The sequence below is a fragment of the Oreochromis aureus genome, linkage group 19 (genome assembly GCF_013358895.1).
Source record: "Oreochromis aureus strain Israel breed Guangdong linkage group 19, ZZ_aureus, whole genome shotgun sequence".
NCBI lineage: Eukaryota > Metazoa > Chordata > Actinopteri > Cichliformes > Cichlidae > Oreochromis > Oreochromis aureus.
The window spans coordinates 22,075,161-22,144,015 of NC_052960.1; the positions used below are offsets into that span (position 1 = coordinate 22,075,161).

A 68,855-nucleotide genomic window follows, 5' to 3' on the forward strand; every position below is an offset into this window, starting at 1 on the left:
TAATTATAATACCAACCAACAGACCTATTGCAACTACGTCGCTGTACCATCCAAAGCTTATAGATGTTTATTTCATTTGTCTCTGTGGGAGAAGAAGAAAACTGACGCGTAATGGCACAGGGAACATTTTCACATACTCTGACCCTTTGTTGAACCGACTACTGTCTGAACTTCACCGGGCGATGTGATGTACTTTTTATCACAGCTGAGACATACTGTAGTCCAGCAGTTAACTGGCTGCAGGTGATGCTTTTATGTCAAGCGAGAAGATTTAATTGAAATGCAGGAGCTGGTCCCTCACGTTTCTTCTAATATTTTGCCTGCTGGCTACTCATAGGCAGGATCCTCCTGAAAAGTCTGAGCTTCAGTTAATGAGACTGACTGGTGTGCAGAGCTGTTCTGCTAGCCCTTCGGAGAATCTGAGAGAGTGCACGGCGAGGGCCCCAGCCCGTAACGCTCATGCACAAACATGCACAAAGACAGATAAGAGCGGATAGCTGTGTGGGAGAGCTGACCAGCTATCTAAACTTCACAAAGACCATGCTGTTTAATCTGCTCCACACATTAAAGCCACGGCACCTCAAAGCCAGACGTGTCCTTACAGCTGTGGACATGCCTCTGCCTCCCTCGGAAGAGAAGACGGCGCGGCGGTGTCCACTGCAATGTGGCCCAGAAGCTTACCATGAAGACAGGGAGTCTGTTCGCTATGAATGAGTCAATCTCACACCAGGGATATGACAATCCAAAGAGCACTCAAAACCAAACACAGCCCTTCAAGCGTGCACAAAGGGCTTTTCTCCATCATTAAAGACATCACACTGGTCCTTCAAATCTTTGAAATGCTGATATTGTTTTCCACAGGATTTTCGTCACGCTTTCAACACAAAGTCCCCAGAGGTGATAATAATAAAGGAGAGATCAAATAAAAGTCACAAATGGTGTACTATTTAATCGCTGTTGATCATTAAACAATTGAAATAAAGCTGATTAGAATCTTTGTTTTTACAGCAACATGGAATAACCGCGGCTGTTTTAGGATTTATTTATTTGCCACTTAATTAACTATGGATGGGCTCAAAGGCAGCCTACTGCTTGAGGAGGTCCAGCTTAGAGCCCCACAAACAGCGTGTGCAAAAACAACATTAATGGCATCTATCATCAGCTACTAATTATGCTGCCCGTGGGCCTGACTGGATCCGGTTTCAGCTTTGGGCTCCAGCCACCAAACACTTAGCATTCATATTTAATCACAACTCATTATCCACTAACAATGTAGGAAGGAGACAGAGACCGCACCTGATATGGCAGACAGACACGGCCAACACACGCACCAAACAATAATCTTACACATACACGTATTGACACCTGCAAAGACAAATAGAAGCAGCACATTAGCCGTCACCCCCCTCTTTCCCCAGTCAATGGAAAAGAAGTCTCTGTGCTTGAAGTGAGTCAACCTCTTTGATGAGAGGTAGCGCCCCAATTCGGTGCTTTCTCAGCAAGATGGTCCTTTCATGTGAGAGGCTTTTCAGCCTTTTTCTGGTTCAAAGAGCAGCAAAAGCAAACGGAGGCTAATCCTTTATCCTCACAACAACCGCTGGTTTGTTGCCGGGTTATCAGCTTAGAGTCATCATGATGTCACACTCCTCAGGTGTAAGTAGTCTGATGTGGGACATCAAATATGACTGCTGGAGCCACCTGCCCTCGTTATTGTCATCGGGGTGAAACAGAGTAGAGTGAGTCATGAGATTCACTCGTTTCATGATGGGGTCAAGTTTTCTTTGTGATTTTGCTCCGTGGGTTCGTTTGGTTTCTACATTCACTTGGCCGCATTCGACAAGGCTATCGGTGCAAGCCTCGCAGCCCAGCGAGTTACTGTATCTGATGTGCATCAGCAAGTCCTTTCAAGTGCAGGTCTGCGCAATTTGTATTTAACACTGGTTCGAATAATTATCCAGCACTTGTTTGTCACAGTCTAGGACTCTAGCCAGCTGAAACAGGAGATGCTCCTGAAAGATGCAGGAGCTTTTAAACAAAAAACACTGAAATATCATCTTCCTTTAAGCTGTGAATCAACACACACACTGATAGCCTCTGCTATGTATTTTCTCACTTTGCGAGTCTTTGAATCTGGGGCAGAAAATTGTAGCTATTATGCAATTTTTAAGAAATCAGCTGTTCACTAAGTGTAAATAAATCACTGCAAGTTCACAGTTACAGTTCACAGTCATTTGTAGAGATGTAATTACTAATACAAACAACCATTTGTTTTGGATTCATTTAAATTCTAATTATTTTTGCATTTTTCTCTAGCCACATTGGATAATACGCACCCGCGCCGAATCTGGAGAGTTCAGCGTCAGTTATGTAGAATTTTTAGAGTTCACTCTACTTGGTTCAGAGCCCAGGCATGGTTTTAGAAGTGTAAACAAAACATTTAAGAGTCATTTGACCCCTTGTGGAGACAAGTAATCAGCGTGTGACCTCAGACAGTGCCGTCTCTCATTTCTCATCACAGACAGGAGGCCAAGAGAAAGTCATCAGCAAGCACGTAGGCTCATGTGCCCAGAGTATTTTCAAATACATATATATGTATGTATGTACTGGTGCACAGACACATCTATGCATAACTGTAATACAATGACAACAAATTCAGTGACCTTACAGCGAATCAAATGAACCTTCATCAGATTTGAGCCGTTCATTTTTTAAACTTTTTTATTAGACAAAACAAAAAAATCAAACACAACCTTGTGATGAAAAGCAAGTAACACAATATGCTTAAGGTGTCACCAGCTATAATCCTGAATTATTCATTCGAGCAAAGCAGCCTGATAGAAAAATCAATCATTCAATCCTGATCCGATACAGGTCTGCTGAAATATTAGCTGTGGGGAAACATCATGTATCAGTCCATGAATGCTCCTTAATGTATATTCCATTAAAAATTTACGCTCTAGTCTGAGAGTATGCGCGTGGACGTGTTTGTGTGCGTGCACTTGGGTTTTTTTGTTGTGCAGAGGACAGCACTGGTCTGCATGTGTGCGCGTGCTCGAGGAAGGTGGGGTCACCACGTTCACAGTCTGAGTCTTGAGAGCTGTCGTCGGGGCAGCCGGCGGACTGGAGGAGGGGGTCACATGGGTGTAGTGACCTCCAGGCAGCGTTACGCGAACCCCCTCACGGACCTCGATGAAGTCAGATTGCCTAATCTGACAGCAAACAAAAGTGCTGTCAGTCAGAGCGGACAAGTCATCGACAACAGCAGCACCGCCGGCGTGGGAGAATTTCACCAGTCTGGGCCTTATGCAGCCCTTCAATTATGGGATATTGATGATGGAAAGACGCCGGGCTTTTACACTACTAATGCTAATGGTCTCTAAGTGTTCACTAGTGAAAATGGGCTATGTGTTTTCAGTTGAGTTAAATACGATAGGCTCGTGACGACTGCTGTCTGTGTTTTGCTGTGAGTGCTTTTGACAATTGGCCTCCCAGTGTCAAATAACAATCAATGCTTGGCTGTTAAAGCAGCTGCATCTGCACGCGGGACTCCGATGTATGAAACATCTTTAAATAGGAGAGCTTCTCATAGAATAAACAAAGGATTTCTGTGTTTGCCAATATGGATGGATTATACAAATCTCCTGAAATTGTAATCCGTCTCATGTGTAAAGCGATGGCGCTTATCTTTCTCACAATGCTACTGAGTATTTTGCCCCACTGCTCGCACGCGATTCCTGTACTTTGTCTTCTGGGTGTTGTTTGGGTGAATCCCAAGTGAGTGCTATTCAGGTTTTTCCCTTATACTGTGTTTGTCTGATGCACCACAGCCTACTGATGTCTACAGTATTTACATGCTGTTGTCTGTCACTCAGCTGACGATAAGCATCTCCAGCAAACTACAATGAGCATTATGAATGAGATCATCGTTCGTTGTAATCATCAGCCAGAGCACGAGACTTAACAGATAATGGGGGGTTGGGGAGCCAGTCCACCCAGCAATACCAGTTTCTTGTGGTGGAAAGCCTCCTTCCTTCTTTGGCAACTTGCCCTCCTAATGAACCCAATCCTCTTTAGATGATGTCATTTCAACAGTTTTGTTGTTCTTTGTGAATATTTAACCCAGATAAGCAGCAGACATGCATGCAGGATGAACCAAAGAAGAAGCAAGAGGATCCAAAGAGATGGGAAAGTGAGAGAGAGCCGGACACGTGCTTTACCAAATTCCAGGAGTATGAGGCGACCCAGCGTTGACTGCCCCACGAGGAATCCCTTTGATAGCACTCCTATCTGCCCGGCAATCAATACGTTACACAGTGCTGATAAAAGAATATGGCTTACATCAAAGCACACGCCTGCCACGATGAGGAGGATAAGTAATAAAATGTCAATTATTAATAGAGGGGAAGGGTCCCCTTTCAAGTGGAAGAGAATTTAGATAATGGAAATCAAACAGAATCCATTGTCTATAAATAACATCCTCAAGGCATTTAAATCCTTTAAAAATAACTTTTAAGTCACTTAACAGACACAAAGATTTCATCACATGCAGTCGGTGCGGTTTAAACGTGAAATCCTGATTGCTTTCAAACAATACTCGCACAACAACAAAAGAAGTAACCCGTCTGCAACCTCTGGACAACATTATTCCTCAGCTGCCAGGAGTTTGAACTTATAACCTTCACCTTCCTGTAACCCCGGCATCTGTCCAGCCTAACTGTGGGTGCATAGATCCTCTCCACACTTCACCGTGGCTCTCGATCAATATTTTTCCCTGTAGAGTGGCTTTGTTCTTTCATGTTTTGATTGTGATGGCCAACAAAGTTTTTTTAGGGGGGTTTGGCTTTATCCCACCTGACTTTGAAATTCACATCGTTTGATGCGGCTTGTCAGGTGATATGATTTATTGATCAGCATGTCTCTGATAAGAAAAAGAGATGTTGGCACTGCATTTAAGAGCTCTGCGCCTTTATTACACAATGCAAACCAGAGCAGTGTAACCCTCAAAGTAGCTGCAATTTTAAATATTCATAGGAAAAGAATCAACATATGGATCAACATACATATTTTATGTTGGCATTCCCATATGGAAAAGAAATCTACTATGTAGCATGCATTAAGTAAAAACTTTTTGTCTTTTCATTTTGCCCCTAGGCAGCCGCTTGCTGTCTCCTCCCTGCTGCAGGGAGGGGAAAAAGAATCAAGTATAATTCACTAATAAACCTGTCTGGATCGTTCTTCCCCGTGAAGTTCACATGAAAGCAGTTTTATTGATTTCTCAGTCCAGACCTAATGAACCGTGAAGTTTTCACTCTGCTCACACCTCAAACCTTACCTCCCACCTCTGTTATAGCACAGGTTGTGTGAGCAAGGTTGTGACTGTTTCTACCCAGTTGGTGAATGAAAGTAGCCTCTTCGTTACCCGAAGTCTGAGAATCTATTAATGTAAAGTTTTACAATCTTTGACAAATAACAGAGCAAAAAAAAGTTACAGTGTAACTAATGCACTACAACATATCTGAGGAAGTGTTAGACGTTAAAACTAACTTAAATGTTTACAGCAGTTATCAGGTGGCTTTGCGGGCATGCTAGGGCTTCTCACTCCAGCTGTCACTGAATCCCCAATCTTCTCCTTTTCAGAGGCTAATGTGCTGAGTCGGGGATTCTCCGGCTCTCAGCGGGGAGCTTCTGGCCACCTGCAGTTGAGGGAGTGTCCAGCGCTGAATATGTGGTTCTTAACAAAGGGACCTCTTTTCTCTTTTGTCCATCTGGGATCTCTCTTTTTCTTCCTTGCAAAAGGACAGTAGCCAGGGGAACCTGGTTTACAGCAATCTCGAGAGGATGAGTGGTGGGAGTATGTGCGTCCTTTGCATCATCATCTCTGTTACATTCAAACCAAAAAACTAGCTTTTTAACAGCCTTCACAGCAGCCACACATCCAGAAAACATGCCCGCAAACAAAGAAAAGCATAAAAATTTGATGTTTCATAAAAGACGTTGTATGTTTTGATGACCATAACTTGCACAAAGAGTCTTCAAACAGTGCACAGATGAAGTGTCTTACGTCTCAGCTGTGTGAGATTTACTGCTGTGTTAACATGTAGTCCTCTGTAAAGACAAAAGAATCTTCACAATTGTGCCGTGCAGTCTGAAATGCTTCAATTGTTTTTTAAGATTATTTATAAATGTATATAACCAGCCCTTGATTTTAGTCTTCATGCAAAGCAAACTATTTGGACTCTAAGAAATGCATTGACTTTCTGCTTTAACATTTAACAAGACACCATATTTTATTCCCCCAAAATGTGGAACTTTTTGTTTAAAAGCTATTTGTTTAACCATCCTTCTTGATCGCAACCAGCCCTCCTTTCTGTCCCACTGGCTCGGTGCCAGGCAGGGAATCCTGGCAAACACAGGGCAGACAGACAAATCAAGCTGCCGGCGGCGTTTCAGACAGAGCAGACAGTCACCAACCCAGTACCCGAGCACAAAGACAATGATGTCATGTTGTCTCTTTCCTGGCAGCGGTGGCACTTTGCAGTCAGAATTACTACGATTAACAGAACAACGTGGAAAAGCATCGCTTGTTTTAAAGATGGAAACAAACCACAAAGTACTCAGAATAGAGGGTTTGCAAAGAATCCGCGTACCACAAAGGACCTATTCTTTATTTCAATTGAACTGCCTAGAAATATCAGCCACACATTACTCTGCCCTTGGGTAATGAAACTATTAATTCATGATGAAAGTGGATCCATGGGCGTTTCTCAAAATGAGATCATTCCTTTCTTTATATATCCTTCAGACAATTCTGTCAATGAGACAGAATAAAGGTGGTTAAGTGCACTTTTGATATGCACTTTTTCTTTTAAATATATTAACATGCTGTGCAGGGTGATATTTAAAGGAACAAATAAACAGTAATGACCCTTTCAAAAATATAAATAAATAGTCATTTACCTCACCCAAGATCTTAGCCCTTCTCACCTCCCTGCCAATTGCACCAGACCACCCAATGATCCGTCATCACCAGGTCATCAACTGAACCACTGCATTCCTTTCCTTTCATTCCCTGCTTTTTTCACACTTTTGCGAGACTCATCTCCTCGTTTGCATCTCTATTGTGACACAAGAATTTGTCATTTTGGTGCCCCTGGCTCCCTCCCAGGCCCTTCACACCTCAGTGTGGCCTCCTCGCTCCGCACCTGAAAGCAGATTAGCTGGACATCACCTCCCCACCTCCACCCTAGTTTAGTCTGCGCTTCTTTTCACTCCTCACTGGTCCTTCTTACCCCCCTCTGATTAGACTGCTTCAGTTTCAAGCATGAGGTCCAGGATAAGGTTACTGTACTGGGGTCGCTGATACACCAGAAGAGGTAAGTTATTGGGTCATGGGAACGAGAGAGACACTGGCCGCAGACGTTGATGTCATGGCGAGTTGCATCAGTAATAGACTGCAGACCGGTGATGTCATAGTACGGTTAGAAATCTGGAGGGTGGGTGAAGGATGAATGAATCTGATGGCAGTGAAAGCACAGTATGATATCTGATGCATTTCATGAAAAGAAGGTCATTTACAATTGGTCTGCAGCCGTCACAGTGTTTATCTCTTCTATTTAAAAAAAACAAAGTTTTGGTTCCTGTTGTCCTAGTTGGCACGGCAACCAAAAGCAGTGAAGCACTTAAATCGGAAAAGTCCCGACACAGACCCAAGGTAATCATGAATTAGCAAACATGTCTGTAAACCACAAAGATGTTTCCCCCTCTGATATTTGCAGTATTCATCCGACCGGGTTTTTGTTTATTTTGTTGGATGTTGGAGGCCCAGGGAGGCTGAGCACCGCCACTGGTGACCTTGTAAAAGAGAAGTGATGAAAAATTAATGGGAGAAATTCAGCCGCCTGCTTTTTTTGTTCTATTTAGTATGTCTGCAATTCATTATATTTACTCGATATTTTGCTGTCACATTCTTTTACATGATACTTATTGTGCAAAAAGGGAATAAAAGTTGAGCTTCAGCTGCAGCAAGCCAAACTGCATTAAAACTGACTTATGTCTGCACTGTGAAATATTTTAATTGCAAGCTGATAAGGTTTTAGACTGAGGCTGTAAAGCGATCAGAGTGCTCAGCGCTCCGCCACATCGGTTAAAGCTGTGAGCGGTGGCAGACAGCCAGTAGGATGAATCAAGACTCACCGATGCTGCACTCTACATTTAAAGACACCACAAAAGGATTAGCTTTGATTTGTGGTCACTGCTGCTTATGTCTGTGAATGCGCCTTTTGCAATTTATCAAAAGAGAAAGTGCACTGTTTGAACCCTTTGTACCTTCCACCCACCCAAAGCTGCTCACTTACTGAGCAGAAATAACTGAGGGATAATGTGAAGGGTACCTATGGTTGTTCGTGTTTGTTTATACGTGCGTATGCATGGTTCAAACATGCAAAAACAACACAAACAGGTGCCTAAAGCATGCACACACAACATCTGAACTTCTGCATTCCAACACAAGGCCAAGTCAGCTTCTCCTTTCCGTCACACCCTCTATCTATAACTCTTAAGACTCTCAAACACTTTGATCCCTTCATGCCACCAAGCCAATAGTGAAACATTAGTGGGAGTAGCTCTTCTGTCAGATAGTTATGGATTGTGCTGTATAGAGGATGAGGTCACCAGGCAAATGCATAGCTGCTCTGGCTCACTGTCACTTTTCTAATTGGAATGACAAGCGGGGTCATATTTCTCCAAAGTTAAGATCTTAATCTCCTCAAACGGTATTGATGCCGACAATTTTTTATACCCAGAGGGCATAAATATTGACACGTATCTTGATGTATATGGGATGATGTGTAACATGAGGCTATCGCTGTGTCGCACATGACAGGTGATCTGCTGACTTTGGTACTGACGAGCTCATAGATGTGGTGCAGCGCAAAGGGTAACAGCTGCGTGTGAGGAGGTGCTGCGTGCACGGATGTGGATATTTTATACGCTGTATCCTACGGAACATCAGCATCGCTGCCAGTTGTCTGCTTTATGATTTTCATAGTTAGCAAACCAACCGGTATGATGAAATCTCTGCAGCTGTTGTGTGCAGCAAGTCAGGCAACCAAATCCACCAGGGAAGCTTTCCAAAATGGATGCCGGCCACACGGCTCCACTACAATGGAGCGGAGTGTAAGCAGGGAACAGTGCAGCTACGGCATGAAGGCAAAGGCTCCATTAAGGGCCATCAAATATTCATCTGCCATACGGCACTGAGCCCTTGGTTCTACCCTGCAGTGTGAAAAACCACCAGGAAAACTGGTCCTGAAAACAAAAACAATGCAGTGAAGAGAAAGGAAAAGAAAAGCCCCTAATTATCTTTGTTTTCTCACCAACTTATTTATTGATGAACAGTGGCAGAGCTAAAGGCAATACTGTAGCATATTAACCACCACCGTCATAAAGCGAATGGTTGCCTAATCTGCACAATAAGCTTCAATCATCAAATTGTTCCTGTTCAAAGGGAAGTTTGTTTTCTCACCTGGCCCACATTATGCAGCACTAACAGGTCAACTAATGGCCATAAAGCACTCAATGAGCATAACAATGACATCACCAGACTGACCACATGGTTCAATAACTTGAGTTGACTCCAAGCTGTCAATAAAAACTCCATCAATGAATCCAACCAGGCCTATTCAGAGCTGTGACCGGGTTTAAAATGTGTTTAGTGCTGCTGGTGGGGCGCTAATTTGCTTAGGATCCTCGCAGGCTGGCTGTAATTACATTAGCAGACCGTTAACAACCACAGAGGAGCTCGAGTTGTTTCTCTAAAGGCTCTGTCATCCATCAGTGTGTGGTGAGTTGCAGTGGAGTTTATCTAGAGTGCTGTTTGGCTAGGTCTTTCATGTTTTTGAATGGGATTTCCCTTATTATTGAGATGCTGGCTGTGATACACAAGATGCACAGCCTACCTGAATATTGTTCTTGACCATGTCGATGCCTGTAAGGGTCTTCGAAAAGCCTCTTCTGTCAGGATAACAAACCACATCCCAAAAGCATGCCTTTGAGGTGTGGTGAAGTAGGTGATTTGCATTATGGATGTACAGCTGCCAAATCTGCAACAGCTATGTGATAGGGACCGGGATCTCAGAGGAACGTTTCCAGCACCGTGTTGAATCTGTGCCATAAAGAATTAAGACAGTTTTGAAGGCATGAGAGGGTCCAACCCAGTACTTGTTAGGTGAACCCAATAAATATATTGTATTGTAATTATCAGGTTTACATTACCCAAAACTTAAATGTAACATACAAGTAAAAATAAACGAAGAAACAAAAATCAAAACTTAAAAATAAAGCTCTGTAGCATTAGAATAAAAGAAACCCCCAAAACAAAACACATTTAATATCCTTAGAAAATGAAAAAGTATCACAAAAACTAACCCTTCTGAAATAAAGGCCAAACATTATCAAAACAAAATAGGCCTATTTATGCCATGATATGCAATTCAGGTGCATTAGGCAGGAAGTCATCGGCAGCAAAGGATTTCATCTGAGTTAATAAAAATAATCATTATATTTAAAATAGTTTATTAGGTGATTCATTCAAATGCAACATAGAAACAAATTTCTAATGATTGTGTCTAAAAACTTATGTACCTAAGTGTGTGACATGCTTTCTCTCAAATGTTCACCAGAGGGCAGCATCGGTGCATGTTATAGTTCTTAAGTTCACATTCAGTCCTACCTGGTTGTTAATGTAAAGTGGCCTTGAGGAGGAAAATGCAGACAAAAATGTCCATAAAACAAAAAATGCAACACAGTTTTGTTAAAAATTCCCAGTGATACCATGCAATATGATACAACCACTCTTAATATGTCTTGATGCATGCTCAACAATCCAGGTAAGGAAATCCCAAAAAGTTGATTCTGTTCATCTGGAAGTTTTCAGCGTTTTCAGTGGGAGAAACATTTCGTCACTAATCCAAGTGATTGTTCAGTTTCAGCTCACTGCAGGTTTCCCCGACTTTATAAACAGTACATTTGCATAATGACTGAAGCTAATATCACTGACGAAGCGGCTGTGAGGTCATTTTCCTCATCATTAATATGCACATTGTCATGACCTTTGATCAAATGCATTGATCAAAATTAATAATTAATCAATGGCCATGAGTAACATTCAAATTGTTGGGGAATGGCAGCAGTCACAGATGGTGAAAGATGTACCCTTAGGCCCCCTCCTTGATTCAGAGATGGTCTTTCCCTTTTCACATAAATGGCCTCTTTGACTCCACGCTCAAACCAGCGTTCCTCCCTGTCCAGGATGTGTACATCCTCATCACAGAAAGAGCATCCACTGGCCTGTAGGTGTAAATAGACTGCGGAGTCCTGGCCTGACGAATGAGCTTTCTGTGTTACGCCATGCTCTTAGCCAGAGGTTGTTTGTTTTCCGTGATGTATTGGTGGCAATCCTCCTGGTACAGTGCTACACTGCATTACTCTGTTTGTGTCAGGGGACCCGGTCCTTGGGGTGGACCAGTTTTTAGGCGCAATGTGTTCTGGGGTTTGAAAGCTACAGAGGTGCTGTGTTTAGAGAAAATGCATCTGAGCTGTTCTAATCCTGACACATAAGGGATCACTAAGGGTTTTCGCTTAGGCAGCAGTTGTACTTCTCTCCTGGATTGTGTGTAGCTTTCTTTAGGTGCCCTCCAAGCTTTGACATATGTGCAGCTGGGATAACCACATTTACTCAGGGCCTTCTTGGCATGATGTTCTTCTGCTTCCCTGGCCGCTCTGTCTGTGGGGATGGTGTTCGCTCTGTGTTGTAGCGTCCTGATGACACCTATTATGAGCTCCAGTGGAGGATGAGAGTCAAACCTTAAATACTGAACCGTTGGTGTAGGTTTACGGTACACATCAACTTTTAAATGTCCCTTAAATCTTTCCCCACTGAAAACGTCCAGATGAACAGAATCAACTATTTAGATTTGTGGAAATCCCTCAATCTAAGAAGGCTAACGTGTCATTTTTCATATCCTCCCTGGTGAACTTGGTGTGTGATCAGTGAATTGTGGTACATCTGAGATTTCATTTTCACCCAGTTTTCATCCACATATCTAAACCAATGACTTGGTGGTGTTCCAGCAAAGGATAATAGAGCCCTCTTTTCCACTTCTTTCATGTACAAGTTGGCCACAACCGGTGAAATTGGGGAACCCATGGCACACTCATGTTGCTGCCTGTAGTACTGACCCTTGTGTGTGAAATATGTGAAATGATGAAGCACTGCTGCCAGCACAGCAGCAGTGCTTGGATTAGTAAAAAACCTTTCCCCCACTGAAAACGCAACGTCCAGATGAACAGAATCAACTTTTTGGCACTGTGAATATGCTTAATATGGTTTGAGAGAATATCATATCAAGATGTTTGAATGTTGACAGGAGTCTTCCATGTAGCACCCACTAAAAAGACTGACTTGGTGGAACTTGTTTACTGACATTTAAATTAAAACAATTAAATGTCAATAAACAAGTTGCAACCACAAAAGGTGTTTAAATCTATTCAATTATCTGGTGAATCTGTATTGTAATTATAATATTTTGGGATTAGAAAAGTCAGTTGGTAACCTTCTTGATAAACAAGTTTCCAAGCGAGAGAGTCCTACATGAAATATGATAAGCCGAATTGCCTTCAATGGCATATTTAGCCAGCAGGTCTGTTTAGATGATGACTGTAAAGATTTCCATTGTGCTAAAAAAAACACAAGCAAAACATTTCCATATCTGCTTATTTGCCTTCTGCGAGTGATACAGCTCAGGCTCCTACTGGATGACAGATGGGCAGATTAACTAACATATTTATAGTAGTTTGTTTATTAGAATAACTTCTTGTATATATTTATACTTTTAGAGAGAGTCTTTGCACATTTGCAGTAAAATACAGTATTCAGAAAATACTGTATAAAAACAGTACTTACTAATACCTTTATAGCCATTCATTGTAATTTATGAAAATCTGTTAGATGAGGTTTTAGAAATGTTATATTTTGCACGTCAACACAAATGTACTGGTTTTTGTTAGGTCAGTTACATATTAAGCCTTTCAGTTTGTATCAGAACAAAAATGCAAACCTAACTGGGTAACCTTCGTACTATTTGCTTTCATTGCTTGGCGGGCTCCGAAAGTAATTTGTTTATTTCCTTTGCATCATGCAACCTTCAGGACACAGGCATGTCTTTGTGATAGGGAATAAATAGTCAGGATTTGCATTCTGCATTACGTAAGCCAAAAAGTTGCTTTCAGCTTTTCAGTTATGCCTTAAGGTGTCAAAATTAAAAAAGATTACACAGTTATTGTTATCTATGTTCAGCGTGACTGTAAAGGAAAATGACTGGAATGTTATTAGATATTCCACTTTTTTTTTTTTTTTTTTTTTTTTTGCATTTTGCTGCTTCTAGATAGTGAAGATAGACAGGAAAGCGAGAGAGGGGAAGAAACACAGCTACTGCCGCGGTTTTCTGCCCACGCAGCACGTGGCCTGTCGCCTGGTCACCCTCTAAGCTAAATCGGTGCCCCACTTATAGCCCCATCTTTGACACAAACTGCATTTACATTTGTGGTCAGAGTGGGCATGGATGTCATGGTAATTGTGGGATGTTAATGGTTTGTTTGAACTGTTCTTTTTCTAAAGTGGAATGATGGTACAGCATACATCTTTAGTGACTTTCAAAAACAAGAATTGGGTATGCGTCCACACTAGCGTTTTCAGTCGTTTTCACAGAGTTGCGCGTCCACATTGAAACGGCCGAAAACGCTTATGTTCTACATAAGACACACTAATACGTTTCTGTTTGAAAACGCATCGTTTTCTCTCCGTTTTGGCCTCCGGTCCACACTGAGACAATGTTTTCGGTCAAGGAAAACGCTCTCCAACGCGGATACATTTGAAAACGCTGTTTTCGCGTCGCAGTGTGGACACTGGACAGCAAACCCAGAGCCTTTTTGAAAACAATGACACATTTTAGTCATGTGATGCAGTCATGTGACCAATTAAACTAAGATAGCGGAGGGCATTATACAGCAGCTGTTTTGTTTGCTGTCAATTTTGACAGCCCTATTAAAGATTAATATCAGTTTGTACATGATTCAGATAGATTTTCTTCAAATTCTTTAACTCTCACTCGCTTTTTCAACTTTGTACTTTTGTGTTACTCGCAGCAACAACTCCACCTCATTGTTAGTCCATTTAAAAAACTCGGTGCTTTTCCTCAACATTTTATAATAAACGGCAGACAGAAATGAAGCAGGTCGAATCGTCTTGCGTTTCACGTTTTCGGCCATTTCAATGTGGACGCACAACTCTGTGAAAACAACTGAAAACGATAGGGTGGACGCGGAGCGTTTTCAGACGAAAACGCAGTTTCAAATTTATCTGGGCTAGTGTGGACGTAGCCTTGTGGAGGAGTAAAGGTGAGGCGCTTGAACTTAAGAACACTGTAGAAAATACTAAATAAATTCAAACTTGAGCGCACAATTCTTGTTTCGTAGTCATTAAAGATGTATGTATTGAAGAAATTATTAAAAACCACAAATTACCATGTCATTCAAGCCAATGATGAATGAATATAAAGTAAAGAAGTTTTTAGTATGCATCCCTGAGGCACTATCACAATTATAACCATCTATTTCTCATTCAACCTCAATTCAATGCATATAGTCACACACACACACACACACACACACACACACACACACACACACACACTCTTTATTCATTCTTTAAAATATATGAATACACGAGTTACTGGGAACAAAATACAGGATAAAATTTCAGGAGCATCTGTGTTCACGACTACAGTACATTTTGTTCCAGCCCACGACAATAGGTGCCATTCTGCCAGCTGTGGAAACATAAACTTTGAGAAGTCGGCCCAGTTTATTTGCAAGTCAAAGCAGGGAAGCAGATATGAAAGGTATATTTGTCAGTAACATCTGTAAGTTGGACGTGAGTTGCTGTGAAATTCGACAATGCAAAACATATTCTCATTTGGGAAATAGAAGCCAGAACTTACTTTAATTCTCAGGCTGTGATAAGATAAGATTCATTTGAAGATTTCCTTTTCTCATTAGGATAATGTTACTACTGGATGTAAATCATCGCCGGATGCTTGCTGTGAAGCTTCTGTTTTATGGGATATTCCTCAGCAACCACATAAGTGAGGGTGGTAAGTTCAACAAAATAAAATCTAGCTTAAAAGATTTCTCAATATATTTTAGGCATATTTTTCATGTTGTCAGTTTTCACAGGCCAAAATGGAGACTGCACACCCAAGAATACCCTCTTTATCAGTCCTGAAGCACCAACTCCACAGTATTTTCCATCACGTAAGTTCAAAAATAATGAAGCAAAAAATAATCGTCTTTGAAAGATTCAAAGAAAACAATAGTACCATGTGTTTTTAAAAATGATTATTAAATAAATAAGAATAAATATAATAAATAATTATTATATTTTAGAAACTATCTACCAAAAGGACAATGGAACTAAACTCTGTTTCAACATCCAGCCAAACAATAACCCTGCAGGTACAGTTATCTAATTTTTGTTTTTTATATTTCGGACTGTTGGTGAAAAAAGTTGTCTTGGGTATTTGCTAAAAGTGTTTGATTGTTTCTGTATTTGTCTTAGGTTGTTGTAGAGAAAACAATTTCAACTGTAGCATTAAAGTAAAAATTGAAGGACCAGGCAAATACATCCTAAATGCAACTGAAGAGATTTTATCTAAGCAAGATATTGTGGTGATGGAGAATCCACAGTATAATTATTCATGCATGCCATCACAGCTCTACAACAGCAGCAGCCCTGGTAAGCCTCTAAGACATGAGACTGCCCATAATGGTCAAAACTTTCAGTTTATTTGAAAAGGTTTCCAACCAATCATCTGATGCACTTTTTATTTTGTTGCAGGTTTTCTTTATCAGGTCTACCGCTGCTTGAATGAAAGTAAATTCACAAACACTTTCCTCTTAATTTCTACATGAAACAATGTGACAGCGGTGACAGTGCACAAGTTCTAATTTCATACTTTTATGTGTTGAAGGTACCAAAAGCGTTAGAGTGAATGCTGACAATTGTTCAGATAATTCAGCCAATACTGGAGTGGTTTGCAAAGGTATTATAGGTTGTTTATTTAACAGGATCATTAAAAAAAACAAAAACATTTTAGTAAGTACTGTGATAATAACAGAGCACGGTGTTGAAAATCTAATTACTGCTTTTTTCCATGAATGTTTGTATGTGCCTGTGCTATGCAGATGTAACAGAAACACACTACGTTATCTTCAAGAATAAAACCTGTGTGTTATGTAAGAAACCAGTCTTGAAAAGTCTAGACAAAGAGATTAATTATACCCTGACGGAAATTCCTACCAGCCCAGACAAAGCAAAGTAAATATCTCAGTTTTCTATAGAACAATAGCAGCAAATAAATACACGCTTTTAAAATCTGCTCTAAAAAATTAACGGTGTGTCTGCGTTACAGAGATGCCATGAATGTTCTACCATGCTTGTTGAAACACCTGGGTAATGCCAGCACAGCAGCAGTGAAAATGGGCAACATTACAGGACTGATTGCCAAACTGCCCCAGGAAAACCAAACCAACATGAACTTTGCCTTCACAGAAAACTCTGGAGTAAATGTAAGGTGTTTGTGTGACACAATTTTATGACCTTCAATTAATAATATTATTTTGTTCTTTTGTTATTTTTTTGTTTTACTAATAAAACTTTAATATTTTTAAAAGTCTGTTGAAGAAGAAAACAGCCATTCTTTGACGGGCCCATATCGTTTAATGAAAATTCCTAAAGAGGCCAGCAAAATGGCGGTGGAAAGAAATGGCTCATTTCTTGGGATTCTGCTTTTTCCAGAAATGCATGCGGTAATAGTACAGCTCAACTAATTACTCATGATCTTTATAAAATGTATAAACATAATGACCAAGCCTGATCTATTAACAATATTTTAATATTAACAGGACGACAACAGTAAATACTATTTAAACAGTGAGATAGTGGGAATAGAAATGGGGGCAAAAATACAAAACCTTTCACAACCCATCGAGATTCAGTACAGTAATGTGGACAAGGTAAGTGTGATGTCATAACAGACATAATGATCATTTTAAGTTCAGAGGGAAACTTGTTCTGATTTTCATTTTCTATTTTGATAAAGAAAGGAGCGAATGCTTCTTGCATCTCTTGGGATGGAAACAGCACAGATGCAAACGGTAAATAAATATATATATACCTTATTTTAATATCTTATTTTAATATGAAAACCACAGGAATTAAAGACCTTTGAAGTGTTCAGTCACATTTTGCACACACACTGATTACTGTGATAAAGTCTGTCTCTAACAGTTACTTCTTTGTATTGCTGCTGTCCAACAGGGAAATCACTCTGGATCACAGATGGCTGTCAAACAGTGGAGACCAATAACAGCATCACCTGCCAGTGCACACATCTAACCTTTTTTGCCATACTCATGGTAAGACAACTGCATTAGGAAATAAGAAATGATTTTTTTTACAGCACATACTGACACATAACTATTTGAACCTAGTCACCTCCACCTGCAAACATCAGCGCTTCTGATGTTAATTCTCTGACCTACATCACTTCGATCGGTTGTGGACTGTCGCTGTTTTTCTTGATCGTCGGTCTCTTCATGCACGTTCTCGTCAGGTAAGAGATCTGAGGCAGTTTGGAGTTTGGATTTTTACCTCAGTAAAGTCATTTTTCTTACGCACACTAATTTGCTCCACAGAAAAGGGAAAGCAAGCGAAGCAACAAAGATTCTGATGAACCTCTTTGTCGCCATGTTGATCCTGAACTTGTCCTTCTTGACCAATGAGAGCATTTCAAATCTGGGTATCAAAGGTGCATGTGTGGCAATAGCAGCGGCTCTGCATTACGGCATGTTGGCCACTTTTACCTGGTTCTTCATGCAGGCTTTACACTTGTACCTCAGTCTACGTCGAATCTGCACTGAGGTGAAACATTACATGCTGAAGATTTACGTCACAGGATGGGGTAAGAGACCTGAGCCAAAAATGATACTTGTGCTCTCATAATATGAATAATAATCACAGGAGAATTTATATTCCTAATCTTCTTTTTAGTCATACCGGCTGTGGTGGTGATCGCTCTTCTTGCCTCCCAGAAATATAATTCTATTAATATTAATACAAATGAAGGGAAAGCAGCAACAATGTAAGTGATGACTGATTTTTAGAGTCTGTAAATCTGATAATAGATTTTTTGGATAAAACACAAACATCTTCATCAGAGGATCATGTTGTACTCCCAATTTTCAGGTGCTGGATCTCTGATGCTGGTATCCACCAGTGGGTGAACATCGGCTATTATGCTCTGGTGTTTGTCTTCACTTTGAGTGTATTCATTGTAACTGTAAGGCAGATCGTTCTAATGCCAAAAGCAGGAAAAGCCCAAGACAATAGTTCCATTAAGAGCAACACTTCCACCATTCTGGGCCTGTTCCTCCTTCTTGGCATCACCTGGGCTTTTGCTTTTTTCAGCTATGGACCTTTGCTCCTCGCCTCCTACTACATCTTTACCATCCTCAACTCCTTTCAAGGTAAATCTAAAACTGTCACAGTGAGTTTACTTCACGCCTTTTTGGATTAAAAGTTCTTAACCTTCTTCTTTATTTTTATAGGTTTCTTCCTGTTCATCTACTATTATAAATCCAGCAAGATTATTGGAGACGGCAAAATCCACACACAAAGTAGCAGCACAGCTACATCAAAAACAGCTGTAACGTCTCCTTATGGATAAGGCTTGCTGTTTTATCATATTTGAGACAAGAGGGCAGCATTTTATTTCATATAGTTCCAGTAGGTTACTCTGTGTAGAAACAACTTTGTCATTTTTTCCATGTGATCTCCGCTGAATGGCTTGTCTAAGATGAAATCACTAACCCGGTTTACCTTCTTTGACACAAATACTCATGTCGAGTAGAGATCGAGTGGTTGCCCGGATGTAATTTGAGACCACAGCGCTATGTTTGTTCCTATGCTTTTATATTTTAACAGAAAACTTGTCTTACTCACTCCAAATCATTCATAGAAGGCTGTGATTCAGTCAGAGTACGCAACCACAATCGTAAACATGTCAGGATGTTAAAGTGTAAAATGTTAAAGTGGGAAAGTGAAACATGTCAAAGACATAATGACATTTTCAATTTGATGGCAGTAACACCTCTCAAAAAGTTGGGACAGGGACATGTTTACCACTGTGTAGCATCCCATCTTCCTTTAAACAAAAATTTTTAGTTATCATTTCATGGTGTGTCAAATGTTCTTAGGATGGAGTATGCAGTTTAGCACTCTCTTGCTGAAATATCCAAGCAACTCCTTGAACAAGACTTTGTTTGCATGGGAGAATATGTCCATCTAAAACCTGTATATACCTCTTTTCCTTTTACATTCCTCCAGATGTAAGGCAAGGCAAGTTTATTTATATAGCACAATTCAACAACAAGGTGATTCAAAGTGCTTAAAAGCTGCCAATTCCATAAGCAATAATTCCAATTGTCAGGAATTTAACTGAGTATTGATAACAAGCTGGATGGCCCCTCTCCTCTCAGTGTGGAAAACACAGCATCCATATGATGTGTATGTCAAATACGGGCAAGATACTAACCCCAAGTTGCTTGTAGGAATGTGTATATTAGTTAGAAAGCAGTTAAAAGCATAGAAAACAGTGGTTGCGTGATTGGATGATTGTGGTATATTGTACAAAGCACTTTGAGTGCTCCAAGAGAGTAGAAAAGCCCTATATAAGAATCAGTCCATTTACAATGATTTTTAGAGCAAGTGCAGTGATTTCCATGACAGAATCATGTCTATTTAAATGCAGTGCTCCCTGAGCACCCAAAGACTACAACGACACATTTTTGCATTGGTATCTTCAGATTCTCCAAGTCTTTTAATGATATTAGCACATATTAAATATTTGAATCTGTAAAGCATGAACCATGAAATAATTGCAAGAACATCTTTTGAAAATAGAGTTATCACTAAACCTGGCAAATGAATTTTACATATATTTTAATTTGCATTTATGAGTTTTCATTTGTGCCACATTTTCTGTATTTTTTGTAATTGCTGTGTAATTGTTTTGTTATTATTACTTTCTTTGGGGGGTCACACTGATAATGTATCAAAATCTCAAAAATCCACATATCCCTTATGATACACTAGGTATTAAATTTATGGTGGGGAGTATTATTCTGAAATAGTCCCACAATTTATAGACATTTTTTTTGCACACTGGTGAACCTCTGCTGATGTTTGAAGATACCCTTTTGATACCTACTCATGTTACTGACATGTTGCCAGTTAACCAAATTAGTTCTCCAGCTGTTTTAGTACCACTTACTTTTCCAGCCTTTCATTTTCCTGCCATTAAATTTAAAATGAAAATTTTGTCATGAAACCATAAAATGTCTCAGTTTAAACATTTACTATATTTGATGTGTTCTATTGTTGATAAAATATTGGTTTTGTAAGTCATTGATTCAGGTTGTATCACAGAGCTCTTAAAGCAGCCTTTTTTAACTGAAATGCTTGTCAACTTGATAAAAGAGCAGAAGATTGTAAAAGCAAGGTGAAGGGAAGGCTTATCCCTCATATCCTACACAGTTTCAGGGCTGAACTCGCCAGTTAGTCTGCCGCGTGCCTTCAAATAATTACTCTGAGTCTGGATAGACCAGTAGCCACTGTGGTGGAAGCTCAGCTGGCAAACAAGAAATGAGCTCAACGCTACTTATAGTGATAAGATCCCTGAAGTTATTTGGACGTTGAAACTATTCTCTAAAATTTACCATATTTTACTAGCATATATGTGGATAGGATTATCTCCTTTTTTCACTGCACTACATATACATACATAACTCCTTTGTATGTTGTTGATTTTTTTGTCAAGTCATTCATTAGTATTTATTTATAAAATAGCTTTTTTGAAATAAAAATTATAGCTATATAGGTCTAATTTGTTCAATGACTTTTTGCTATGTTAATATAGTTTTCATCTAGAAAGCTCTAGAAAGCTATTATTGTAATACTTTTTTCTATTTTAGGACACAATATAATTTTCATACATATAAGCAAAGTGTTCTGGGAAAGAAAAATGTGTATACACAATAAAGTCTTAAAAGAAAAGTTTATGTTGCTCTACTTTTCGTTTTTAACGATTCCTTTAAACTACTCTTTTTCCAGTGTGAAATGATTTTATAAAACAACTAAAAGTTGCAGCAGTGCACATGGACAAGCCAAATGCATTCTGGAGAAAAAATTTATGGTCAGACAAGACAAATACTGAGCTATTTGGTCACAATGAAGAGAAGTACATTTGGAGGAGTATAGGTGAGTACCAGCTGTCAAACACAATGATGATAGCAGAGCTGTTAGATTGCACAAAGCTGTCAAACATGATAAGCAACAAAGACAACACAAATAAACAGAAAATGCAACTTCTAAACAAAGGTGTTTATGATTATAATCCAGACCTACATGGCCCTGCGTGAAAAAGTGATTTCCCCTAAACTTAAATGTTTGGGCCACTCTTGGCAGCAGCAGCTGCAATCAAGCAATTGTTGTTGTGATAGGTTGGAAGACTACTGTTATACCCCCTAGGCAGTACTAAAAGACTCCATGCAGCTGTTATTCATAAGTTGATTCCATACTACAAGAGTTGACAGTAAAAAAAAGGTTCGTAACTGAAAATAAAAAAGTATACATTTAATACTAATTCATATTAGTTGACATAAGCATAAAAACAACGTAAATACAGTAAGAAAATGGTTAAAAAGTTATTATTTTTTATGTTACATTAATGGTTGTAGTTTTATTAAAGAGAACTGCGATCTGTACATTTCCTTTTCTGGGATCGATTGGTAGTGTCTCCATTCTCCACTAGGGGTCTTTAACACACTCTCCTCATTGCAATAAATGACTGCATGAGAGATGCAATGCGAGATCACTCTCGTGATTCTTTTCCCCTTTTTCTGGGGTGAAACATTTGGAAGCATCGCTGGGATGCGCTGCTTAGATGTCCGTGTCCACAATCTGTACATCGTAGTCCAAGCCAGCCAAATCCCCCCACTACAACCCAGGCAGATTGCAGTGAGGAAAGTGTTGCTGTCGAGGCGAACCGGTAGCTGTGTCTCAGCGTAGGTTTCCAGAGGCCAACCAGAGCTTATAAGAGGCTGCAAAAAATCCCTATCAGTCTGCGGCGGCAGACGTGTGGAGGTGAGGTAAGGACCCAAACGCAGGCACTGACTTTGAGGAGAATGAGCTTTATTCACAGGGAGGGTAGGAGCGGAGATGGCAAACACAGAACTCTAAATAGGGAAAAAACTAACAAAACAGACCAGAAACCTGAAGACACAGAGGGAGAAACTCTAAGACAGAGAAGTGGGACCAGGGCAGGCACAGAACAGAAACCTAACAAATGGCAAATCTTAACGAAAGATGTAACCTGAATCTCTACAATTAGAAATATGCTGTCTCAGAGTGATGCTGAAAAACTAGTTCATGTATCTATGTTACGGTTCCATAAAAGGTGCATATACATCTGTGGCTGGCCCCGCCCTCGGATCCTCGGATCACAACAGGGTGCATCTTCTGACAGTTTACAAGACTGTGCTGAGAAGAGAGAAGGTGAGGAAACACCACATAAAGGTTTGGACTGACGACGCCTCTTTAGCCCTGCAGGGCTGCTTTGACTGTACAGACTGGTCGGTGTTTATAGAATCATGTAGTAATCATTAATGAACTCACTGATGTTGTCTGATTTTAATCTGGTTGGTTGGATTTTAGACTTTTTAACTGACAGATCTCAGTGTGTGATAGTAAACGGCTGTTTTTCCAAACAGCTGAACTCTTCTTCTGGCTCACCACAAGGTTGTTGTCTCTCTCCTCTTCTGTATATTTTGTACACTATGACTGTCGCAGTGTACAGGCCAACAGGCATTTCATTGAATATGCAGATGACATAGTCATTGTAAGCCTCCTTTATGGTGAAGAGGATTCCCATGGGCCTGTTGTGGATGAGTTTGTTTCGTGGTGTGATCAGTCCTTCTTAATGATCAACACCTTGAAAACCAAGGACATGGTTATTGACTTCAGGAAGACATCCCCCCATCCTGCGATAACAGTGGTAAATGTTGCAGCCATTGAACCGGTGGACAGTTATAAGTATTTGGGGGTTGTTCTTGATAAGGCTCTGTCCTTTGAGCCACATCTTGCTGCTAAAGTGAAAAAGGTTCAACAAAGACTGTACTTTTTAAGGAGGTTGAGAGGTGTTGATCTGAAATGATGACTCTTTTTGTTTTTATAAAAGTTTTATTGAATCTGTTTTAACCTTCTGTATCATTGCCTGGTATGGTAATATGTCCTTGAATAATAAGACCAGACTTAGCAACCTGGTTAAAGTGGCTGGTCAGATTTCAGGGAGGTCTCAGGTCCAGCTTGTGGACCTTTATAACAGGCAGGTGCTGAGGAAGGAAACCTCTGTCATGTTGTGTTCAGATCATCCTCTCTTTAATGATTTTCGACTGCTTCCATCAGGTCGTCGCTATAAAGTGCCTGCAGTGAAGACAAAGAGACATATATTGTCTTTTGTACCTACTGCTATTATCATAGTTATAACACTAAACCATAAGTGTTGTTGCCATTGCACACTGCACTTTTTTGATGATAAAATCTAGGTTGTTTTCTCAGGCTTATATTATTCTTGTGTGTGTATGTGATGTGTTTGATTGTCTGTTTGTTTGTTATTTATGGACATACTGCAAACCAATTTCCCATTAGGGACAATAAGGTTACCATTGACCATTGACCAAACTGCTGTTCACAAACGCTGTCCATCTAATCTGACTGAGCTGGAGCTGTTTTCCAAAGAAGAATGGGCAAGGATTTGAGTCGCTAGATGTGCAAAGCTGGTAGAGACATACCCTAAAAGACTGGCAGCTGTAATTGCAGCAAAAGGTGGTTCTACAAAGTATTGACTCAGGGGGCTGAATAATTACGCACACCCCACTTTGCAGTTATTTATTTGTAAAAAAATGTTTGGAATCATGTATGATTTTCGTTCCACTTCTCATGTGTACACCACTTTGTATTGCTCTTTCACATGGAATTCCAATCAAATTGATTCATGTTTGTGGCTGTAATGTGACAAAATGTGTTGAACGGGGCTGAATACTTTTGCAAGCCACTGTACATTTGAAAAAACTGCACATTCTTTAGATTTCATATCAGTACAGGGGATAAAGTATTACTGGAGCATTTATGTTAAGACATCAGTCCAGCCCATGTGGAAAAAAGTAGCATTCTGCCAGCTATTTGCAGAGGAAACATATAATTTAAAAAGCAGGCCCAGTTTATTTGCAAGTCAAAGCAAGGAAGCAGATCTCAAAGGTATATTTGTCAGTAAAATGTAATGACTGTAAGTTGGGTGTCATCTGCTGTGAAATTCAACAACGCAGAACATATTCTCATTTGGGAAATAGAAGCTGGAACTTACTTATTAAATTTTAGGTTGTGATAAGTAAGCTTGCTCCATTTTCATTTGCAGGCTCCCTTTTCTCCTTAGGATAATGTTATCATTGGATGTAAACCATTGCCTGATGTTTGCCGTGGAGCTAATGCTTCTGTTTTACAGCACAGGTAAGTTCAACAAAATCTAGCTTAAAAGAAATCAGTATTTCTCGAAATACTTTAGTTTTTTTATACGTTGCAATTTTTCACAGGTATAAATGGAGACTGCAAACCCAAGAATACCCTCTTTATCAGTCCCAAATCAATAGTTGATGCATATTTTCCATCAGGTAAGTTAAAAACAATACAGGAACAAAATCATCATTAGGTTAAAGGACCACTTTAGTAATCTGGGGTTTTATATTTTAATTTAGAAACTATCTACCAAAAGGACAATGGAATTAAACTCTGTTTCAACATCCAACCAAATAATACACGTGCAGGTACAGTTATCTAATTTTTAGCTTTTCATTTTTTTTGCTTTATAGCTGTTTCAGTTTGTCTTGGTCATTTGCTAAATGTGTTTATTGTGTTTTTCATTTTTCTTAGAGTGTTGTAACAGCACGAATTTCGACTGCAATATTGAAGTAAAAATAGATCAAGGTAAATACAGGCTAAATCTAACTGAAAAGATTTTATCCAACCAAGATATTGTGGTGATGAAGGATCCAGAGCATAATTATTCATGTATGCCATCCCAGCTCTACAAAAGCAGCCCTGGTAAGTCTCTAAGAAGTGAGTTTGTGCACAGTGGTCAAAACTTTCAGTTTATTTCCTCAGTTTGAAAAGGTTTCCAACCAATGATATGATGCACTTTCTATCTTGTTGCAGGTTTTCTTTATAACATCCACCGCTGCTTGAGTGAAAGTAAATTCACAAACTTTTCCTCTTAATTTCTAAATGAAACAATGTGACAGTGCACAAGCTCTAATTTGATAATTTTATGTGTTCAAGGTATGAAGAATATGAGTATGAATATGAGACTGAGCAATGGGAGCTTTTGTGAAAAACTTTGCAAGGGTATAATTATTTGTTTATCAAATTAGTTAAAAACAACTATTTCATTTTCACAAGTATAATAATACAGCCTGATTTTGTGTGTGTGTCCGCGCGTGTGCGTGTGTGTGTGTGTGTGTGTGTGCGCGCGCGTGTGCGTGTGTGTGTGCGCGCGCACGCGCATTTGCTTATTTTTTGCATATTTAGGAAAAACAGAATATGTCATTAGTGATAATGACACATGTAATGTGTCATGCAACCCGAAACCATCCACAACCACCACCAGCATCAATTCTTCCAGCTCCTCTTCTGGACAATCATCCACAACAATCACCCCCAGCTCCTCTTCTGGACAATCCACAACAATCACCCCCAGCTTCTCTTCTGGACAATCATCCACAACAATCACCCCCAGCTCCTCTTCTGGACAATCCACAACAATCACCCCCAGCTCCTCTTCTGGACAATCATCCACAACAATCACCCCCAGCTCCTCTTCTGGACAATCATCCACAACAATCACCCCCAGCTCCTCTTCTGGACAATCCACAACAATCACCCCCAGCTCCTCATCTGGACAATCATCCACAACAATCACCCCCAGCTCCTCTTCTGGACAATCATCCACAACAATCACCCCCAGCTCCTCTTCTGGACAATCATCTTCAACAACCACCAGCAATAACAATAACCAACCAAGACCTATTGACCTTTCCATCAACAATACCATTCCTAACCCAGTGTAAATATCTCAGTTTTCATAGAAATATTGTTGCAATGTTGCAATATTGTGCACTTTTGAAATCTACTTTAAGAAACTAACTGTGTCTCCATGTTACAGAGACGTCATGAAAAATCTATCCTTTGTCCTTGAACTGATGGGTAATTCCAGCACAGCAAGAATCAAGATGGGCAACGTCACAGGAGTGATTGCCAAACTCTCCCAGAAAAATCAAACCAACATGAACTTTGCCTTCACAGAAAATGCTGACGTGAAGGTAAGGTGTGACACAATTTTAAGACCATGGATTACTAACTCTCTAAAGCCTGAGGCATGGAATAATTGCCACAAAATTCTTATTTTTGAGTTCAGTGAAAATGACCTGTTTATTGAACATTCTGATGAAATACAAAAGATAATTTAATGCTAATTTGCATATATTAGTTTCAATTTGTATAATACATATACATGACATTATTATTATTATTATTATTATTTTTGACAACTTTATTTATGATTTTCCAATATAACAAAAGTACAGAAAAATATAACTTGAATTGCGATTACAAACTGCCATTGTGAAACCGGTTGCGCCTTGCAGTGGCAAACCAGTTGGGGGGCTGCATTGTGCGCAGTTCTGTTTGGCTTGCTACAGATAGTAGGTGGCTTTAAAGAAAGAAAGATAAAAAAAAGAAAAAAAACATGCACAGATAAAAGCAGTAATGTATCATACTTCAGCAAATGACAACTTCTCCACATATTCAATAAACTGTATCATACTGTATCTCAAACACTCTATCTGCTGTCATCGGATTAGGATCAATTGTTTTCCCACACACATATGAAGAGCTCCAAAAACTAATTCCCAGAACCGGTTCAGATCAGAGCAGGTCCAGAACATATGGCTAATAGTGGCGGGTGATTGCTTGCACCTCGGGCATCTATCATCAGAGGTATGCTAAGCTAATTTAGCTTTGGTTCCTCTTTGGCTAACTCTTGGTGGCGCTGTCACTTGGTGTTCGCTCGCTTTGTGGTAGAGTATCACTGCCTGTTCCTGCTCAAACACAGTGGTGTTTCTGAGTAGCTTATCTGCTTAGCAATTTAATTAAAAACTTTTAGATACATTCTTTTTTCATAGTATAATCTTCACGTGCTTCATCCGAAGTACACTTTCTGTGTACTCACTGCCTAATTTATAGCCAAAGTATTCACTCACTGTGTCTGTACTGTTTCGCTAGCTTAGCTTAGCTCGTAGCCAACTCGTTAGCACCATGGCTACTTCACCTGTCCCTCCTGCACTTTCCTGCTCATTGTGATGAGGCCGACTATTGCAGAGTCATCAGAGAACTTCTGCAGGAAGCACTGGGTGGAGTTGTGGGAGAAGTGTGCAGTGTAGATGGTGAAGAGGAACGGAGCCAGAACCGTTCCCTGTGGGGCCCCCATACTGCAGACGACCCTGTCCGACACACAGCCCTGAGTTCTCACATACTGTGGTTGGTCGGTGAGGTAGTCCAAAATCCAGGTAGTGAGGTGATGGTCCACTCCAGAGTTCTCCAGCTTCTCCTTCAGAACCATGAGAAGGGGTTAGACAGGCGGCCAAAGGATCTAATGAGGTCCAGGGCTGAAGGAATTGATGACTCCGGATCTGTAATATACAGAAGGAGGTCGTCTGCATACAAGGAGCACTTATGAATGATGTTTCCCCTAGTGATCCCCCTTATTCTGGGATCCATTCTCAATGCTGCCGCCAGCGGCTCTATTGCCAGATTGAATAGCAGGGGGCTTAAGGGGCATCCCTGGCGGGTGCCTCTATGTAAGGAGAAGTATTCTGAAATAGTGTGGACTGAAGACGGGGCGCTGAGTACAGAGTCCTGATCCATGAAATAAAATTAGAACTGAAGTCAAATTTTTTCAAAGCGGAGAACAGATATTGCCAATCCACAGTCAAAAGCCTTCTCGGCATCCAGTGAGACTATTATCTCGGGGTGATCAACTGAATGGTCAGAATATACGATATTTAACAGCCGTCTGATATTGAAATATGACTGCCGGTTCACTACAAAGCCTGTTTGGTCCTCTTGTATAATAGAAGGTGCTACCTTCTCAATACGAAGTGCAAGCGCTTTTGTGAGGATCTTATAATCCACATTCATTAGACTAATGGGGCAATAGGATACACATTTTTGAGGATCCTTGTCTGTTTTGAGTATTACAGAGATTGTGGCTTGGGACAGAGTTTGTGGCAATGTGTTTGTTGCCTGAATTTCTGAAAAAACCTCAGACAGTAACGAAACTAACTTGCCGGCAAAGCGTTTATAGAAATCACACCAGAAGGCGTTTGCAAAGAATTAACTGCCTGCAATATTTCCGCAGAGGTGATAGGTCTTTCTAGTAGCTCACGTTGGCCTGGGTTAATAGTGGGAATATCTATGTTCCTCAAAAAGGAATCCAAGTCAGCCTCTGAATAATCAGTGCAGGAAGTATAGAGATCCTGATAAAATAGCTTGAGTGTGTTACCACCTGACCGGAGTCTAACTGTATGTCGGATATAGACTGAGCTGTGGCGGATTGACGAAGCTGATGCGAAAGATACCTACCTGCTTTTTCACCATGCTCGTATATGTGATGTGTTGATCTAAGTAGGAGCTTCTCAGTTTCTTTAATTGAAAGGGTGTCAAATTCAGACTGCAGCAGTACCTTCTGCTTATATAGATCAGCGGTTGGGCAGGTAGCATATTGTGTGTCAATGTTAGCTATGAGCCCTGTCAGCTCTCGAAGCCGTTCGTTTCGCTTTTTATTCTTATAAGAAGAAAAAGAAATAATTTGGCCCTGCAGATATGCTTTTTGTCACGTTCCTGGGTCTTTTGACCCAGCGTTTTGAGTTTTAGTTTATTTTGATATTTATGGTTTGTTTAGGTTCATTAAGTTATTCAAGTTCATTTGTTGTTATATTCCCCTTGTGTTTTCAACCCTTGTGTTAAGTCTCCCTTATCCCTCATGTGTTTCATGTCTGTTTCTTATGTTGTCAAGCTCTTGTAGTCATGTCTGTGTTTCATTGTTTCCTATTTTATTTTGAAAGAGGTCCTGTGCTTCTGTGTTTTGTTTTACTCTTCCCCTGTGGCGTCGTTATGTCTACTGTGCCTTTCTGTCCCATGTTTCAGGTCCCTATGTTCTGTCTTCCAGTTGGTTAAGTTCACATGTTTTGAGTTCAGTCAGTGTGTTTCCTGTTTTACTTTCACAGTCTGTCCTATGTTAATGTTTCTAGTTTCGCTTCCCTTGTCTCGTCCTGTGTAATTACTCCCAGCTGTGCTCTCCTCCTGTGGCTCATTCCCCCTCGTTATCCCTCTGTGTATTTAAGCCCCGTGTTTCTCTTTGTCAGTGTTGTGTCCACCCTCATAGCTGTGTGATTCTCCCTGTGTTTTCATGTATGATTTATTTGTAGTTTTCCCAGTTTAGTTTTGTTCTTTGTTTCCTTTCCTCGCCTGCAACAAAGCAGTGTTTTGAATTCACTTTTGTCTCGGTGAGTTTTGCGTTTGGGTCCTTCTCTTGCCTGCACACAGCCGTACTGTGACACTTTTAGCGACTCCCAAATTATAGACTTCGAAACATCTGGAGTGTTATTTGTTTCTAGAAAAAGCTTGATGTGGTGTTCAATGAACTTGCAAAACTCCTCATCTGACATTAATGCTGAGTCAAATTTCCAGAACCGCTTCCTTTGCTCACACATTTGGGAATGCGATATCAACCTGCACTGGTGCATGATCAGAAATTACAATTGCATGGTATTTACACATGGTGACCCTTGGGACAAGGAAATTATCCAGAAGGAAATAATCAATCCTGGAATATGAATGATGCACAGCGGAGAAGAAGGAAGAAGGGCTCAGTGATACACAGTGGATCTGAAATGCCATAGTTTTGAAGAAATGTATTCAGAACGGACAATGATCTGGAGGTCCCAGTAGACTGACGTGGCTTAGACCTGTCAAGGTTGGGGTCGAATACCAGATTCAGACCCATAATCAGGTGATGCGTGTTTAAATCTGGCAGCAGGCCAATTAGTCTTATAAAAAATTGTGGATTGTCCCAAGTTGGTGCATAAGTATTTACCAAGATAACTGGAGTGTTGTGGAGCTTACCAGTAACTATCAGAAAGTGACCAAATTTTTCCTAACAATTTAGAGTTAAATCCAGAATGGTAGACCTGGGAAACCCAACTTTGTGTCAGCCTATTGCTTTGCGTGGAACACAGATGTGTCTCCTGTAGAAAGACAATGTCCGGTTTGAAAGTGGACAGATGAGTGTTTATCCTTTTGTGTTTTCTAAAATTATTTAGGCCTTTCACATTCCATGTAATAAATTTAGTAGAATCAGAAGTAGTTGCAGCACTTTTGGTTACAAAAGAATAGCCATATTTACACTTTCAAGACAATCATGACAAGCAAGCCAAGCAATAATTTGCGCTAAGTATACGCACAGAACTGCAGCCAACAAGAAAAAAAGAAATAAAAAAAATAAAACAACAAAAGAACAAAAGTAAGAACCCAGAGTAACTATAAACGTAACTCCCAAAAAACGGGAGCAAGCTACGCCCTCGCCCCCAAAAGAGCTTATATCCAACATGTCTCTTCACTCCCCAAAACAAAAGTTGCCCCTAGCGGGGAACGCCAACTATGACATAATATTTAGACATCTGGCAGATTGGAAAGGCACATGTGACTTCTCTTGGTCGGTTACTTCGCTCAGTGATAAACAATTATATGCAGACCTATTAAATTATGAAAGTAGCAAAAGTACCAACCTCTCTCTAAAGTGCGGTCTGAGTCAGTGAGCAATAGACAGTCAAAAAGCAACTGAGGTCGCACAGTCCACTCAGCCTGAGTCTTGATTCCCACACACAGCCAAGATGCGATTCTTGATTCTTGTCTTTGGCAGCCGATTGGTGAATATTTCCTCACCAAGAAGTGACAGGGGATTTCTTTAAATCACCCTGCCGTTCTTTCTTTAGCTAAGACTCCTGAGTTAGAAAACACAAACACTGCAGTTCTTTCACTCGCGAGGACGATCACAGAGCGCTCGCACAGGAGACACTCATGGACTCGCACTTTGTCACCGTCTGCGTTTCTTTATTTATACAAGATGTTTCTGTGTGTGTGTGTGTGTGTGTGTGTGTGTGTGTGTGTGTGTGTCAAGGTAACAACGTCACTCAGAGCAGCGGGTTTTTCCCTTCTCTACTCGTAAAAGAGCTGAGCTCTTCTCTACATCTAAATGTTCTTAAGAAACAGGAAACGGTTAGTAGCTGCATAAGTTCATCACACAAGTTAGACGTGAAAAGTCATGTAGAAATCTGCTTAAACACAAATAATGAAAGGATACATTTCATGCAGCTGATCACATATATACAATATTCTTTTGACATTCCCTCCTGTTGATCATGAAATGAAACGTACAATTCATCAGTGAGTAACTACTTTTTCAGTTACTACATCATTAGTTATACTTCATCTTTATCTATCAAATAGGAAAAGAAGTCTTCATGATCTTCATTGATTTCAGTACATCTGCATATGCTGTGAATGATAAACTTATCATCTGTGAAATTATAGCTTTTAAACAAGGAATAACTCAAACCAAGAAACAAAATAAAATAAAATCAGGAAAAATTCAATGACAATCAACAGTCTCTTTAAAACCTGTTAAAGTTGAGCGCTTCTTCCTGGATCAGGATGTTGATGATGTTGTGCACTTTACAAAGTCATTCTGAAGATGTGGTCGGAGATCAGAATTAGTGCACTTGTTCCAGGGTGTTTCCCATACATGGTTGTGTTAATATGCTCGGCATGTGCGAGCAGACAAACAGTCTTTCTCTGTGGTTTTGTTAAACACATATCTGTATCAGGCATTTTTCATCCAAGGATGGATGTGATCTTGTGTCATGTCCATTAGGTGTAAATTGTCGTACGTCCATCTTCTCTGTCTGCCTCGTGGCTCAGCTGCTGTTGGCATCAGCTGGGATCCTGTAAGGGTGAGCTTTTGTAGTCAAGGTAACCAGGAGGGTTCCCCTTCACATTGTTGCACATAGGTCCATCACACCTGCACCTGGCTGCCCTAAAGTTGATCGGATGGAGATTAGAGTGCGGGCTTACCCAACGGGGGCCCAATCGCACTGTCCCCCCTCACCCCCGAAGCAACCAAGCGTAGGTGAGGCTTTCCCAATGTGCTTCCTCCTTGGTGTCGGGGCTTCTCGGGACCTCAACCTTTTTGCAGTGGCTCTGATGTATCCAGGAGGGTCTCTCTGTAATTTTACAGGCTGTGGGTGTTGTCAATAACACTTGATATGGGCCCTCCCAGTGGGGCAAACTCCAATTTTTCCTCTGGAGCACCCGTAATAGGATCCAATCGCAACCTGCAAGAGACTGGAGAAGATTCATACGGCAGTTTATTGTTCAAAACAATATCCTTATTTTCTAGTAGTTTTGCCATCCATTCTGCCAGAGTTGTTTCTCTGATGGATTTTTCTAAAGGTTCGCTTGTCACTGGCAGTGGAAAAGGTCTCCCATGAACAACCTCAAAAGGTGTAAGTTTTTGGGAGCCTTGTGTTAATCTCATCCACATTTTTACTAGGCCTATGCATTCAGGCCATGGTCTTCCTGTTTCTTCCATGCATTTTCTGAGTCTCTGTTTTATGGTGCCGTTAGTTCTCTCTACTAACCCTGCACTTTGTGGGTGATAAGCACAATGGTTTCTTATGCTGAATCCTAGTGCTTCAGAGACTTTACTAATCACGTCATTGACAAAATGTGTCCCATTATCTGATCTTATCAGAGTAGGGATGCCATATGTTGGGATGAAATGATTACATGGACATTTTGCAACTGAGATTGCATCTGCTTTTTTCACTGGATAAATTTCTGGCCATTTTGAGAATACGTCTATAATCACTAGAGCGTATTTTGAGCCTTGACTTTCACTTAATTCAATAAAGTCCATGTGAATGGTGTGAAATGGATGAGGTGGTGTAGGGAAATGTTCTCTTTTTGTCCTCAGATTGCCTTGTGAATTGTGTTTTAGACAGATCATGCATGTCCTCACAAATTCCTTTGCTGAAGTTTCAAAATTCAGAGTATAGAAGTGTGTGTTTATGACTTGGACCATCCCTCCCGTTGAAACATGGGTCACCCCATGGGTCACCAATGCTGCTGTCCTGTGTAGGGACTTGGGGAGTATTGGTTTACCTTCACAAGTCATAAGATCATTTTCTAGTTGTGCTCCACACTTTAACCATTACTTTTGTTCTGTAGTTGGTGCTGCTTTTTGTTCATCTTTAAGTACATCAAGTGGTATTTGCATACCACTATTTGCAGGTTGTATTTGCATAGAGGATGCAGACATCAATGTGTCTACAGTTTGCTGTGCGGCTAACTTAGCTGCTTGATCTGCAAAGTTATTGCCTTTAGTTATTTCTGATTTATTTTTCTGATGTTCAGCACATTTACATAATGCTAACTGTTTTGGCAATGTAATTACTTCTAATAGTGTCTTTAGAAGATCTCCATGTTGTACTGCTGAAAAAACATACTGACTGTCTGTGTGTCTCTCTGTCTGCTTCCTTGACACAGTCAGCTCCTTTTATGGGCATGTAGTTCCTGTTACACACACGATTTCCTGTCACAGACACACCACAGGCACACATATTTCCTGTTTCTGCAGACTAATCGAACTCTTTGTCGAACTTTCACTGCGTGGGGTACTATGAAGATCAGAGTGTGCCTTAAAACAATGTCAGCTGAGTTTTTTTACTGCCTCTGCTGCGTCTGCACAGGCTTGCACACACGTAGGCAGGCCTGACGCAACAGAGTCTAATTTACAGGAGTAAAATGCAACCGGACATTGTTTTTCTCCAAATGCCTGTGTTAGCATGGCTTTCATGTAACCTGTACCTCCATCTACATGTAAGTAGAAAGGATTATCATAATCAGGCAAAGCCAAAACTGTATTTGTCTGTAATGCCAGCTTCAAGTTACTGAATGCTTCTCTTGCTTTCTTCTTTGTAGATGCAACACTACATTTTGACTTAAGGCATTTTAGGCAATTCCTTTTTCTTTTTTTTTCAAAGAATTCATACGTGTCACACATCTTACATATTTCAAACTTTTAAGTTAGGAAAAAATTTTGCATTGCTTACAGCTCATAGCTCACAGCTCTAAAACTAGGCATTAGTAAATCATATGGCTAATCATTATTTGTCATTGTGATCCACAAGTATGATCACAAATTTGTTTTCCAAACCAACAAAACAAACAAACAAAAAGAAAAACAAATTGCCAATGCCATGAACGCTTTAGACACGAGTCAGGACACAAAAAGAAAAAAAGAAAAAGCTGCTGTCAGAAACAAAGCAGAAGTGTGAGGAAAAAAACTGAGCTCACAGACAGCTGCATGTGTAAGCTTTAATATGCAGCTTCTGCTCTAAAAGACAAATAAAATAAAAAATGTGTAACTTGCTCAACAGCTTGGTAGTGTCCACATATTTAATTCAGCTTCTCAAACCTTTAGCTTTAGCTGTTGTATACGGGGTTTAGCTTATTAGTTATTAGTATAGGATTGCTCTTCATCTCAACAATGTCTCATCTAGGATGACAGGTTTACAACCAGGTCAAGTGTCTCTATGCACCTGATTAGTTTAGGTATTTTCCTTATTTTCTTCATCTCATATATCATTATACTGAATTTGAGCAAACCTTAAGCTTGAATCAGACTACTTTTAACAATTATCCACCTCACATCATAACTGACTGAGGTGCCTCTCACCATTAATATTATGTCATTATTAATGTTATTATTGTTTTGTTTTTTTTATAACAGCAGTAGTATATCACAATATTTATTAGTATATTACAATATACTACTATACTACTAATATGCAATAGTTTATTATTTTATATTTTATTATGTATCCATCGAGGGCTGGGGGTGATCTGCAGCTTCACCCCCTCCCAAGCTGGAGACATTTACCTTTTCCTTGGCTGAACAATGACACAGCCTTAATATACCTTATGCATCTCTCTATTTTATTTAATATGTTTTCGTGTGCATTATCTGCTTTCATTCATTCTATTCATGGTTATCTACCCAATTTTGTTTCATTTGTTAATACCAATTTACAGGTTGTTATCCTTCCTATTATTAGTTTGAATACATAAGCTCTAATTTAATTTAGCCTTTTGTTTATTCCACTTTATTCCTCTTGTATGTATATGTATTCAGTTGGGTCTGTATCCAGCCCTTTTTAAACTTTGATCTCTAATCTTTTACTTGATCAGGGATTATTATGTTCTTCCTAGTCTGAACTGCTTCTTTGTTTCTTACAATCACGTGCAAAATGTCCCTTTTCCACAACTCCAGCATGCAGTGCTAAAGCCACTTTTTGGTGTGTGTATAGGTCTACCTCTACCTCTTGCTGTTCCACTAAGCATTCCTCTGTCTTTCTTTTGGATTAGTCCTACTCTGGTTTGTTGTTTTTCTAAACATTTCTCATCAGGTGTTAATTTTGCTTGTTTATTCTCCATTCTCAAAGATTTTGCTGGGCCGTCACTGGCACACTAGACTTCAGGGTGGTGGCTGACACGCCCTTCTACTCCGCGCACGGAGCGGTGTCAGTTTTATGAGGCGGAGCTCAACCTTTCCCTTTTGTCGCCAGTACGTGAGCCTCAGCAAAGAAAACAATAAAAACAAAAAACAATGGAAGTAGTTCAGCAGCGTAGTGTGCTGTAAAATCAACTTACTCCCAAAGACATATACAAAACACATATACATACACACAGATAGACATTTGCGCGCTAATTTGTCACGAAGTATTTCACGGTCACTTCTGAAACCAATCTAAACACAGTTCCTTGTGGCGAACTTAAACCTTATTTGTCACGAAGTATTTGACGGCTACCTCTAAAACCAATCTAAACTTAGTTCCTTCCGGCGAACTCAAACCTATTTCACGTGTTTCATGAAGTAATTCCGGCTACAACAAACCTATTTTGTGCATTCTTCTAAACCCTTCCGGCGGTTTAAAACCAAAAAAGTGTTTTCTCACCCTCAGTCGTCTTTTGCTGGTTGTGAGGTCATCTTACTGGATCCCAGCGTCGTGGACCAGGCCCGGCCTGGACCCGAATCATTCCAGGGCTTTTCCTCTTCCTAAAGAGGGCTGTCGACAGACTTCGGTTCTGGTTTATCACGACGTCAGGATACAGTACTCAGATCTTTGGCTTCTTTAAAGGCCCCCTGTCTCTTCGCGACTGCAGATGGCAGGTCCAGGAAAATTAGGATTTTGTCTCCATTATGCGTCAGGGGACTGTCCTGCGGCCCTGCGAAGTACCTCCTCCTTTTCTTGAAAGTAATGAAATTTGACAATAAGTGGCCTGGGTCTCTGGTCTCTCACAGGGACGGGCTGGAGGCTGCGATGTGCCCGATCCAGTGTTGGAGCAGTATCCAGGGCCAAACCTCCTTTAATAGCTGGGCCACAGAGTTTACAGGGCACGTCCCAGTCTCAAAGTGCTCCCTCACGCCAAGTATTCGAATGTTGCATCTGTGCGGTCTCCCCTCAAGGTCTTCGGTCTTGTCCAAAAGAGCTGACACAATTTCTTTCAGATCGGGAACTTGTTTCTCCAAGTCCACGACCCGGTCCGAATACGTGTTTGCAGCTTCTTCCAGGCTAGTTAGCCGGCTATGGTGATCATTACAGGTAGTGGCTAGAGCAGGGGTCGGCAACCTGCGGCTCCAGAGCTGCATGTGGCTCTTTAGTCCTTTTAGTGCAGCTCCGCGTGGTTTGGGAAAATAAATTATTTTTTTTAAGTAATTAGCTGAAGTGTATTTTATTTATGTTAGTTCTTTTTTAACTTGTAGTTCTACATTGGAAGATTATTGTGATATTGAAATATAAATATAAAATTATATTCTATTTTTTTTTTTTGATCGCTCAAAATAAGCATCACACTTGTGGAAGCCGATATACCCGCCGAAACGCCATGCATTTATCGAGACTTTCAACCCCAGATAAGCCAATTATGGATCTTCGGATCCACATTATGTCAGCAGCTGTTCTCTACCGTGAACTATGTTAAAAATAAACACCGCTCACGCCTCACAGATGACAGCTTACAGTCCTGCGTAAAGATGAAAGTGACTTCGTATAGCCCCGATTTGCAGACGCTGTGCGCAGAGGTTCAGGAGCAGAAGTCCCATTGTAAACACGGCAGACCCGACGATGTTTGTATGAACATGCTTTTCAGCATCTCTTTATTGACCACTTTTCACACACGGTTGCTGTACGCATACAACCGCTGTTAAAGCGCACAGCCCAACACAGACCAACACAACAGCATAGATAGCGCAGACGTTAAGGCGGCGAGGCGTGATTGCCGGTGCCGCTCAGGTGCTTCCGCCTCCCCTGCAGCGGCGCTGCAGACCACGCCCCGCCACACACATTAACCAGGTAAAATACATATTTAGCCAGAATATTGCAAATATCTATTTGCAAATATCTATTTGCAATATAGTGCTTTTTTCCAATAATTTTTTTAAAGGTCAGGTCAAGGCTCCAACAGCCCAAAGGCGATATAAGGGTGGCGGTTCACAACAGTTTTTGTTTGCTACATGGATCATTTTAGTTTAGCTGGGTGTCTTTCCTTTGGTTATATTTCTTTAAGAGTTCAAAATGTGTTAATTAGATAAATAAAATGTAATTTTCTTTGTAGCACTTCATGGATTTAAGCAACACACCTTAGTTGTTCACACAAAGCATAAAGGTAAAAAAAAGCCAATACAGTGTTATCTTCATTTTAGATGTCAAAAAGTATTTGCGGCTCCCAGTGTTTTCTTTTGCGTGGAAATCGCGTCCAAATGGCTCTTTGGGTGTTAAAGGTTGCTGACCCCTGAGTTAGAGCATCAGTCTTAGCACAAAGTTCAGTCCGCACTTCATCTATTTGTTCAGAAACATTGGTGCGAAGCGAATCGATCAGCTCATTGAGAACTTGGCACCTGGTCTCGACTTTTGCTTCTGGCGTAGAAATTTTGGCGACTCCATTCTTCTCCGAGTTAGCTATGGCAGCCATTAGCGCGGCTGTGTCCGGGGATGTAGCATTGCTATCAATTGCCTTGGCTCCATCAGTCTTTCTGGTGTTTTTGGACCCTGACATTGCTGTAAAGTTCCCTTGGGTGATGCGCACGTTTGCAGTGGTAACTCAGCTGACAACAGATAACGCGTTAGTGTCCAATGTCACAGTATTATTTATATGAAAAAATAGCGTATCCCCACAGAGCAAGCCACGCGTCTTTACATGTCGCTGCTCCTACGTCACCCACCTGCATGACATTATTGTTTTGTAATTGTTTTTGCTGATAAACATTTCTCAATTTGAAAGATCGTTAAAGGAGAAGACAGCAATTTTACGGGCCCATTTCATTTCATTGATATTCCTAAAGAGGCCAGTAAAATGGCGGTGGAGAGAAATGGATCATTTCTTGGAATTCTGTTGTTTCCACAACAGCATGCGGTAATAGTACAGCTCAACTAATAACTTACTTTTCATATAAACATAATGACCAAACCTGATCTATTAACAATATTTTAATGTTAACAGGGTGACAGCAGTAAATACTATTTAAACAGAGAGATATTTGGAATAGAAATGGGGGCAAAAATACAAAACCTTTCACAACCCATCGAGATTCAGTACAGTAATGTGGACAAGGTAAGTGTGATGTCATAACAGACATAATGATCATTTTAAGTTCAGAGGGAAACTTGTTCTGATTTTCATTTTCGATTTTGATAAAGAAAGGAGCGAATGCTTCTTGCGTGTCTTGGGATGGAAAAAGCACAGATGCAAACGGTAAATAAATATATATATACCTTATTTTAATATGAAAACCACAGGAATTAAAGACCTTTGAAGTGTTCAGTCACATTTTGCACACACACTGATTACTGTGATAAAGTCTGTCTCTAACAGTTACTTCTTTGTATTGCTGCTGTCCATCAGGGAAATCACTCTGGATCACAGATGGCTGTCAAACAGTGGAGACCAATAACAGCATCACCTGCCAGTGCACACATCTAACCTTTTTTGCCATACTCATGGTAAGACAACTGCATTAGGAAATAAGAAATGATTTTTTTTACAGCACATACTGACACATAACTATTTGAACCTAGTCACCTCCACCTGCAAACATCAGCGCTTCTGATGTTAATTCTCTGACCTACATCACTTCAATCGGTTGTGGACTGTCGCTGTTTTTCTTGATCGTCGGTCTCTTCATGCACGTTCTCGTCAGGTAAGAGATCCGAGGCAGTTTGGAGTTTGGATTTTTACCTCAGTAAAGTCATTTTTCTTACACACATTTATTAATTTGCTCCACAGAAAAGGGAAAGCAAGCGAAGCAACAAAAAGATTCTGATGAACCTCTTTGTCGCCATGTTGATCCTGAACTTGTCCTTCTTGACCAATGAGAGCATTTCAAATCTGGGTATCAAAGGTGCATGTGTGGCAATAGCAGCGGTTCTGCATTACGGCATGTTGGCCACTTTTACCTGGTTCTTCATGCAGGCTTTACACTTGTACCTCAGTCTACGTCGAATCTGCACTGAGGTGAAACATTACATGCTGAAGATTTACGTCACAGGATGGGGTAAGAGACCTGAGCCAAAAATGATACTTGTGCTCTCATATTATGAATAATAATCACAGGAGAATTTATATTCCTAATCTTCTCTTTAGGCGTACCGGCTGTGGTGGTGATCGCTCTTCTTGCCTCCCAGAAATATAATTCTATTAATATTAATACAAATGAAGGGAAAGCAGCAACAATGTAAGTCTGTAAATCTGATAATAGATTTTTTGGATAAAACACAAACATCTTCATCAGAGGATCATGTTGTACTCCCAATTTTCAGGTGCTGGATCTCTGATGCTGGTATCCACCAGGGGGTGAACATCGGCTATTATGCTCTGGTGTTCGTCTTCACTCTGAGTGTATTCATTCTAACTGTAAGGCAGATCGTTCTAATGCCAAAAGCAGGAAAAGCCCAAGACAATAGTTCCATTAAGAGCAACACTTCCACCATTCTGGGCCTGTTCCTCCTTCTTGGCATCACCTGGGCTTTTGCTTTTTTCAGCTATGGACCTTTGCTCCTCGCCTCCTACTACATCTTTACCATCCTCAACTCCTTTCAAGGTAAATCTAAAACTGTCACAGTGAGTTTACTTCACGCCTTTTTGGATTAAAAGCTCTTAACCTTCTTCTTTATTTTTATAGGTTTCTTCCTGTTCATCTACTATTATAAATCCAGCAAGATTATTGGAGACGGCAAAATCCACACACAAAGTAGCAGCACAGCTACATCAAAAACAGCTGTAACGTCTCCTTATGCATAAGGCTTGCTGTTTTATCATATTTGAGACAAGAGGGCAGCATTTTATTTCATATAGTTCCAGTAGGTTACTCTGTGTAGAAACAACTTTGTCATTTTTTCCATGTGCTCTCCGCTGAATGGCTTGTCTAAGATGAAATCACTAACCCGGTTTACCTTCTTTGACACACATACTCATGTCGAGTAGAGATCGAATGGTTGCCCGGATGTAATTTGAGACCACAGCGCTATGTTTGTTCCTATGCTTTTATATTTTAACAGAGAACTTGTCTTACTCACTCCAAATCATTCATAGAAGGCTGTGATTCAGTCAGAGTACGCAACCACAATCGTAAACATGTCAGGATGTTAAGGTGTAAAATGTTAAAGTGGGAAAGTGAAACATAAGGACATTTTCAATTTGATGGCAGTAACACCTCTCAAAAAGTTGGGACAGGGACATGTTGACCACTGTGTAGCATCCCATCTTCCTTTAAACAAAATTCCATAAATATCTGGGAATTGAGGACAATTCAATAAGGTTGTCTTTTTAGTTATCATTTCATGGTGTGTCAATTATTCTCAGTTAACAAATGTCTGCTCAGCAGCACCTGACTCTTCTACTACTAAGGCTACTGTAATGGATGCAGTATGCAGTTCCACCGGCAGATGGGATCAGGCACATTCATCTGGGAAAACTTGCCTTTAACAAGGTGTGGAAGAATGGTATTGAAGGCAGAGCTGTCCACAATCAGGATCCTCGCGTAGGTTCCTGGGGAGTCCAGCTTCTGCAGGATGAAGTGTAGAGCCATGTTGATAGCCTTGTTGACAGACCTGTTGGCTCTGCATGCAAACATCAGGGTGTCAAGGAAGGGGGGCGTGAGGGCCTCGAAATAGGAGAGAACCAGACACAAATGACTTCATGACCACAGATGTCAGAGCCACAGGTCTGTAGTCATTTAGTCCAGTGATTCTTGGCTTCTTGTGGACAGGGACGATGCACTGCATCTTGCACTTGTCAATGCACTTGTCATGAGCAGGCAGGCACATGACAAGTCTGCAGTGAGGAGTTGAAAATGCCAGAAAACACTGGTGCCACGTCATTTTCAGTGTCTGAGAGAGGCAGGAGACACACAGTGTGGGCCAGGAGCTTTCCGAGCATTAAGGCTCTTAAAATATTACCTCACATCTGCTTCATAAATATCAGGGGTTGTAGTGGGAGAAAGTGGAGTGAGATCCTCATAGGTGTGTGGTGAGGAGGGGTGTGATGTGGGTGAAGTCTTGTGGGTGAAATCGGGGAGGTGGGTGGGATGAGTGTCCAAAGTGTATCTATTGCGCAGTTGGAGGTGTGAAGGCTGCTTGATGGCTCATCAAAACGGCAATGAAAGTTGTTGAGGGGTTTGGCCAAGAGCAAGTCATCAATGGAGTGGCGGGTTTTAGGCTTGCAGTTAGTGATCTTCCAAAAAACTTTTCCACTCAGGGGCCGAGTCATTCTCTGAGATCTGCTGCTGCATCTTCTAAGAGTGCTGGTGTTTAGCAATGTCCACTTCTTTTCTGAACCTGTACTTGGCCTCTCTGTAGCAGTCCCTGTCTCCGCTTCTGAATGCCATTCTCTTTTCTAGCCACAGCTTTTTGAGTTTAGGAGTAAAACAGGATTTGTCATTGTTATAACTCACCCTGGTGCGCGATGGCACAATGCTCTCCTTGCAGAAGTGGATATAGGAGGTGACAGTGTCCGTAAACTCATCCAAGCTGTTAGAAACAGCCCTCATTGTGTCCCTGTCTGTAGACTCCAAACACGTGCGAAGCTCCTCCACAGCCTCGTTGCTCCACAGTTTTTTAGTCCTCATGACAGGTTTGGAGAGCTTCAGCCTCTGTCTCTACGTAGGGATCAGATGGATCATGACGTGGTCAGAAAGTCCGAGTGCAGTGCAGGGCAACACTGGTCCAGTGTCCTCTCCTCTCTGGTCGGGCATTTAATATACGGTTTATATTTGGGAAGTTCCTGGCTCAGATTGGCTTTGTTAAAGTCCACAAGAGCCATAATGACAGTGTCCGGGTATGTCCGATCCATGTGCAGTACCTGCTCCTCGAGGGCACACTGAGCTGCATGGACATCTGCATCTGGCAGAATGTAAACAGTGGCCATAAAGAATGAAGCAAACTCCTGCAGAGATTAAAACAGTGAATAAAAAGGTATTCGAAAGCATAGAAGATAGTGCTTGTGTGAATGGTGCATGTTGCATTGAGTGCTTTGAGTACCCCGGGAGAGTAGGAAAATGCTATTTAATAACCTTAGCATTCTCTTGTTGAAATATCCAAGCAATTCCTTGAAAAAGATGTCTGCATGGGAGAATATGTTGATATTAAACCTTTTCCTACCACTCAGGACTGATGGTGCCTTTTCAGATGTAAAAGCTAGGCATTAAATTCATGGTGAGGATCCATCCATCCATCCATCCATCCATCTTTATCCGCTTTATCCGAGGCCGGGTCGCGGGGGCAGCAGCCTAAGCAGAGAAGCCCAGACCTCCCTCTCCCCAGCCACCTCCTCCAGCTTATCCGGGGGAACACCAAGGCGTTCTCAGGCCAGTCGAGAGATATAATCTCTCCAGCGTGTCCTGGGTCTGCCCCGGGGCCTCCTCCCAGTGGGACATGCCCGGAACACCTCACCCAGGAGGCGCCCAGGAGGCATCCTTGTCAGATGCCCGAACCACCTCAGCTGGCTATTGATGTGGAGGAGCAGCGGCTCTACTCTGAGCCCCTCCCGGATGGCCGAACTTCTCACCCTATCTCTAAGGAAGAGGCCTGCCACCCTTCGGAGGAAGCTCATTTCCGCCGCTTGTATCCGCGATCTCGTTCTTTCGGTCACTACCCACAGCTTGTGACCATAGGTGAGGGTAGGGACGTAGATCGACCGGTAAATTGAGAGCTTCGCTTTTACACTCAGCTCCCTCTTCACCACGACGGACCGGTGCAGCGTCCGCATCACTGCAGCCGCAGCACCAATCCGTCTGTCGATCTCCGGAGTGGGCACTCCACCCTTTTCCGGCTGAGAACCATGGCCTCAGATTTGGAGGTGCTGATCCTCATTCCTGCTGCTTCACACTCGGCTGTGAACCGTTCCAGTGTGAGCTGGAGGCCTTCACCCGATGAAGCCAACAGAACCACATCATCCGCAAAAAGCAGAGATGAGATTCTGAGGCCAACGAAGTGAAAGCCCTCCTCCACTTGGCTGCGCCTAGAAATCCTGTCCATAAAAATTATGAACAGAACCGGTGACAAAGGGCAGCCCTGGCGGAGCCCATCACCCACCGGGAACGAGTCCGACTTATTGCCGGCAATGCGAATGCATGGTGAGGATCATTATTCTTTATTCTTTACTCACTATTCTGAAATTGTCCCACAATTTGAAGACAACAGCATCCACTGTGGGGAAGCTCAACTGGCAAACAAGACATGAGCTCAACACTACCTATAGTGATAAAATCCCTGAAGTTATTCGGATGTTGAAACTATTCTTTAAAATGTACCGTATTTTACTAGCATATGGATCTCCCTATATCTCCCTTTTTCTTTCTCTGCGCTACATATTTTATTTTTTATTTTCTGTATATGTTACTTATTTATTGTGTTTTGCCTGCCTTATTTTAGTATCACAGTGGGACAATTTTGTTGTACCCTTATACAAAGTACAACCGTGCAATGACAATAAAGAGTTAAATATGTTCAGTGTATTTTGACAAACTCCTTTGCTTGTGGTAGATTTTATTTGTCAAGTTAATCATTAGTATTTATTTATAAAATAGCTTTTTTGAAATAAAAATTATAGCTATTCTTTAAAATTTACCATATTTAGGTAAATTAAGGTCTGATTTGTTCAATGACTTTTTACTATGTTAATATATTTTTCATTCAGAAATCTTCTGATTGGCTTTTTTAGTTCTCATTTTTGTGGTTTTATTGTAGTAGTAAATGGAAATGTAATAACTTTTTTTCTATTCGATCAGGACACAATATTTCATACATATAAGTAAAGTATTGTTGGAAAAAATGATGTGTATACACAATGAAGTCTTAAAATAAAAGATTATGCTGTTCTTCTTTTCTTTAAATTTTGGTTATTAATGATTTCTTCAAACTGCTCCTTTTACAGTCTGAAATGATTGTACAGCACATATCTAGAGTGATTTTCTAAAATAACTGAAAGTTGCAGCAGTGCACATGGACAAGCCAAATGCATTCTGGAGAAAGGTTTTATGGTCAGACTAGACAAATACTGAGCTATCTGGTCACAATGAACAGAAGCACATTTAGAGGAGTATAGGTGAGTACCAGCTGTCAAACACGATGATGCATCCTGCACGATGCACGATGAGCATCATGCTCTGGGACAGTGCTGTTAGATTGCACAAAGTGGATAGAATAATGAAGGAGGACTACCTCTAAATTCTTTGACTTCACCTCAACTCAGCAGCGTAATAGTTGAAACTTAAACACAACTGGGTGTTCAAACAGGACCATGATCTCAAACACATCAAATCTGGTTTTGGAATAAATAAAGCAGGCTAACACTGAGCTTCTGGAACAGCCTTTCTAAAGCCCTGACCTCAACACTATTCGACATATAGTCAGTGGTGGCAAAAAGTTTTTTTTAATGTTTGTCCCACTTAAATGTTTCAGATCATCAGACAAATTCAAATATTAGACAAAGACAACACAAGTAAACACAAAATGCAGTTTCTAAATGAAGGTGTTTATTATTAAGGGGGAAAAAATCCAAACCTACATGGCCCTGCGTGAAAAAGTGATTGCCCCTAAACCTAATAAATGGTTGGGCCACTCTTAGCAGCAACAACTGCAATCAAGCAGTTGCTTACTTTACTCGTTACCTGAAAAAAGTAATCGGATTACAGTAACGCGTTACTGCCCATCTCTGGTCATAATGGAGGATTTTCAAGCATGGAACACCTCTTTAAGGTCATGCCACAGCATCTTGATCAGATTCAGATCTGGAATTTAACTAGGCCACTCCAAAGTCTTCACTTCGTTTTTCTTAAGTCATTCTCGCTGGCATGTTTTGGATCATTGTTTTGCTGCAGAACCCAAGGACGTTTCAGCTTGAGGTCATGAACAGATGACTGGATATTCTCCTTCAGGATGTTTTGTAGAGAGCAGAATTCATGGTTCCATGTACCACAGCAAGTCTTCCAGGTCCTGAAGCAACAAAACAACCCCAGACTATCACACTACCACCACCATATTCTACCGTTACGACGATGTTCCTTTTCTGAAATGGTCTGCTTGACTCTGCCATGCGGGCGATTTTTGCCCAATCTCTTTCTTATTTTGAATCAAACTCTGACCTTAACTGAGACTTTTTGCCTGCTTCACTTTGTCAGACAGCTTCAGTAATCAGGCCTGAGTGTGTTTAGTGAAACTGAACTCAGCTTTCAAAAAGAGGTAATCACAGTTAATTCATGATTTAACAAGAGGGGCAATTACTTTTTCACAAAGGACAAAGTAGGTTTGTATAACTTTTCTCCCTTAATCAATGAAATCATCATTTAAAAAATGCATTTTGTATTTACTCAGGTTATCTTTGTCTAATATTAAAATATGTTTCATTATCTGAAACATGTAAGTGTGACAAATATGTGAAAAACTAAGAAATCAGGAAGGTGCAAACACTTTTTCACACCATTGTAGGCTTAAAAGCCAGGCCCGTGCCAGGGAACCAACAGATTAAACTAACTCTGCCAAGAAGAATGTTTGTTGATGGGTACCAAAAGCATGCCACTGAGGCGCAACTTGCCACTGCACATTAAACCAAATATTACTGGGTGTACGTACATATATTAGAATGTATACTGTATATGTATACTTTTGACATTTTATGGATTAGGAAAAAATCCAAAATAAAATCATAATTTGTGCACTCAAATCTTATATTTTAAAGTAAGATGTCTCTTGCATAAACATTCAAGCCCGTGATGAATGTATGTAAACATCTGACTACAACTGTAAATAATCCTATACACTGCACATCTTTAGAAACCTGCGGAGGTTTTAGTACAATGAGAGTGATGACTTCCTGTTTTTCATTCAACCTGAAATGAGCACAGATACATTTTAAAAACTGCACATTCTTTAGATTTCATATCAGTACAGGGGATAAAGTATTAATGGAGCATTTATGTTCAGACCTACAGTCCAGCCCATGGGGGAAAAAAGTAGCATTCTGCCAGTTGTTTTCTGCGGAAACATAATTTAAAAAGCAGGCCCAGTTTATTTGCAAGTCAAAGCAAAGAGGCAGACCTCAAAGGTATATTTGTCAGTAAAAAATAATGACTGTAAGTTGAAGTTGCTGTGTTACTCAAGAACGCAGAACATATTCTCATTTGGGAAATAGAAGCTGGAACTTATTAAATTTTAGGTTGTGATAAGTAAGCTTGCTCCATTTTCATTTGCAGGCTCCCTTTTCTCCTTAGGATAATGTTACCATTGGATGTAAACCATTGCCTGATGTTTGCCGTGGAGCTAATGCTTCTGTTTTACAGCACAGGTAAGTAACAAAATCTAGCTTAAAAGAAACCAGTATTCCTCAAAATATTTTTCTCATATTTTTACGTTGAAATTTTTTAGGCACTAATGGAGACAGTGAACCCAAGAATACCCTCTTTATCAGTCCCAAAACAATAGCTGATTCATATTTTCCATCAGGTAAGTTAAAAACAATACAGGAAAAAATTATTATTCCGTTAAAGGACAACCTTAGTAATCTGGGGTTTTATATTTTAATTTAGAAACTATCGACCAAAAGGACAATGGAATTAAACTCTGTTTCAACATCCAACCAAATAATACACGTGCAGGTACAGTTATCTAATTTTTAGCTTTTCATTTTTTTTTTTGCTTTCAAGCTGTTGGGGAAAAACATTTGTCTTGGTTATTTGCTGAATGTGTTTGTGCTTTAAATTTTTCTTAGGGTGTTGTAACGGCACAAATTTCGACTGCAATATTGAAGTAAAAATAGATAATCAAGGTAAATACAGGCTAAATCTAACTGAAGAGATTTTATCCAAGCAAGATATTGTGGTGATGAAGGATCCAGAGCATAATTATTCATGTATGCCATCCCAGCTCTACAAAAGCAGCCCTGGTAAGCCTCTAAGAAGTGAGAGTTTGCCCACAGTGGTCAAATATTCAGTTTATTTCCTCAGTTTGAAAAGGTTTCCAACCAATGATATGATGCACTTTCTATCTTGTTGCAGGTTTTCTTTGTAGCATCCACCGCTGCTTGAATGAAAGTAAATTCACAAACCTTTCCTCTTAATTTCTACATGAAGCAATGTGACAGCAGTGATAGTGCGCAAGTTCTAATTTTATACTTTTATGTGTTCAAGGTATGAAAAATATGAGTATGAATATGAGACTGAGCAATGGGAGCTTTCATGAAAAACTTCCCACAGGTATAATTATTTGTTTATCAAATCAGTTAAAAACAAATATTTAATGTTAGCGAGTGTAACAACAGCCCGCTTGTGTGTGTGTGTGTGTGTGTGTGTGTGTGTGTGTGTGTGTGTGTGTGTGTGTGTGTGTGTGGGCATTTGCATATTTTGTGCACAGAATATGTCTTCAGTGATAATGACACATGGAATGTGTCATGCAACCCAGAACCATCCACAACAACCACCAGGAATAACGAAGAAGACATTATTGACCTTTACATCAACAATACCATTCCTAACCCAGTGTAAATATCTCAGTTTTCATAGAAATATTGTTGCAATGTTGTAATATTGTGCACTTTTGAAATCTCCTTTAAGAAACTAACTGTGTCTCCGTGTTACAGAGACGTCATGAAAAATCTATCCTTTGTCCTTGAACTGATGGGTAATAACAGAACAGCAAGAATCAAGATGGGCAACGTCACAGGAGTGATTGCCAAACTCTCCCAGAAAAATCAAACCAACATGAACTTTGCCTTCACAGAAAACGCTGGCGTGAAGGTAAGGTGTGACACAATTTTAAGACCATGGATTACTAACTCTCTAAAGCCTGAGGCATGGAATAATTGCCACAAAATTCATATTTTTGAGTTCAGTGAAAATTACTGTGTTTATTGAACATTCTGATGAAATACAAAAGATACTTTAATGCTAATTTGCACATAATAGTTTTAATTTGTGTAATACATATCCATGACATCATTTTTTTATACATTTTTTGCTGATAAACATTTCTCAATTTGAAAGATCATTCAAGGAGAAGACAGTAATTTTACGGGCCCATTTCATTTAATGAAAATTCCTAGAGAGGCCAGTAAAATGGCGGTGGAGAGAAATGGATCATTTCTTGGAATTCTGTTGTTTCCACAACAGCATGCGGTAATAGTACAGCTCAACTAATAACTTACTTTTTCATATGTATAAACATAATGACCAAACCTGATCTATTAACAATATTTTAATATTAACAGGGTGACAGCAGTAAATACTATTTAAACAGAGAGATATTTGGAATAGAAATGGGGGCAAAAATACAAAACCTTTCACAACCCATCGAGATTCAGTACAGTAATGTGGACAAGGTAAGTGTGATGTCATAACAGACATAATGATCATTTTAAGTTCAGAGAGAAACTTGTTCTGATTTTCATTTTCTATTTTGATAAAGAAAGGAGCGAATGCTTCTTGCATCTCTTGGGATGGAAACAGCACAGATGCAAACGGTAAATAAATATATATATACCTTATTTTAATATCTTATTTTAATATGAAAACCACAGGAATTAAAGACCTTTGAAGTGTTCAGTCACATTTTGCACACACACTGATTACTGTGATAAAGTCTGTCTCTAACAGTTACTTCTTTGTATTGCTGCTGTCCATCAGGGAAATCACTCTGGATCACAGATGGCTGTCAAACAGTGGAGACCAGTAACAGCATCACCTGCCAGTGCACACATCTAACCTTTTTTGCCATACTCATGGTAAGACAACTGCATTAGGAAATAAGAAATGATTTTTTTTACAGCACATACTGACACATAACTATTTGAACCTAGTCACCTCCACCTGCAAACATCAGCGCTTCTGATGTTAATTCTCTGACCTACATCACTTCGATCGGTTGTGGACTGTCGCTGTTTTTCTTGATCGTCGGTCTCTTCATGCACGTTCTCGTCAGGTAAGAGATCCGAGGCAGTTTGGAGTTTGGATTTTTACCTCAGTAAAGTCATTTTTCTTACACACATTTATTAATTTGCTCCACAGAAAAGGGAAAGCAAGCGAAGCAACAAAGATTCTGATGAACCTCTTTGTCGCCATGTTGATCCTGAACTTGTCCTTCTTGACCAATGAGAGCATTTCAAATCTGGGTATCAAAGGTGCATGTGTGGCAATAGCAGCGGTTCTGCATTACGGCATGTTGGCCACGTTTACCTGGTTCTTCATGCAGGCTTTACACTTGTACCTCAGTCTACGTCGAATCTGCACTGAGGTGAAACATTACATGCTGAAGATTTACGTCACAGGATGGGGTAAGAGACCTGAGCCAAAAATGATACTTGTGCTCTCATATTATGAATAATAATCACAGGAGAATTTATATTCCTAATCTTCTCTTTAGGCGTACCGGCTGTGGTGGTGATCGCTCTTCTTGCCTCCCAGAAATATAATTCTATTAATATTAATACAAATGAAGGGAAAGCAGCAACAATGTAAGTGATGATTGATTTTTAGAGTCTGTAAATCTGATAATAGATTTCTTGGATAAAACACAAACATCTTCATCAGAGGATCATGTTGTACTCCCAATTTTCAGGTGCTGGATCTCTGATGCTGGTATCCACCAGGGGGTGAACATCGGCTATTATGCTCTGGTGTTCGTCTTCACTCTGAGTGTATTCATTCTAACTGTAAGGCAAATCGTTCTAATGCCAAAAGCAGGAAAAGCCCAAGACAATAGTTCCATTAAGAGCAACACTTCCACCATTCTGGGCCTGTTCCTCCTTCTTGGCATCACCTGGGCTTTTGCTTTTTTCAGCTACGGACCTTTGCTCCTCGCCTCCTACTACATCTTTACCATCCTCAACTCCTTTCAAGGTAAATCTAAAACTGTCACAGTGAGTTTACTTCACGCCTTTTTGGATTAAAAGTTCTTAACCTTCTTCTTTATTTTTATAGGTTTCTTCCTGTTTATCTACTATTATAAATCCAGCAAGATTATTGGAGACGGCAAAATCCACACACAAAGTAGCAGCACAGCTACATCAAACACAGCTGTAACGTCTCCTTATGCATAAGGCTTGCTGTTTTATCATATTTTGACACAAGAGGGCAGCATTTTATTTCATATAGTTCCAGCAGGTTGCTCTGTGTAGAAACAACTTGGTCATTCTTCCCATGTACTCTCCGCTGAATGGCTTTTCTAAGATGAAATCACTAACCCGGTTTACCTTCTTTGACACAAATACTCATGTCGAGTAGAGATCGAGTCAGTACTCTGGAATTTCAGAGCACCACTCTATGTTTGTTCCTATGCTTTTATATTTTAACAGAAAACTTGTCTTACTCACTCCAAATCATTCAGAGAAGGCTGTGATTCAGTCAGAGTACGCAACCACAATCGTAAACATGTCAGGATGTTAAGGTGTAAAATGTTAAAGTGGGAAAGTGAAGCATGTCAAAGACATAAGGACATTTTCAATTTGACGGTCGTGACACCTCTCAAAAAGTTGGGACAGCGACATGTTGACAACTGTGTAGCACCCCGTATTCTTTTAAACAGAAATCCATAAACATCTGCTGGGATGAGCTGCTGGACGTTTGGTAGAAGAACATTCCATCTTGTTGGATATAAGATCCTAGCTGGGCTGTCTTTCGAGTTATTATTTCATGATGCATCAAACGTTTTTATTTGGTGATATGGATGGCCATTTCAGCACCTGACTCTTCCACTATTAAGCCAAGCTGCTGTAATGAATGCACTGTGCAGTTCAGCATTCTCTTGTTGAAAAATCCAAGCAACTCTTTGAACAAGACTTTATCTGCATGGGAGAATATGTTGATCTAAAACCTGTATATACCTCTGAGCGATGATGGTGCCTTTCCAGATGCTCAGGCTTCCAATTCCACAGCCCAGTACCATCAGAGATGTATAGTAATTGAATTTTGGTGAGCTGGATTTTCCTTCTCTTCCATCCTCATCCATTTTTTCCAAGCAGAATCTTAAAATTTTGAATTGTCTGACCAAATAACAGTTTTCCACTTTGGCTGTGTTCATTATAAATGAGCTTTTTCTAGATCATTCTCACATATGGCTTCTTCTTTGCATGATAAAGCATTAACCTCCATTTTTGGATGGCACTGTGAACTGTGTGAACACAATGACAGATTGGTGAACCTCTGCCTATGTTTAATATCCAGTCCCGTTATTGAACTGTTGCTAGTTAACCTATTTAAAAAATGTTCCCCCAGCTGTTTCTTTTCAGTACTACTTACTTTTCTAGTCTTTTCTCGCCTCCAACTTCTTTTGAGCGATGTTGCTGCCATCAAATTCAAAATGAGTGTTATTTTTCATGAAACAGTAGAAAGTCTGAATTTAAACATTTAAAAATATGTATATATTATCCATTGAAATTTGCTTCATGCTTCTCCCATAGCAAAAACAATCCTGACACTGTAACTGTCACATTAAATGATTCTATGACAAATCTGTCATTTGTTTAGTTTGTTGCTAAAAAGCAGATTTTTCACATTTACCTGTAAACTTAAAAATGTTTTCTGTGGTCTATTGTAAATAAAATATGGGTTTTGTATATCACTGACTAAGGTTGTATTACAGACCTCTTGAATCAGCTATAGAGTGGAATGCAGAGTTTAAACGTTTAAGAAATTAAACATTAAATTTTTTTTGACTGATGTGCTTGTTAATGTGATTAAATATAGCAGAATCAAGGTGAAAGGAAGGCTTGTCTCACATATCCTACACAGTGTCGGGGCTGAACTCACCAGTTAGTGTGTTGCGTGCCTTCAGATAATTACTCTGAGTCTAGAGAGACCAGTATCCACTGTGCGGGAAGCTTAACTGGCAAACAAGAAATGAGCTCATGACTACCTATAGTGATAAGATCCCTGAGGGTATTTGAATGTTGAAACTATCCTCTAAAGTTTACTGTATTTCACTAGCATATATATAAGTGCAGTGTATCTTGGCAAACTGTTTTGTTTGTTTAGTGGTTTTGGGGAATTGTGGATTTCATTAGTACTTATTTTTATTATACTACCTTAAAAAAATCTTATAATTTTTTCATTTAGAGGGAACCTGATTTGCTTTTCTCAGTTTTATTGAAGTAGCCTTAAAGTCTAATCTTTGCATGTACTCTATATCATATGAAGTTTGTCAAGCTTTTATTTGACTAAAATGATACTAAAATAACTTTTTTCCTATTTTATCAGGACAAAATATGATTTTCATACATGGAAGCAAATTATCTTGTGAAAGAAACTGTTGTATGTGCACAACATAGTCTTAAAATAAAAGTTTTAGCTGCCTTAAATGAATAATAAAGTTTTTCCTTATTCAGAACGTGAGCCTCGATGAGTGACATTGAGAAAGGAAGGACTGTTTATTTATCTACCACTGATTAATCTCCTAAATGACCACAGCGTGCCAGACAAAAACTGGGGTAATTACTGCCATACATGTCTGATTTGTGTTGCTCCAAAAAAAAGGGCTTTTATGCAAAGCACAGCAGGCTTCTGTGGTATACCTGTGCGTGTCCTTATGTTAGAGCATGCAAAATTAAAAAGCAGAGGCTTCTTAAGATGCAGGATTACAACTCATAGCTCTGTGGTAAGCAGTGGTGAACATTAATCTCAATAGCAAAAGATTTGACGGGTCAGAATGTGAGGGTGAAAAAAACTAACTCTGCTTTTGATTCATTAACTTACTAAATCAAAAGTATGTAAAAGTCCCCGCACAGATTTGGAGCACAGTTTTACTGCTTTCCTAAAAACATAAATCAAGGCATCTCTGAGAAATGTTCTGGGAAGATTGTTGTTTTGTACGTCAGTCTAGATGATTTCATAATGAAAATGACAGGGAATGTTACATTTTCACGCTATTCAACAAAACCCTTACCAGAGTGAAAAACCAAATAAAATTTTAACACGTGTTAATGTGTTTCACTTAGTAGATGGGAACTGAGAAAGTGCTTTTTAATTGCTCTCAGTGTCATACCACATGTACAGTAGTGGCTTAGAGAAAGACATTAGCATCAACATGAACGTCCAAGTTGGAAAACATTTTGGTTCTATATCAAAATATAGGCAGAAAAAAGTACAAAAATTACAAAATCTGCTCCAGAAAGGTCGTCCTAGCCTCAGTTTCTGATCCAATCACCAGAGTAACTGGATGTATGATTGCCACAATCTGTGTGCAGGAACTTTTATGCATTTTATTATAGGGAGTCTAGACTGAATCCTGGCCTGTAAAAGCAAAATTTTCAATCTCAAATGACCTATAAAACCCGAGGTCTTGTTCCCGGAGACTTGCGTGTAAAGAGGGAAAAATTATTATCTTTTATTTGCCTGGTTACTGGTTCACTGTGCTGGCTTTTATCAAATTTGAGATGACACAACATCAATTTTATTTGCTAGCAAATGTGTGACAAAGCAAAACTGACTCTTGTAAACTTAAGGTAGACTTCATTTTCTGCTTCCCTGATATGTTGTTTTCATTGGGTCTGGGTAGCGCGCTAGCTAGGACCCCTCTCTCCTTTCCTCACTTTTTAAAAAAATCCTGAAAATGATTTATTTCCTGGTAACTTTGCTCATGAAATTGATGTGGACCCAGGGCCTTTGTAGTGTCTGGTTTCCCCGCAGGCTGCAGTAAAATCAGGCTGAGGTCCAGGAGCAGGGCAGCGCTTGCGTGACTGCAGAGTGGGGGAGCACTGGCCATAAGTCTTAGTGGAGGGGCACCTGTGAGCACCCCCACTTCTGTGTGACTCTAAGCACTTATGCCCATAGTTAAGTGTACAGATTTATTATGGGTGTGTCAGAGAAATTGTGTTACTTTTTGCAGGGAGCACGAAATGAGGCCTCTTCCTACAGGAAAACAGGGAGAGAGCAGGGGAAATATTAAAGGTGCTTTCAGGTTACTGACCATGACTTGGAAAACTTTCCAAATAGAACACTGCCTTCCATAATTCAGGTGGGGTGGCCAGATGGCTTCAGACGCACGCACACACAGAGGATTTGACTGAGATGAACTGCCTTTCCCGAGTCCTGGAAATCAGTTTAAGCTCTGTCTTTGCTGTTCATCAACATCTTTCATCAGCTGCGGGGAGAATGGAGAAAGTGGAGGGGTCATGAAAGAGGAGAAGAAAAAAGGGAGGGGGTGTCTAAGGGGCGCAACCTTTTGAAACATTCAGATTGAATGCTTGACCTCTAAATTTGAAGGTTCTCCCCCCTATATTTTCCTGTCCACTCTTCTCACGTTATGTGCAACACCAGGAAGGTTCATTGCCTTTAATGTCATGTAACGCGGTTCTCCCTATCCCCCCACGACCTTAGCAACTCCTCATCAGTCTCTTCAATCACTCACAGCTTAGTGATGCACAAGGCCTGAAAAGTTGGAGAACTGAAGAACCCTCAAATGTTCAGATCTGTCTATCAAATGTCACTCTTTATCAAAATTACTCAGTCATTCAGTTGACACTTGAAGTCTGAGGTTTTTTTGTGCACACTTTGCATGAAAAAGTGCAAAAGGAATTTTGTGGTATGTTTTCGTGAGCTATGAAAGCAGACAAATAATAACTGAAAACAGATGGAAATGTATTGTTTCTTACTACCGTGAATAGAATGCTTGAGTGAAAGTCCAAGCAAAGGAAGTTCAAGTGGCAGCTGTAAAAGTTGTGTTTCAGTTCTCGTAGAAACTGAAATCAGGTTAAATAACGGGGAACAGCATAGTAAATGTGATTAATCAACACATTTTCCATAATAATTCTTGCATTAGATTTCCACTTTTTGACCCTTACCATCCTTCATTAAAAGCAGCTTCCAGCATCTCACTCTGAAGAATTCCCTCATTAAACCAGGGTTTTAACAGGCCTCATAAGCACCAGTTGGGTACCACATTTTACCAACATAAAAGTCTATGGTTAAGACTCTAAAGTCTTCTGGATTCGCTCATGCCTGGTTTGCTTGCTATTGACTTGGCTGCTGCTTGGGCCTTTAAAATTCACACTTGGTGAAGTTGTGGTATTTTGCTTCACACAAATCCTTTACTACAGGGACTAACTTCCTGGTTTAATGCTGCACACTTAAAAACCTTTATAAAAGGCAGACCTTAGTTACTAAACAGGTTCTGCATTTTTAAGGACACTATTGTAGACTATTGCAGCTGCAGATAAGAAATTACTTTTTAGCTGAGTTCCCCAGTATGCTTGTATTACTGATAGAAAAGAATTTGCATAGGATTATCACCAAACAAGTATTTCCCTGCATCACTAAGCTTTATAGCATATTATGTACACACTTACTGTTCCCACAAACAAACAAAAAAAACCCTGCAAGCAGATGAACACAGACAAATGACCCCATGATAATGCTGTGAATGCAAATGAGTAATGTTTTGCAAAGTTGGGGGTAAAAATGTCATACAGCTTATTTGCACAAGTTCATGCAAACTTAGTTATAAACGTCTATGCAGATGACACCACTTCTTTTTACAAAAAACAACTTCCTTCAGCTTAGGAGGGACAAGATTTTATTTATTTTTTCATGAATAAGAAGAAAGGCTTGAGCTCAGTGGGGCTAGTGGAGTAAAACCTTACCACACAGTGTTAAGTACTGAGCAGCCTTTCTTCTTATTCACCAAAAAGACATATTTCAGTCTTATCCCTAACGTTCTCACAGCGGAAGGTTCCTGGTTTGAAACTGCTGGGGCCTTTCTTTGTGGGTACACAAGGAGAGGCCCTTGGGTACTCTGGCTTCCTCCCACAGTCCAAAAACAAGTTTGTTGGGTTAATTAAACTATTAGAAACATCTCATTTAAATGGTCTGAATTTTGCCATCAGAGAGAGAACATCAGGCTCAGGGTTATACAATGCAATACACCAAGTGTGGACACATCCTCCAAGTGGACTTAACGCAACTGTTCCAGGCTGTGTTGACCTGACATGTAGTACACATTAGGGTTGGGCGAATGGACAACAGGCTCAGCCTATGAGTAAGTTTGTTAATAATGATGGAGCTAATAGAAGCAGTCTTAGCAGTTTTAACAGCACCCTCTTTCATCTGCAAACAAATGCACCTCCTCAGTGTGCGTCCAAATGCAGCGATTCATTTACTCAAACTCATAACAGAAAGAAAGAAAGGCAGTAGCTTATGTTCGGGTGATCGTGGCTCAAGAGTTGGGAGTTCGCCTTGTAATCGGAAGGTTGCCGGTTCGAGCCCCGGCTCGGACAGTCTCGGCCGTTGTGTCCTTGGGCAAGACACTTCACCCGTTGCCTACTGGTGGTGGTCAGAGGGCCCGGTGGCGCCAGTGTCCGGCAGCCTCGCCTCTGTCAGTGCGCCCCAGGGTGGCTGTGGCTACAACGTAGCTTGCCATCACCAGTGTGTGAATGTGTGCGTGAATGGGTGAATGACTGGATATGTCAAGCGCTTTGGGGTCCTTAGGGACCATAAAAGCGCTATATAAATACAGGCCATTTACCATGTTCAGAAAAAGACATTCGGATGCTGGACATGTACATGCTCATGCAAGTTAGTCATGTTTGAGTCCTTTGCTCACACTTATACGTCTGCACAAGCGGCGCACTGCTTTGTTTACATCCTTAGGTTTACCTTTTTCATCCGGTTTAAAGCCAAAGAAATCACAAATTGGCGACTTTATATTTTTTTGGCAATTAGTTCATCCATGTTTGGACTTCTGTGTTGTAAACGCGCAAATCAGTCCGTGCATGATTACATTGCTCCGCCCATCAAAAAGTCTGCACATGTGTGAATATATCGCCCATCGTTGATTATTGGACTGACGATTGTCGGTTGGAAAATTTTTACAAATCGCCCAACCCTAGTACACATCGGGGTAAGGGGAAAGTTACGGCATAGAGTTAAAGATTACATCATAACTTAAGACATAACTTTCCCAAAGAACTCTAAATCATACTTAAAGCTGGAAATTCCACTTTCTTTCAAAGTCCACAGATTTGCATGGGGGTTATATTAATTGATGATTTGACATTGGCCCTATGTTGAATGGTTGTATGTCTCTGTGTTAGCCTGAGATAGACCGTCCAGCGTCTACCCCAACTCACCCCATCACGCTTCGAATAGTTCCATGGATGGATGGAGTGTATAAATACATTTTAAAAGCAATTTAAATAATGTTTCTGATTGTATTGTGCTAGAAAGACGGACCTATGTACTGCCCTCTAGGATTACACAGCATGCAGTAAATATTTTTGCTGTCAGTATGTACATATGTATCTTGGTAAATGCGGATCTGATTTTAGCTTAGCCACAATCTTGCTTTAGCATTATAAATTCTACTTCCTGTGTCTAACTCCATAGGGAGCCCCTAATCATCTCACCCACAAGACATCCAAGAGTGAGAATATATTCTTCTGTGTAAATAAATGAACTAAGATCACATGAGGAGACAAATTCGGAAAGCATCCACTCTCGTGCCAGTCCTAATCAAATGTTGTTTGTATCTGTGTGTTTGCATTTGGGTTAGTGGCAGTTTAATGTGAAGGACCACCAGAAAAGTTTGTTTCCTGGAACAGCAGTGGAAGGCTTTTTTTCCTTCATTTTCTCCATGGCTCATTCTTAATGTGTCTTGTTTGTCATTTATGAGAGTCTCAGAACATAAGGATGTGGGTCTTCAAAGTAATTTGTGTATTGCCCCAGTATGTGGTCCAGCTCTTGCACAAAATGGTATTGGACAAACCACAAAATTTAGGCTTGATGAACGTTCATTTGGAGCAAATAAATTTTCTTCCCACACCACTTTGATTTTGTCTATTAAATATATTTGATGCAGTCATTACTAATAACATGTTTAAAAATCTTCAAATGAAAATTTCACAACTCGCTGCAAGTTATAGGGAGCTGTGATGTCTCCTTCCTATTGTATTGTGTTTACAGCCAAAGCATAACTTCCAGCGTCCAGACCTAGACGGCTTCAAGTGATTCCATCCCAGCAGAGGTATTGAGTGACGGGGCGGCAGAGGTTAATCTGGAACATACTTGTGACTCTGTGGGGTTGTACTATCCTGCTTTTCTGACATTATATTCTGATTTATGGTCCGTCATCTTGCTGCTGTTCACTTTATCACTTCACTGAATTACAGGATTAGGAGGAAGTGATGCCAGCTGCATAGGGGTACATGTGCTTTAACCTGCAACCTCTGTCAAATTATAATAGACAAATGGTACAATCAACACAACCAGTGGAAATGCATTCGGACAGCAAGGATCTTATCTTTATCTATAGATAGCGCAAAATTCAAAGGTCACAAAGGTACACAGTAGTGATTCTTTGGCTACTGTAGCTTAACTGTTTAAATTCGGAGGTGTGGAAGCTTGCATTTGGAGGTTGGGTGGGTTTTGGTAGCGTAACAAGTGGTTGAAGTCAAATTTGTGATGTACTTTTACTTTGCTTTGTTGGGGTTTCCTCTGTATTCTTATAGGGTTTTTACCCTACAAGTGTTTTGACACGACTGTTGTTGTAATGTGGCACTATATGACTAAAGGTAAAATTAACCTAATTTAATTAATCCACAATAAGATAGATTAGTAGAAGCCAAAAAACTGTTTGGTTCAGTGTAATTTTTCTCTCACTTCCAAATAGAACGGACACCAACTATTTCAAATTATTCAGCTTTGTTTTATTAATTTCACTACCCTCCTCTTAATCATGTTGAAAGTGGAAGAAGGACAAAACAAAAAGACTGCATGCTACAAGACTTTCTAAAACAAAAGTTTTGTATCTGGCTGATGTTCAAAGTAAAGCTGCTGTTCTGCTCGTAGCACCATACCCAAAATGACCCACTTTTGCAGCTGTTTGCAGTGTGATGAAGTGACCTCAAAGTTAAAGTTGTTTTTAGTGTTCACACAAGTTTTTCTCCCAACTGTATGATCACACGGTGCTTTGGAAACCCCTTGAAAGGGTTTCATTGCGTCCTTCTGTCTCTCTGGCTCAATATGTAAATTTGTACACCCAGTTAGAAAACTATAGGGGAACTTTGGCAGGAGAGAGTATATGCAGAAACATGCATGTTAGCGTGAGCATTTCGATAGATTACATCAGTGGGAACAAGTGAACTTTGCATACACTGCCCTGATCCTCATGCTCCTTTCTTCTCCAGCACCCTCTGTGGACTGCAACTGGGACGGTAAACTCTGGGTGACCTGTCTTTGCATGTCATTCCTCAAAAGCAGTTACAGTGGGGCAAATTTCTCTTTGACCAGGCACGCAGGTCACACATTAAAATATACCGACTGCACATTGCTATGCACAAACAAAGCGCTGAGTTCTTCCTGCTGCTCATCCTGACACCCCACCCCACTTGCATTATCTACACACACATACACACACCAGCTCCACCAAACACCTCTACCATTGCTCCGCTCTAAAGATAGCCCCTCCCGGAGCATAGTCAAAATTTGCCTTTCACATGGGCAGCTGGCCAAAGCAAATAAACCAGCCACATGCCAGCTAACGAGGGCATGAACAGGGTCAGAGGGGGGGCCTTGCTGGGAGGTGCCAGGAGTGACAGAGGGAGGGACATGGTCACGCAAAGAAAACAAGCTCAGCAAGAGCAAGCCAGCCTTCTCACGCAGGGGCCCAGACATGTGTCTTGTCATGCAACAGCCACCCCATCAACCCAAATTAGGGCTGACGGAAGTAATAAAGCGAATGAGCAGAGAAGGAGAATGAGAGGAGCGAAGCAATCCCCTCCTTGTCCTCAGAGTGTATAAAAGTGAGAGGGAGGATATATTGCTCACCTTTTAGAAAAGTCTTGCAAAACAACTCTGGTAGCCTCACTACACCCCGCAGTGGAAAGGCTGTCTGCAGTCAGCCACACACACACACGTCCTCAGTTAACCTTCCATGAAAGACATATTTAGGAATATGGCAACATCTCTTCCCATTGATTTTCCCAAAAGTTACTGCAGAAAGGAAGAATTTTAGAACTGCAGCTCTGATTCTAATATTCAGGGTTGCGCCAAACACAAAAAAATACTAAAAGCTGGCTTTCTATGTTGACAGATAAAGGTTAAAGTTTAAAACGCTGTTAAATACAGCCTACCCTACACAGAATTGCAGGTAGTCAAAGACCGTGATATTTTCATATTTGGCAGGAACAAGAAATCCACAATTTCCATATATTTATATTAAATGATCGAGGTAATGGCTTTGGTAATAAAATAATCACATCGTGTCCCAGATTATAGATAAAGTAATTGCCTCTGTCTGTCATTAGTTCAGAACAAGATTAGAAACATTAGAGGAAAAAAAAGAAAGGAGCAGCCTCTGTCTTACAGGTTCGATGGTCAGAGGAAGAATATGTCAACTATTGGTGGTCTGTGCCAGATGTGAGGTATAGGGTGCCTCTTGGCCTCAGAACAAGCATATGGAATATATCGTCCATAAGGGACTACTTTGACACTGTTCTCTCTTGAGCTCATTAGTTTGTGAAGCAGCCTTAGCTTTTTTTTCCCCCTGCAGAAACTGCGTGATTGAGAAACGTGCCACTGTTTGTTTCTAAGTCAGCCACCATGGGAAGCCTGGTAGAGCTCGTGTCTCAAATTACACCATTCATAAAGTCACGTGAGGAGCGTTACTTAAAGGAAGAAAACGTATCCTGTGTGTAGCCACGAACTAAAGGAAATGTATTGCTCAAGAATAATGTGACATGTGATATCTTCACATCTGACTCAAGCGTTGTTTCTCACTGAGCTCTACATAATAATGTCAGGGAATTAACAAAGCATGTCGAATGGGAGGAAAAGACATATCATCCGACATAAAACACGAGGTCAGTGTCGTTCTTCGCTGTGCATGGCTGCGAAAACTTCCCACAACAACAGTTTTAAAAGGCTAAAAAACACCCTAAGCTTGACTACTCCAATAAAAAAAGAGTAAAATGATAAATTGGCTTTTATGTTTTTTACCTGTAGACCAAATATGAGAATAAACCAACAGTGCTTCTATTAGTCTGGTGCAAAACTCAGCATTACTCTATCAAACCCAATGATGGACACCATTTAAACACTCTCTCTGAACGATATCACTGCTAATGGTCATTACTCTGCTGACAGCTATGTGTTTACATTCCCCCACAAATGACTGCAGCACTGAAAAGATCATGCCTTATATAGACAAAATCCATTTGATCTCGTCTCAATCTTAAATACCACCAAGATAAAATCAGTGCAAATATATATATATATATATGTATATATATTTATATTTATATCATGAAATTCCTGAGACTCCCAGACATTTTGCACATTACTGAGAACAGAATTATAAAATTCAAAAAGTGCTTAATCAGCAGATCTTGCTGCACAAGCATGTAGCTGAGTCTGTTTGCATGTTTCTCTTCATGTACACTTGCATTGCAAAAACAGTGAGTATGCATGCCTGTGCAGCTTGTTTCATTCAAACAGCTGAGCAGGTCTGCAGTTCCAGCCTCCTTCCACACAGGCCCTAGCTGCAGGGCGTGCTGCAGTCCTGACAGAAAGGATGACTGCAACTGGAACTGCCGAACGTGCCAGAATGAGCTAAATCCGAGAAGCTGTGAGGTGATTTACATGAAACTATGCTACAGGATCCACCTGTTAGCAGCACTGCATTTAGTAAGTAAATGGAGCTCTTGGCTCACTCTTTGGGTATCTCAAATTTTTATGAATTCCAAAATATTATCAGACTAAGAGGTATAAAAATGTCTGTGCAGGGTCATCGAGACTGAAGCTGTGATGTCAGCTTTAATTCTGGGTTATTTTTCTCATGTAGAGAAAAGGGGGAGTAATCATGCATATGAGAGAGTGAAGTAACAACATCAACGACATCACACAGAAAAAGTCAGAACACAATAAATATCTGGGATTAATTTGCTATGTGTAAATTAGAGGATGTTGTCAGAACAGAGGGTTTAAACTGCTGATAAATGTAATTCATTCATCTGGTAACCGCACTATTATTTTGTCTGAAGCATAAAGACATTCTCTGACACAGACTAGAGCTAAGCCTCTAGAAATGAAACGCAGCCATAAGCCATCTGTCACCTAATATGACGACTCTCCTTTCTGAGGGACACCACAGGGTAGTGGTAAGTTTTTCCTTTTCATCAGTTTGCACTAAGAGCTGTAATCACTCTGTCTGTGCTCATCAACACAAATATAAACAATTCAGCCACACATTTGAGAAGTTACTTATTTTACCTATTCTTTTCAGTAAGTGTACAAAAAAATCCCAAACTATTGTCCCTGACCTCTTATCATTGAGTTGCTAATAATTTAAAGATATGCATTAAAAGTCAAAACGACTTTGCTTACTAAATTCATCCCAACCAGTATTCAAAAATATGAAAAAACACACACAAAAAAAGCTTTTTAAGCTTTCATACGATAAAAATATTATTACACCATGCACTTCAACAGTGAAGTGAGGGACTTTTTCACAGGTAAATGACAAAGTTGACCAAAGTGGAACATAATTAAAAGGAAGTCAAGTAAAATTGCTGGTCTTAGTCCTCCAGGGTAGTTGCGTCACAGTTTACAGCTCCAGAAACACAAAGCAATGGCGTGCAAAGTGGGCATGTGGTACATAAAGCACAAAAGCCCACCCACACAAACCTATTTTGTTCTAACAGAGCTGCGTTTGTTCCCACTTCAGCACAATAAAAAGACTTGATTTGCTTTTAATATAGATCTGAATTCATTGCAAAGATTAGTTTCATAGTTACATTATCATCCATTCACACTAATGCTAAACAATTGGAGTATAAGCAAATTTTGGCAGATAGTAAGTTGCATGTGCACCAGCATCACTACAGTCGGGCTCTTCTGGGTCTAAAACAGTTGATGAATAATAACCTCAGAGGAATCTGTCCCACTGCTGCAGTAATACTGACTGGCTCATCAGCAGAACTGGAGCACTGAAGGGGGTAACCCGACCGCTTGCTGACCCGGCTCCATTTTCAGGATACTAAAATGAACCGAGTTACTCAGGCGGAACATATGAGGTGCAAAAAAGAGGGAATCACGGAACATTATCCGCCCAATTACACAATGAGAAGAGCAACTCACTGGTAAGATCCATACTGCACGTAATGTTCAGTGAGCCTGTGGATGAGTCATTGGCTGCCTCGGCCGCAATCTGACCAGTTCAACCTCCCCACCTGCAGTGATCCCAGCCTGGGACAGGCTGTCTCAAAGAGAGCCAGAGACAAAGCAGCTCATAAATATGTGAGCCAGTAAAAAGAATAGAGAAAAAAACCCAGGAACATTCTGTTTCATATCCAAAGAGAAAAAAGCTTACTTCGTATATTAAACTGCAAACTGAGCAGAGATTATTTCAAAAGACGGTGAAAGAAGAGAACATGCCAATAATTTTCATAAAAACCTCTCAAGACAAACAACAATAAGTACTTTGTACAGAGAATATACAATATACCATAGATATACAATATACAGTGGATTTTGTTTGTAAAATGCTGTGATAATCCAGTTTTATAGGGGTAAAAGTTGCATGATCATTACTGAAGTTCAAACAATTCTGAATGACGAATGTCAGCTAGAACAATGTGAAAAGAGAGTGAAGCTAACCAAAACTCTGGAAAATCAATTGGAGTTCTTTGTCTTTAGGAGACTGTAAAAAATCTGGAAAAATAAACCCAGTAGCTTCCAAATATGTTGGCCTGGGAAAACATAATCACACCTACACGAGCTGAAGCTTGAGGTCTCACTCTGTCTCCTGCTACTTTTAACCTGTCTGCCAATTTGTCCAAACCTCTGGTAAGTTCTATATACGTCCGAAGAATGCCATACTCAGTCCGACTTTGTTAAGAATATCTTCTTTTATTTTCTGCCTAATTACGAAATAAAAAAGGAAAACATACTTCTGATTCTTTTTTTAAAATAAATATTAGCTCTGCCAAATTAACTTCAGCAGCATTCTCCTCACATCCCTGAGCCATCTTTAGAAAACAATCAGCAGGTGTTGTCTTGTAGTTTTCAAGCGTCTAAGGAATTTCTCCATGTGCAAGTAATTTATTTTTCAAGGTGGATTTCTGCTTCGACTGTCTTTGGAAGGACCCCAAAGATGATATTTTAAAGCCTTCCATGTGCTGCAGAATCAGTAAAAAGAAGAAAAATGTGAAAAAAATAAAATTCTGGCAAGTAATGATTGTCATTTAATGAGCAGTGTTTCACTGAAGCTGTGGTAAAGGCAGTTCTGTTATGTGTTGTACTAATACTTTGGACATTATCCCAGTATTTAAAACCTGATAAATAATCTTAAGTGTATATAAAATCTTAGATTTTATATTAAAAATATATAAAATATAAAGGGGGGAAGGGGAGGGGGTGTTTCACTGGTACATTCCCAGTGAATAAAATGACAGATTTTTGTATTAATAGTAATGTTGTCCATCTTTTTTATCTTTTATTGACGCTAGGTTGAGATTAAATTCAATGTTTCCTGGATGACAGATAAACCCAGTTATCTTATCTTATGATTAAAGTAATTTTTCTAAATACATGGAAATCCTTAATTTTAGATTTAAATTTAAATCCTGTGATAAACACCATAACTATAAAGTCAGCACATAGCCTAAGGCTAAGGCTATGTGCTGACTTTATAGTTAAGGGATGGGCTCTTGGTACCCAATTAAAGTCCATTTGAGCGAAATTTTGCAGTTTTCTTGACATTAAAAATTACATCTCCCTTAATTTTCACTGTACAAAGCTAAACTGATGACTGAGACAAAGGTGCAAAAGACAGTACCACAGCTTCCTACTGGACACTGCAATTATTTTAAGTTTTATAAGCCAAATTGGACTAATATCCCTATCTTGCCAAATTCCTATTTTCCTGCTCTATTTAAATTTTCTGTAGTCTATACTATTAGACAAAACTTATTTCTGGACAGTAGCATGCCCTTTTCTTTTAGACTTGCATAACAAACTGTCTGCTGGCTGTCTACGCCGAGTTGGGGTCATCTGGAAGCCATTTCTACTGGTGCTTTCTCCCTCGTCTCATTTTAATCACTCAGTGCAGCCTCGCATCACCCTCCCCTCCTCTCCCCGCTCCCCGGGGAAGCCGTAGTTCAGTGACCTAGCTCCGCGCATGCCAGGTCGGCATGGCACGCAAGCTCATCCCCGCTCCGCTCTCCTAGCACGCAAAAACTCAACAGGATTAGAAACAAAAATCCTTATACTGTACATAATACATGGCTCCTGTCGGTGGGTGCCACATTAGGAGAAAATCTATCACGCAGCCTGCTCACGGTTAAGAGAGGAAATCCAGTGAGTGAGATTTATCGAACAAAAAAAAAGAAAAGTAAGGTGAATTACAACATGCCCGTTATCCTAATAAGTTATTTTATTAATAATAGATCAACTCTGGGACTTTCGGCAACAGCGTGCATCACGCTAGAAAACTTTGCTGAACTTTCCTTTGACGCATTATTTTCTTTAGTAACTTTTTCCTGTATTATATTTATGCAAAAAAAAAGAGTAAAAAATGCTTAAAATGCTTATTGGTGTAGTATAGAGTTACATTTTGTTATTCAGTTCTAGATACTAGAATTACAGATAGTTATGAATTTAAAGATTAAACGTTTGCATAAAATTACGTTTTTTACCAAAATTCTTTTATTCTGGCAGCTCATCAAAATATTTTAGACAGTCATCAAGTTAATGATACTTATATTTTTCAGTTAAACACATGCATAAGTTACATATTTGTATCTGTGAAACTGACTAACAGCAAAGTTACTATCACATTTTTGTAAGCAGTGAGCGACTTTCTCTTATGAGAGAAGTAACGTTTCCAGCACATAGCCACAGCCCCTTTGAACTGCCATTTGAACAGGTCTAAATTTTAGTATAACAGCTTTCCAAATGTTTTTCTTATGTGTTTTTTACAAGCCCACAAAATAAAAGGAAGGTCAAATCCATTCACCAAACCACGATGACTTTCTTAATCACTGCAGCTCAGTCTGTTCATGGCAGATTATAGTAGCTACATCATTGTGTCAGTATGCACTTTCACAGTGGCTATGGCTATGTGCTGGTAATGTAACTGGTCACACACTTCTAACAGAGCAGCCAAACCAGCAGTAAAGAGTTGCAACAAAAGCTGTAGCAGACAAGTTATATGAACTAAATCTTAAAAAAAATCTCCCTAAATCCCCCATATTAGCTTCTTCAACTGTTAAAATACTGCTTGTACAGCCGCTTACTACAAACAGTGATACAAGTTTGTTACTCTGCTAATGTACACAGAAAAATAAAAGATTACAAAAAAACTTAGCTCACACTATACTTCATTACTACTGATTTTGTTGTCTTATAATTTGCAAACAGTTAATGTTAGCTAACTGAAGCCTTACATAACCAGCTGGACAACCATCCTATATAAAAATACAAACAAAAACACACATGTAAAGTGTAGAACTCCAAACCACAGAAAATTTCCAGAGGGAAAAAAATAGCATCCCTCCAGCATCCCTTCCCAGGGGGCGGGGCTTCTGGTGACAACTTTTGTTTCATTCATTTCATTCAATCATTCACATGATTTGTCTAATAGATTAAATCTCCGTAAAGAAATGTTCAAAAAGACAATTATTTTTTACATAAGAAACATAAATTAGTAATGTACAATATATATGAAGTGAAAGTGCAAATCAGTGTGGTGGGTGAGACAGATTAGAGAGCAAGTGAACATTTTGTTCTCAAAGAAGCAGGAGGTGTTAGAAGAAGGATAAATGGGTAAGTGTAAGGATTTGAGCGAGTTTGACAAGGACCAAACTGTAATTGCTAGACGAGCATCTATCAGAAGGATTGAAAGGAAGGAATAGTGGTGAACCAGAGACAGGGTCATGGGTGGCCAAGGCTCATTAATGTACGTAGGGAGTGAAGGCTGGTATAATTAAACAGACCAGCTACTGTAGCTCAGAAAAAGTTCATGGAAAAGTTCATGCTGGTCCCGACAGAAAATGTTTAGAATACACATTGCATCGCAATTTATTTCTTAAGAGGCTGCATAGCCGCAGACTAGTCAGGGTACCCATGCTAACCCCTGTCCACTGCCAAAAGTGCCAACAATGTGCATGTGACCATCAGAACTGGACCATGGGGTAATGGAAGCAGGTGACCTGGTCGGAAAAATCACCTTTTCTTTTACATCATGTGGATGTCTAGATGGATGTGCATCGCTTACCAGTGGAACCCCTGGCACCAAGATGTACTATGGGAAGAGGCTAGCCAGTGAAGGCAGTGTCATGCTTTGTTGCTAAGCATTATCCCAGACCATGAACACTCTTTTATGGAAATGATATTTCCTGATGGCTGTGGCCTCTTTCGGCAGGATAATGCACCCTGCCACAAAGCAAAACTGGTTCAGGAAAGGTTTGAAGGGCACAACAAGTTTGAGGTGTTGACTTGACCACCAAATCCCCAGATCTCAATCCAATCGAGCATCTGTGGGATGTGGTGTAAAATCCAAATCCAATCCACAGTGGCCCCACCTCACACATTATAGGATTTAAAGGATCTTTTGCAAACATCTTGGTGCCAGATACCACAGCACACCTTCAGGGGTCTAGTGGAGTCCATGCCTCAGTGAGTCAGGACTGGCAGCTAAAGAGGGACCAACATAATGTTAGGCAGGTGGTCATAATATTATGCCTGACTGGTATACATGAGTAAGAATTGGGTAGCACTGAGAATCAATAAATGGATTACAGACAGACAGGATGTATTTTAGTTCCCACTTCACCCCACCCTCTAACACCACTGTGAGTATGACTTACAGACACTGACATCTAACCTCCACACGCAATCCAGGAATTTCAGTCATTGTTCAGTCTG

The 68,855-nt window shown here is 40.1% G+C and overlaps 4 protein-coding genes across 5 annotated transcripts; all 4 read left to right on the top strand.

Annotated features, from left to right (window-relative positions):
• Positions 1 to 14,957: 14,957 nt before the first annotated feature.
• LOC120432764 (adhesion G-protein coupled receptor G5-like) lies at positions 14,958 to 21,229 on the top strand. 2 transcript variants are annotated; one of them, XM_039603824.1, is made up of 17 exons: positions 14,958 to 15,209; positions 15,283 to 15,369; positions 15,502 to 15,570; positions 15,674 to 15,850; positions 15,953 to 15,988; positions 16,086 to 16,157; positions 16,300 to 16,432; positions 16,527 to 16,683; positions 16,789 to 16,923; positions 17,020 to 17,130; positions 17,217 to 17,271; positions 17,435 to 17,532; positions 17,608 to 17,729; positions 17,812 to 18,077; positions 18,167 to 18,257; positions 18,362 to 18,642; positions 18,724 to 21,229. In XM_039603824.1, exons 1-17 carry the CDS (start codon positions 15,119 to 15,121, stop codon positions 18,840 to 18,842), a joined length of 2,100 nt encoding a protein of 699 aa, XP_039459758.1. In that variant the 5' UTR covers positions 14,958 to 15,118; the 3' UTR covers positions 18,843 to 21,229. The 2 variants fall into 2 exon arrangements, with proteins under 2 accessions (XP_039459758.1, XP_039459759.1); XM_039603825.1 differs by having other exon boundaries at positions 14,959 to 15,209; positions 15,292 to 15,369.
• Positions 21,230 to 24,539: 3,310 nt separating this feature from the next.
• LOC116322384 (adhesion G-protein coupled receptor G2-like) lies at positions 24,540 to 39,782 on the top strand. The gene is made up of 14 exons (XM_039603694.1): positions 24,540 to 24,739; positions 24,823 to 24,900; positions 24,985 to 25,053; positions 25,160 to 25,330; positions 25,442 to 25,477; positions 25,565 to 25,630; positions 25,814 to 26,348; positions 26,448 to 26,604; positions 38,744 to 38,875; positions 38,963 to 39,073; positions 39,160 to 39,214; positions 39,365 to 39,462; positions 39,538 to 39,659; positions 39,746 to 39,782. Exons 1-14 carry the CDS (start codon positions 24,670 to 24,672, stop codon positions 39,780 to 39,782), a joined length of 1,737 nt encoding a protein of 578 aa, XP_039459628.1. The 5' UTR covers positions 24,540 to 24,669.
• On the top strand, positions 27,787 to 53,287 carry LOC116322169 (adhesion G-protein coupled receptor G5-like). The gene is made up of 18 exons (XM_039603496.1): positions 27,787 to 29,847; positions 47,208 to 47,299; positions 47,380 to 47,457; positions 47,541 to 47,609; positions 47,723 to 47,896; positions 48,009 to 48,044; positions 48,141 to 48,206; positions 48,364 to 48,490; positions 48,590 to 48,746; positions 48,993 to 49,124; positions 49,217 to 49,327; positions 49,414 to 49,468; positions 49,632 to 49,729; positions 49,805 to 49,926; positions 50,013 to 50,278; positions 50,368 to 50,458; positions 50,563 to 50,843; positions 50,925 to 53,287. Exons 2-18 carry the CDS (start codon positions 47,230 to 47,232, stop codon positions 51,041 to 51,043), a joined length of 2,052 nt encoding a protein of 683 aa, XP_039459430.1. The 5' UTR covers positions 27,787 to 29,847; positions 47,208 to 47,229; the 3' UTR covers positions 51,044 to 53,287.
• Positions 39,778 to 43,289, top strand: LOC120434887 (adhesion G-protein coupled receptor G6). Its single transcript, XM_039603497.1, has 4 exons — positions 39,778 to 40,013; positions 40,103 to 40,193; positions 40,279 to 40,559; positions 40,641 to 43,289. Exons 1-4 carry the CDS (start codon positions 39,782 to 39,784, stop codon positions 40,757 to 40,759), a joined length of 723 nt encoding a protein of 240 aa, XP_039459431.1. The 5' UTR covers positions 39,778 to 39,781; the 3' UTR covers positions 40,760 to 43,289.
• Positions 53,288 to 68,855: the final 15,568 nt, after the last annotated feature.

Bases quoted from the DNA above. Each gene is read 5' to 3' on its own strand.
- LOC120434887 (XM_039603497.1), top strand. From the start codon at position 39,782: ATGAACCTCTTTGTCGCCATGTTGATCCTGAACTTGTCCTTCTTGACC. The intron at 40,194-40,278 runs GTAAGTCTGTAA...CCCAATTTTCAG, and splicing joins GAAGGGAAAGCAGCAACAAT to GTGCTGGATCTCTGATGCTG. The intron at 40,560-40,640 runs GTAAATCTAAAA...TTATTTTTATAG, and splicing joins CATCCTCAACTCCTTTCAAG to GTTTCTTCCTGTTCATCTAC.
- LOC116322384 (XM_039603694.1), top strand. From the start codon at position 24,670: ATGTTATCATTGGATGTAAACCATTGCCTGATGTTTGCCGTGGAGCTA. The intron at 25,331-25,441 runs GTAAGTCTCTAA...ATCTTGTTGCAG, and splicing joins GCTCTACAAAAGCAGCCCTG to GTTTTCTTTATAACATCCAC. The intron at 25,478-25,564 runs GTAAATTCACAA...TATGTGTTCAAG, and splicing joins CCACCGCTGCTTGAGTGAAA to GTATGAAGAATATGAGTATG.
- LOC120432764 (XM_039603824.1), top strand. From the start codon at position 15,119: ATGTTACTACTGGATGTAAATCATCGCCGGATGCTTGCTGTGAAGCTT. The intron at 15,851-15,952 runs GTAAGCCTCTAA...ATTTTGTTGCAG, and splicing joins CTACAACAGCAGCAGCCCTG to GTTTTCTTTATCAGGTCTAC. The intron at 18,643-18,723 runs GTAAATCTAAAA...TTATTTTTATAG, and splicing joins CATCCTCAACTCCTTTCAAG to GTTTCTTCCTGTTCATCTAC.
- LOC116322169 (XM_039603496.1), top strand. From the start codon at position 47,230: ATGTTACCATTGGATGTAAACCATTGCCTGATGTTTGCCGTGGAGCTA. The intron at 49,927-50,012 runs GTAAGAGATCCG...TTTGCTCCACAG, and splicing joins TTCATGCACGTTCTCGTCAG to AAAAGGGAAAGCAAGCGAAG. The intron at 50,279-50,367 runs GTAAGAGACCTG...TCTTCTCTTTAG, and splicing joins GATTTACGTCACAGGATGGG to GCGTACCGGCTGTGGTGGTG.